At 40.9% G+C, this 72,089-nt stretch overlaps 1 protein-coding gene across 1 annotated transcript; it reads right to left on the minus strand.

Moving 5' to 3' along the window:
- Positions 1-24,077: 24,077 nt before the first annotated feature.
- On the minus strand, positions 24,078-32,545 carry FJX1 (four-jointed box kinase 1). Its single transcript, XM_053720524.1, has one exon. It carries the CDS (start codon positions 32,216-32,218, stop codon positions 30,617-30,619), a length of 1,602 nt encoding a protein of 533 aa, XP_053576499.1. The 5' UTR covers positions 32,219-32,545; the 3' UTR covers positions 24,078-30,616.
- Positions 32,546-72,089: the final 39,544 nt, after the last annotated feature.

Genomic DNA, 72,089 nt, shown 5'->3' on the forward strand with positions numbered 1-72,089 from the left:
GCCCCAGATATATAAATATACAGTCACATCTAGCGTTCCAGACATATAAATATACAGAGTCACATCTAGCGCCCTAGACATATAAAGATACAGAGTCACATCTAGCGCCCCAGATATATAAAGATACATTCACATCTAGCGCCCCAGACATATAAGGATACAGAGTCACATCTAGCGCCCCAGATATATAAATATACAGTCACATCTAGCGCCCCAGATATATAAATATACAGTCACATCTAACGCCCCAGACATATAAAGATACAGTCACATCTAGCGCCCCAGACATATAAATATACAGTCACATCTAGCGCCCTAGATATATAAATATACAGAGCCACATCTAGCGCCCCAGACATATAAAGATACAGTCACATCTAGCGCCCCAGACATATAAATATACAGAGTCACATCTAGCGCCCCAGACATATAAAGATACAGAGTCACATCTAGCGCCCCAGACATATAAAGATACAGAGTCACATCTAGCGCCCCAGACATATAAATATACAGTCACATCTAGCGCCCCAGACATATAAAGATACAGAGTCACATCTAGCGCCCCAGACATATAAATATACAGAGTCACATCTAGCACCCCAAACATATAAAGATACAGAGTCACATCTAGCGCCCCAGATATATAAATATACAGAGTCACATCTAGCGCCCCAGACATATAAATATACAGAGTCACATCTAGCGCCCCAGACATATAAATATACAGAGTCACATCTAGCGCCCCAGACATATAAATATACAGAGTCACATCTAGCGCCCCAGATATATAAATATACAGAGTAACATCTAGCGCCCCAGACATATAAATATACAGAGTCACATCTAGCTCCCCAGACATATAAAGATACAGAGTCACATCTAGCGCCCCAGATATATAAATATACAGAGTCACATCTAGCGCCCCGATATATAAATATACAGTAACATCTAGCGCCCCAGACATATAAAGATACAGAGTCACATCTAGCGCCCCAGACATATAAAGATTCAGAGTCACATCTAGCGCCCCAGATATATAAATATACAGTCACATCTAGCGCCCCAGACATATAAATATACAGAGTCACATCTAGCGCCCCAGACATATAAATATACAGTCACATCTAGCGCTCCAAACATATAAAGATACAGAGTCACATCTAGCGCCCCAGACATATAAAGATTCAGAGTCACATCTAGCGCCCCAGATATATAAATATACAGAGTCACATCTAGCGCCCCAGACATATAAATATACAGAGTCACATCTAGCGCCCCAGACATATAAATATACAGTCACATCTAGCGCTCCAAACATATAAAGATACAGAGTCACATCTAGCGCCCCAGACATATAAATATACAGTCACATCTAGCCCCCCAGACATATAAAGATACAGAGTCACATCTAGCGCCCCAGACATATAAATATACAGTCACATCTAGCGCCCCAGACATATAAGGATACAGAGACACATCTAGCGCCCCAGATATATAAATATATAGTCACATCTAGCGCCCCAGACATATAAACATACAGAGTCACATCTAGCGCCCCAGACATATAAACATACAGAGTCACATCTAGCTCCCCAGACATATAAAGATACAGAGTCACATCTAGCGCCACAGACATATAAAGATACAGAGTCACATCTAGCGCCCCAGACATATAAAGATACAGAGTCACATCTAGCACCCCAGACATATAAAGATACAGAGTCACATCTAGCGCCCCAGACATATAAGATACAGAGTCACATCTAGCGCCCCAGACATATAAAGATACAGGCCTCTAGTTATCAAGCCGTCAACCTCAAATACGCTGGAATTCCGCAGCGTATTTGTGGCGAGGCTGATTCGCCTTAGTTATCAAGCCCTTTACACTGGCAAAAGTAGAATTTTGTGACGTAGGCTTCAATCCGCCGGACTCAGTCCGACACAGATCGATTCTTATGTCACTCCAGATGTTCCGCACACAAGTTCGGCACAATCTGACTACTTTTGCTAGTTATCAAAAAACTAGCAGGTACGCTCGGCACTTTTCCAGCCCAGCGTACCTGGTTTTCAAACCGTCGCCCTGGAGGCGGCGGATCCCATAGGAATCAATGGGAGACTGACCATAGCAAAAGTTCATGTTTCCAATTTACATCTAATATCTAATTTTCTTCATTCTTTTGATGTCCTTTGTTGAAAATCATATCTAAATATGCTCAGTAGCTGCTGATTGGTGGCTGCACATAGATACCTCATGTGATTGGCTCACCCATGTGCATTGCTATTTCTTCAACAAAGGATATCTAAAGAATGAAGGCGTATCCTGCCACTGCCTCACCAGCCTCTGACGTCACTGCACGTCACTGATACAGAGTCACATCTAGCGCCCCAGACATATAAATATACAGTCACATCTAGCGCCCCAGACATATAAGGATACAGAGACACATCTAGCGCCCCAGATATATAAATATATAGTCACATCTAGCGCCCCAGACATATAAACATACAGAGTCACATCTAGCTCCCCAGACATATAAATATACAGAGTCACATCTAGCGCCTCAGACATATAAAGATACAGAGTCACATCTAGCGCCACAGACATATAAAGATACAGAGTCACATCTAGCGCCCCAGACATATAAAGATACAGAGTCACATCTAGCACACCAGACATATAAAGATACAGAGTCACATCTAGCGCCCCAGACATATAAGATACAGAGTCACATCTAGCGCCCCAGACATATAAAGATACAGGCCTCTAGCTATCAAGCCGTCAACCTCAAATACGCTGGAATTCCGCAGCGTATTTGTGGCGAGGCTGATTCGCCTTAGTTATCAAGCCCTTTACACCGGCAAAAGTAGAATTTTGTGACGTAGGCTTCGATCCGCCGGACTCAGTCCGACACAGATCGATTCTTATGTCACTCCAGATGTTCCGCACACAAGTTCGGCACAATCTGACTACTTTTGCTAGTTATCAAAAAACTAGCAGGTACGCTCGGCACTTTTCCAGCCCAGCGTACCTGGTTTTCAAACCGTCGCCCTGGAGGCGGCGGATCCCATAGGAATCAATGGGAGACTGACCATAGCAAAAGTTCATGTTCGCTGCTGCCTGACATCCCATTGATTCCTATGGGAGCTGTCTACACCTAACACCCTAACATGTACCCCAAGTCTAAACACCCCTAATTTGTCCCCCCCTACACCGCCGCAACTAAATAAAGTTATTACCCCCTAAACCGCCACGCCCGGAGCCCACCGCAAGCTACATTATACATATTAACCCCTAATCTGTCCACCCTACTCCGCCGCAACTAAATAAAGTTATTATCCCCTAAACCGCCGCTCCCGGACACCGCCGCAACTATAATAAATGTATTAACCCCTAAACCGCCGCTCCCGGACCCCGCCGCCACTTATATTAAACTTATTAACCCCTAATCTGCCCCCCCTACACCGTCGCCACCTATAATACATTTATTAACCCCTCTCCTGCCCCCCCTACACCGTCGCAACCTATAATAAATTTATTAACCCCTATCCTGCCCCCCTTACACCGCCGCAACTATAATAAAATTATTAACCCCTAAACCTAAGTCTAACCCTAACACCCCCCTAACTTAAATATTAATTAAATACATCTAAATAAATTTAACTCTTATTAAATTCATTATTCCTATTTAAAACTAAATACTTACCTTTAAAATAAACCCTAATATACCTACAATATAAATAATAATTTTATTGTAGCTATCTTAGGATTTATTTTTATTTTACAGGCAAATTTCTATTTATTTTAACTAGGTACAATAGCTATTAAATAGTTATTAACTATTTAATAGCTACCTAGTTAAAATAAAGAGAAATTAACCTGTAAAATAAATACTAACCTAAGTAACAATTACACATAACACTACACTATATTTAAATAAATTATTCCTATTTAAAACTAAATACTTACCTGTAAAATAAACCCTAACATAGCTACAATGTAATTAATAATTACATTGTAGCTATTTTAGGATTTATATTTATTTTACAGGTAACTTTGTATTTATTTTAGCTAGTTAGAATAGTTATTAAATAGTTATTAACTATTTAATAACTACCTAGCTAAAAGAAATACAAAATTACCTGTAAAATAAATCCTAACCTAAGTTACAATTAAACCTAACACTACACTATCATTAAATAAATTACCTACAAATAACTACAATTAAATACAATTAAATAAACTAACTAAAGTACAAAAAATAAAAAAAGCTAAGTTACAAAAATAAATAAAAAATTTACAAACATTTCAAAAATATTACAACAATTTTAAGCTACTTACACCTAATCTAAGCCCCCTAATAAAATAACAAAGCCCCCCAAAATAAAAAAAATGCCCTACCCTATTCTACATTAAAAAGTTACCAGCTCAATTACCTTACCAGCCCTTAAAAGGGCCTTTTGCGGGGCATGCCCCAAAGAAAACAGCTCTTTTGCCTGTAAAATAAAAATACAACCCCCCCAACATTAAAACCCACCACCCACATACCCCTACTCTAACCCAAACCCTCCTTAAATAAACCTAACACTACCCCTCTGAAGATCATCCTACCTTTAGCCGTCTTCAGCCAGCCGACCACCAATGGAACCGAAGAGGAGATCCGGAGCGGCAGAAGTCATCATCCAAGGGGCGCTGAAGAAGTCTTCCATCCGATTGAAGTCATCATCCAGGCGGCGCTGAAGAAGTCTTCCATCCGATTGAAGTCATCATCCAGGCGGCGTCTTCAATCTTCATCCATCCGGAGCAGAGCGGAGCCATCTTCAGACGAGCCTACGCGGAGCCATCTTCTTCCACCGACGACTGAACGACGAATGATGGTTCCTTTAAGTGACATCATCCAAGATGGCGTCCCTCGAATTCCGATTGGCTGATAGGATTCTTTCAGCCAATCGGAATTAAGGTAGGAAAAATCTGATTGGCTGATCCAATCAGCCAATCAGATTGAGCTCGCATTCTATTGGCTGATCGGGATAGCCAATAGAATGCGAGCTCAATCTGATTGGCTGATTGGATCAGCGAATCGGATTGAACTTCAATCTGATTGGATCAGCCAATCAGATTTTTCCTACCTTAATTCCGATTGGCTGATAGAATCCTATCAGCCAATCGGAATTCGAGGGACGCCATCTTGGATGACGTCACTTAAAGGAACCATCATTCGTCGTTCAGTCGTCGGTGGAAGAAGATGGCTCCGCGTAGGCTCGTCTGAAGATGGCTCCGCTCCGGATGGATGAAGATTGAAGACGCCGCCTGGATGATGACTTCAATCGGATGGAAGACTTCTTCAGCGCCCCTTGGATGATGACTTCTGCCGCTCCAAATCTCCTCTTCGGTTTCATCGGTGGTCGGCTGGCTGAAGACGGCGAAAGGTAGGATGATCTTCAGGGGGGTAGTGTTAGGTTTATTTAAGGGGGGTTTGGGTTAGAGTAGGGGTATGTGGGTGGTGGGTTTTAATGTTGGGGGGGTTGTATTTATATTTTACAGGCAAAAGAGCTGTTTTCTTTGGGGCATGCCCCGCAAAAGGCCCTTTTAAGGGCTGGTAAGGTAATTGAGCTGGTAACTTTTTAATGTAGAATAGGGTAGGGCATTTTTTTATTTTGGGGGCCTTTGTTATTTTATTAGGGGGCTTAGATTAGGTGTAAGTAGCTTAAAATTGTAAATATTTTTGAAATGTTTGTAACTTATTTTTTGTAACTTAGCTTTTTTTATTTTTTGTACTTTAGTTAGTTTATTTAACTGTATTTAATTGTAGTTTTTTGTAGGTAATTTATTTAATTTATTTAATGATAGTGTAGTGTTAGGTTTAATTGTAACTTAGGTTAGGATTTATTTTACAGGTAATTTTGTATTTCTTTTAGCTAGGTAGTTATTAAATAGTTAATAACTATTTAATAACTATTCTAACTAGCTAAAATAAATACAAAGTTACCTGTAAAATAAATATAAATCCTAAAATAGCTACAATGTAATTATTAATTACATTGTAGCTATCTTAGGGTTTATTTTACAGGTAAGTATTTAGTTTTAAATAGGAATAATTTATTTAAGTATAGTGTAGTGTTAGGTGTAATTGTAACTTAGGTTAGTTTTTATTTTACAGGTAAATTTGTCTTTATTTTATCTAGGTAGCTATTAAATAGTTAATAACTATTTAATAGCTATTGTACGTAGTTAAAATAAATTGAAATTTGCCTGGTAAATAAAAATAAATCCTAAGATAGCTACAATAAAATTATTATTTATATTGTAGCTATATTAGGGTTTATTTTAAAGGTAAGTATTTAGTTTTAAATAGGAATAATTAATTTAATGAGAGTTAAATTTATTTAGATGTATTTAATTAATATTTAAGTTAGGGGGGTGTTAGGGTAAGGGTTAGACTTAGGTTTAGGGGTTAATAATTTTATTATAGTTGCGGCAGTGTAGGGGGGGCAGGATAGGGGTTAATAAATTTATTATAGGTGGCGATGGTGTAGGGGGGGCAGATTAGGGGTTAATGCGTTTAATATAGGTGGCGGCAGGGTCTGGGAGCGGCGGTTTAGGGGTTAAACAATGTATTTAGTTGCGACGGGGTCCGGGATCGGCAGGATAGGGGTTAATAAATTTATTATAGGTGGCGGCGGTATAGGGGGGGCAGGATAGGGGTTACTAGGTATAATGTAGGTGGCGGTGGGCTCCGGGAGTGGCGGTTTAGGGGTTAATACATTTATAAGAGTTGCGGCGGGGTCTAGGAGCGGCGGTTTAGGGGTTAATAACTTTATTTAGTTGCGGGGGGCTCCGGTATAGGGGGTAGAACAGTATAGTTAGTGTGGGTGCTTAGTGACAGCTTGTCAATAAAGCTGTCAAAAAGCCGAAGAGCAGCGAGATCGGATGAGTGATAACTCATCGCCCCGTACTTGGTGCGCGGCTTTTTGACAGATTTCTTGATAACTTTGGCGAGATTTTTCAGGTCTGCGGCGGCGATGGTAGGCGAGCTTAGGCGGGCATATTGGGCCGGCGATGGCAGGTAAGTAGACACGTTGATAACTAGAGGCCACAGAGTCACATCCAGCGCCCCAGACATATAAAGATACAGAGTCACATCTAGCGCCCCAGATACATAAAGATACATTCACATCTAGCGCCCCAGACATATAAATATACAGTCACATCTAGCGCCCCAGACAGATAAAGATAAAGAGTCTCATCTAGCGCCCCAGACATATAAAGATACAGAGTCACATCTAGTGCCCCAGACATATAAATATACAGAGTCACATCTAGCGCCCCAGACATATAAAGATACAGAGTCACATCTAGCGCTCCAGATATATAAATATACAGTCACATCTAGCGCCCCAGACATATAAATATACAGAGTCACATCTAGCGCCCCAGACATATAAATATACAGAGTCACATCTAGCGCCCCAGACATATAAATATACAGTCACATCTAGCGCCCCAGATATATAAATATACAGATTCACATCTAGCGCCCCAGACATATAAAGATACAGAGTCACATCTAGCGCCCCAGACATATAAATATACAGAGTCACATCCAGCACCCTAGACATATAAAGATACAGAGTCACATCTAGCGCCCCAGATATATAAATATACAGATTCACATCTAGCGCCTCAGACATATAAATATACAGAGTCACATCTAGCGCCCCAGACATATAAATATACAGAGTCACATCTAGCGCCCCAGATATATAAATATACAGAGTCACATCTAGCGCCCCAGACATATAAATATACAGAGTCACATCTAGCTCCCCAGATATATAAATATACAGAGTCACATCTAGCGCCCCAGACATATAAATATACAGAGTCACATCTAGCGCCCCAGATATATAAATATACAGAGTCACATCTAGCGCCCCAGACATATAAATATACAGTCACATCTAGCGCCCCAGACATATAAATATACGGAGTCACATCTAGCGCCCCAGATATATAAATATACAGAGTCACATCTAGCGCCCCAGACATATAAATATACAGTCACATCTAGCGCCCCAGACATATAAATATACAGTCACATCTAGCGCCCCAGATATATAAATATACAGAGTCACATCTAGCGCCCCAGACATATAAATATACGGAGTCACATCTAGCGCCCCAGACATATAAATATACAGTCACATCTAGCGCCCCAGATATATAAATATACAGAGTCACATCTAGCGCCCCAGACATATAAAGATACAGAGTAACATCTAGCGCCCCAGACATATAAATATACAGAGTCACATCTAGCGCCCCAGACATATAAATATACGGAGTCACATCTAGCGCCCCAGATATATAAATATACAGAGTCACATCTAGCGCCCCAGACATATAAATATACAGTCACATCTAGCGCCCCAGACATATAAATATACAGTCACATCTAGCGCCCCAGACATATAAATATACAGTCACATCTAGTGCCCCAGACATATAAATATACAGAGTCACATCTAGCGCCCCAGACATATAAATATACAGATTCACATCTAGCGCCCCAGACATATAAAGATACAGAGTCACATCTAGCGCCTCAGACATATAAAGATACAGAGTCACATCTAGCGCCCCAGACATATAAATATACAGTCACATCTAGCGCCCTAGATATATAAATATACAGAGTCACATTTAGCGCCCCAGACATATAAAGATACAGAGTCACATCTAGCGCCTCAGACATATAAAGATACAGAGTCACATCTAGCGCCCCAGACATATAAATATACAGTCACATCTAGCGCCCTAGATATATAAATATACAGAGTCACATTTAGCGCCCCAGACATATAAAGATACAGTCACATCAGTGATGTGCAGTCACTAGAGGCAGGTAAGGCAGGGATTCACCTCTCCGCGCCGACTGGTTCCTTGAAGAAGAAAGAAGAGGTCGCCGCTTGGAAGAAGACTTCACTGCCTGGAACAGGACCTTCTCCGCTGAACTTCAGGACAGGTGAGGACCACTTAGGGGTTAGACTTAGGGTTTTTTAAGGGGTTTTTGGGGGAGATTTATTTTATTTAGATAGGGTGGGCAACAAAAGAGCTGAATGCCCTTTTAAGGGCAAGGCCCAACAAATGCCCTTTTCAGGGCAATGCGTAGTTTAGCGTTTTTAGTGTTAATATTTTTTTTGGGGGGGTTTACTGGTAGGGGGCTGTGTGTTTTTTTTTTGGCAAAAGAGCTGATTATCTTGGGGCAATGCCCTGCAAAAAGTCCTTTTAAGGGCTACTGGTAGTTTATTAGATTAGGGGGTGTTTTTATTTTGGGGGGGGCTTTTTATTTTCATAGGGATTAGGTGTAATTTATTTAAAATTTTGTAATTTTATTTATTATTTTCTGTAATCTTAGATTTTTTTTATTTTCTGTAATTCTTGCTTAAAGGGACAGTCTACTCCTGAATTTTGATTAGACTGCCCCTTTAATTTATACTTAATTTATTTGTATTTTAAAAGTAGTGTAATTTTTTTTATATTTAATAGTAACTTTAATATTTTGTAAATTAGGTCATTTTAGTTTGTTTAGGGGGGGTTAGGTTTATTGCGTTGTGGGCTATGGCGGTTTAGGGGTTAATACTTGATTAGGTTTATTGCATTGTGGGCTATGGCGGTTTAGGGGTTAATAGACTTTATTAGTTATTGCGGTGGGGGATTGCGGTTGACAGGTAGATAGACATTGCACATGCGTTAGGTGTTAGTTTATTTTTGCAGGCATTTTCGGGAGTTACGGTGCTCCCATACTCAGCGCAAGGCTTGCTGCGGCTGCCTTTTATGGCGAGGTAAAAATGGAGTAAAATTTCTCCATTTTCACCACGTAAGTCCTTGCGCTGGATATTGGATACCGATTTGCGATGCGGTTCTATGTTAGCCTATGGGAGTAATTATTGTGAGCGACGGGTGAAATATACGCGCGTAACTTGTATGTTACGCCGTATATGTAATACCAAAATCGCGTAAAATCTGGCGGCGGAGGATTTTGAGGGCGACGCTGCATATGTAATGGAGGCCCAGATGTTTACTAAGTTGAACAGTTTTCAAAGACACCATTTAAAGGGACATGAAACCCATATGTTTTCTTTCATGATTTAGAAAGAGCATGCAATTTTAAATAACTTTCCAATTTACATCTAATATATAATTTTCTTCATTCTTGTGGTATCCTTTGTTGAAAATAATATCTAAATATGCTCAGTAGCTGCTGATTGGTGGCTGCACATAGATACCTCATGTGATTGGCTCACCCATGTGCATTGCTATTTCTTCAAAAAAGGATATCTAAAGAATGAAGGCGTATCCTAGCCACTGCCTCACCAGCCTCTGACGTCACTGCACGTCACTGAGTCACATCTAGCGCCCCAGACATATAAATATACAGAGTCACATCTAGCGCCCCAGACATATAAATATACAGTCACATCTAGCGCCCCAGACATATAAAGATACAGAGTCACATCTAGCGCCCCAGACATATAAATATACAGAGTCACATCTAGCGCCCCAGACATATAAATATACAGTCACATCTAGCGCCCCAGACATATAAAGATACAGAGTCACATCTAGCGCCCCAGATATATAAAGATACAGAGTCACATCCAGCGCCCCAGATGTATAAATATACAGAGTCACATCTAGCGCCCCAGACATATAAAGATACAGAGTCACATCTAGCGCCCCAGATATATAAAGATACAGTGTCACATCTAGCGCCCCAGTCATATAAATATACAGAGTCACATCTAGCGCCCCAGACATATAAAGATTCAGAGTCACATCTAGCGCTCCAGATATATAAATATACAGTCACATCTAGCGCCCCAGACATATAAATATACAGAGTCACATCTAGCGCCCCAGACATATAAATATACAGTCACATCTAGCGCCCCAGATATATAAATATACAGATTCACATCTAGCGCCCCAGATATATAAAGCGCCCCAGATATATAAATATACAGAGTCACATCTAGCGCCCCAGATATATAAATATACAGTCACATCTAGCGCCCTAGATATATAAATATACAGAGTCACATCTAGCGCCCCAGACATATAAAGATACAGTCACATCTAGCGCCCCAGACATATAAATATACAGAGTCACATCTAGCGCCCCAGACATATAAAGATACAGTCACATCTAGCTCCCCAGATATATAAATATACAGAGTCACATCTAGCGCCCCAGACATATAAAGATACAGAGTCACATCCAGCGCCCCAGACATATAAATATACAGAGTCACATCTAGCGCCCCAGACATATAAGATATAGAGTCACATCTAGCGCCCCAGACATATAAATATACAGTCACATCTAGTGCCCCAGATATATAAATATACAGAGTCACATCTAGCGCCCCGACATATAAAGATACAGTCACATCTAGCGCCCCAGACATATAAATATACAGAGTCACATCTAGCTCCCCAGACATATAAATATACAGAGTCACATCTAGCGCCCCAGACATATAAATATACAATCACATCTAGCGCCCCAGACATATAAATATACAGAGTCACATCTAGCGCCCCAGACATATAAAGATTCAGAGTCACATCTAGCGCTCCAGATATATAAATATACAGTCACATCTAGCGCCCCAGACATATAAATATACAGAGTCACATCTAGCGTCCCAGACATATAAATATACAGTCACATCTAGCACCCCAGATATATAAATATACAGATTCACATCTAGCGCCCCAGACATATAAGGATACAGAGACACATCTAGCGCCCCAGATATATAAATATACAGTCACATCTAGCGCCCCAGATATATAAATATACAGTCACATCTAGCGCCCTAGATATATAAATATACAGAGTCACATCTAGCGCCCCAGACATATAAAGATACAGTCACATCTAGCGACCCAGACATATAAATATACAGAGTCACATCTAGCGCCCCAGACATATAAAGATACAGAGTCACATCCAGCGCCCCAGACATATAAATATACAGAGTCACATCTAGCGCCCCAGACATATAAAGATACAGAGTTACATCCAGCGCCCCAGACATATAAATATACAGAGTCACATCTAGCGCCCCAGACATATAAGATATAGAGTCACATCTAGCGCCCCAGACATATAAATATACAGTCACATCTAGTGCCCCAGATATATAAAGATACAGAGTCACATCTAGCGCCCCGACATATAAATATACAGAGTCAGATGTAGCGCCCCCAGACATATAAATATACAGAGTCACATCTAGCGCCCCAGACATATAAGGATACAGAGTCACATCTAGCGCCCCAGACGTATAAATATACAGAGTCACATCTAGCACCCCAGACATATAAATATACAGGGAGTGCAGAATTATTAAGCAAGTTGTATTTTTGAGGATTAATTTTATTATTGAACAACAACCATGTTCTCAATGAACCCAAAAAACTCATTAATATCAAAGCTGAATAGTTTTGGAAGTAGTTTTTAGTTTGTTTTTAGTTATAGCTATTTTAGGGGGATATCTGTGTGTGCAGGTGACTTTTACTGTGCATAATTATTAGGCAACTTAACAAAAAACAAATATATACCCATTTCAATTATTTATTTTTTACCAGTGAAACCAATATAACATCTCAACATTCACAAATATACATTTCTGACATACAAAAACAAATCAGTGACCAATATAGCCACCTTTCTTTGCAAGGACACTCAAAAGCCTGCCATCCATGGATTCTGTCAGTGTTTTGATCTGTTCACCATCAACATTGCGTGCAGCAGCAACCACAGCCTCCCAGACACTGTTCAGAGAGGTGTACTGTTTTCCCTCCTTGTAAATCTCACATTTGATGATGGACCACAGGTTCTCAATGGGGTTCAGATCAGGTGAACAAGGTGGCCATGTCATTAGATTTTCTTCTTTTATACCCTTTCTTGCCAGCCACGCTGTGGAGTACTTGGACGCGTGTGATGGAGCATTGTCCTGCATGAAAATCATGTTTTTCTTGAAGGATGCAGACTTCTTCCTGTACCACTGCTTGAAGAAGGTGTCTTCCAGAAACTGGCAGTAGGACTGGGAGTTGAGCTTGACTCCATCCTCAACCCGAAAAGGCCCCACAAGCTCATCTTTGATGATACCAGCCCAAACCAGTACTCCACCTCCACCTTGCTGGCGTCTGAGTCGGACTGGAGCTCTCTGCCCTTTACCAATCCAGCCACGGGCCCATCCATCTGGCCCATCAAGACTCACTCTCATTTCATCAGTCCATAAAACCTTAGAAAAATTAGATATTTCTTGGCCCAGTCTTGACGTTTCAGCTTGTGTGTCTTGTTCAGTGGTGGTCGTCTTTCAGCCTTTCTTACCTTGGCCATGTCTCTGAGTATTGCACACCTTGTGCTTTTGGGCACTCCAGTGATGTTGCAGCTCTGAAATATGGCCAAACTGGTGGCAAGTGGCATCTTGGCAGCTGCACGCTTGACTTTTCTCAGTTCATGGGCAGTTATTTTGCACCTTGGTTTTTCCACACGCTTCTTGCGACCCTGTTGACTATTTTGAATGAAACGCTTGATTGTTCGATGATCGCGCTTCAGAAGCTTTGCAATTTTAAGAGTGCTGCATCCCTCTGCAAGATATCTCACTATTTTTGACTTTTCTGAGCCTGTCAAGTCCTTCTTTTGACCCATTTTGCCAAAGGAAAGGAAGTTGCCTAATAATTATGCACACCTGATATAGGGTGTTGATGTCATTAGACCACACCCCTTCTCATTACAGAGATGCACATCACCTAATATGCTTAATTGGTAGTAGGCTTTCGAGCCTATACAGCTTGGAGTAAGACAACATGCATAAAGAGGATGATGTGGTCAAAATACTCATTTGCCTAATAATTCTGCACTCCCTGTACAGTCACATCTAGTGCCCCAGATATATAAAGATACAGAGTCACATCTAGCACCTCAGACATATAAAGATACAGAGTCAGATGTAGAGCCCCCAGACATATAAATATACAGAGTCACATCTAGCGCCCCAGATATATAAATATACAGAGTCACATCTAGCGCCCCAGACATATAAAGATACAGAGTCACATCTAGCGCCCCAGACATATAAATATACAGAGTCACATCTAGCACCCCAAACATATATACATATTTGTAATTTTATTTATTATTTTCTGTAATCTTAGATTTTTTTTATTTTCTGTAATTCTTGCTTAAAGGGACAGTCTACTCCTGAATTTTGATTAGACTGCCCCTTTAATTTATACTTTATTTGTATTTTAAAAGTAGTGTATTTTTTTTTATATTTAATAGTAACTTTAATATTTTGTAAATTAGGTAATTTTAGTTTATTTAGGGGGGGTTAGGTTTATTGCGTTGTGGGCTATGGCGGTTTAGGGGTTAATACTTGATTAGGTTTATTGCATTGTGGGCTATGGCGGTTTAGGGGTTAATAGACTTTATTAGTTATTGCGGTGGGGGATTGCGGTTGACAGGTAGATAGACATTGCACATGCGTTAGGTGTTAGTTTATTTTTGCAGGCATTTTCGGGAGTTACGGTGCTCCCATACTCAGCGCAAGGCTTGCTGCGGCTGCCTTTTATGGCGAGGTAAAAATGGAGTAAGATTTCTCCATTTTCACCACGTAAGTCCTTGCGCTGGATATTGGATACCGATTTGCGATGCGGTTCTATGTTAGCCTATGGGAGTAATTATTGTGAGCGACGGGTGAAATATACGCGCGTAACTTGTATGTTACGCCGTATATGTAATACCAAAATCGCGTAAAATCTGGCGGCGGAGGATTTTGAGGGCGACGCTGCATATGTAATGGAGGCCCAGATGTTTACTAAGTTGAACAGTTTTCAAAGACACCATTTAAAGGGACATGAAACTCATATGTTTTCTTTCATGATTTAGAAAGAGCATGCAATTTTAAATAACTTTCCAATTTACATCTAATATATAATTTTCTTCATTCTTGTGATATCCTTTGTTGAAAATAATATCTAAATATGCTCAGTAGCTGCTGATTGGTGGCTGCACATAGATACCTCATGTGATTGGCTCACCCATGTGCATTGCTATTTCTTCAACAAAGGATATCTAAAGAATGAAGGCGTATCCTAGCCTCTGACGTCACTGCACGTCACGGAGTCACATCTAGTGCCCCAGACATATAAATATACAGAGTCACATCTAGCGCCCCAGACATATAAATATACAGTCACATCTAGCGCCCCAGACATATAAAGATACAGAGTCACATCTAGCGCCCCAGACATATAAATATACAGAGTCACATCTAGCGCCCCAGACATATAAATATACAGTCACATCTAGCGCCCCAGACATATAAAGATACAGAGTCACATCCAGCGCCCCAGACATATAAATATACAGTCACATCTAGCGCCCCAGACATATAAAGATACAGAGTCACATCTAGCGCCCCAGACATATAAATATACAGAGTCACATCTAGCGCCCCAGACATATAAATATACAGTCACATCTAGCGCCCCAGACATATAAAGATACAGAGTCACATCTAGCGCCCCAGACATATAAATATACAGTCACATCTAGTGCCCCAGACATATAAAGATACAGAGTCACATCCAGCGCCCCAGATATATAAATATACAGAGTCACATCTAGCGCCCCAGACATATAAAGATACAGAGTCACATCTAGCACCCCAGACATATAAATATACAGTCACATCTAGCGCTCCAAACATATAAAGATACAGAGTCACATCTAGCGCCCCAGACATATAAATATACAGTCACATCTAGCGCCCCAGACAGATAAATATACAGAGTCACATCTAGCGCCCCAGACATATAAATATACAATCACATCTAGCGCCCCAGACATATAAATATACAGAGTCACATCTAGCGCCCCAGACATATAAATATACAATCACATCTAGCGCCCCAGTCATATAAATATACAGAGTCACATCTAGCGCCCCAGTCATATAAATATACAGAGTCACATCTAGCTCCCCAGACATATAAATATACAGAGTCACATCTAGCGCCCCAGACATATAAATATACAATCACATCTAGCGCCCCAGACATATAAATATACAGAGCAGATATAAATATACAGTCACATCTAGCGCCCCAGACATATAAATATACAGTCACATCTAGCGCCCCAGACATATAAATATACAGTCACATCTAGCGCCCCAGACATATAAAGATTCAGAGTCACATCTAGCGCTCCAGATATATAAATATACAGTCACATCTAGCGCCCCAGACATATAAATATACAGAGTCACATCTAGCGCCCCAGACATATAAATATACAGTCACATCTAGCGCCCCAGATATATAAATATACAGATTCACATCTAGCGCCCCAGACATATAAGGATACAGAGACACATCTAGCGCCCCAGATATATAAATATACAGAGTCACATCTAGCGCCCCAGATATATAAATATACAGTCACATCTAGCGCCCTAGATATATAAATATACAGAGTCACATCTAGCGCCCCAGACATATAAAGATACAGTCACATCTAGCGCCCCAGACATATAAATATACAGAGTCACATCTAGCGCCCCAGACATATAAAGATACAGAGTCACATCCAGCGCCCCAGACATATAAATATACAGAGTCACATCTAGCGCCCCAGACATATAAAGATACAGAGTCACATCCAGCGCCCCAGACATATAAATATACAGAGTCACATCTAGCGCCCCAGACATATAAGATATAGAGTCACATCTAGCGCCCCAGACATATAAATATACAGTCACATCTAGTGCCCCAGATATATAAAGATACAGAGTCACATCTAGCGCCCCGACATATAAAGATACAGAGTCAGATGTAGCGCCCCCAGACATATAAATATACAGAGTCACATCTAGCGCCCCAGACATATAAGGATACAGAGACACATCTAGCGCCCCAGATATATAAAGATACAGAGTCACATCTAGCGCCCCAGACATATAAATATACAGAGTCACATCTAGCACCCCAGACATATAAATATACAGTCACATCTAGTGCCCCAGATATATAAATATACAGTCACATATAGTGCCCCAGATATATAAATATACAGTCACATCTAGTGCCCCAGACATATAAATATACAGTCACATCTAGTGCCCCAGATATATAAAGATACAGAGTCACATCTAGCGCCTCAGACATATAAAGATACAGAGTCAGATGTAGCGCCCCCAGACATATAAATATACAGAGTCACATCTAGCGCCCCAGATATATAAATATACAGAGTCACATCTAGCGCCCCAGACATATAAAGTTACAGAAACATAGAAACATAGATATTGACGGCAGATAAGAGCCATAGGCCCAGCAAGTCTGCCCGACCTTACCTAACAGTATAAACTTATCTAGTTCGTAGGATAGCCCTATGCTTGTCCCATGCATTTTTAAAGTCCCCCACAGTGTTTGTTGCTACTACCTCTTGAGGAAGTTTATTCCATAAATCAATCACTCTTTCTGTAAAGAAGTGCTTCCTCAAATTACTCCCGAATCTACTACCCTTTAGCTTGAGCTCATGACCCCTTGTTCTTGAATTTTCCATTTTATGTAAAATACCCACAGCCTCAGTTTTACTAAACCCTTTAATGTACTTGAAAGTTGCTATCATATCACCTCTTTCCCTTCTCTCCTCTAAGCTATACATATTTAGGTCATTGAGCCTATCCTGGTAAGTTTTATTTTTTAGACCATGTACCATTTTGGTAGCCTCCTTTGCACAGATTCAAGTTTGTTAATATCCTTCTGAAGATATGGCCTCCAGAACTGCACACAATACTCAAGATGAGGCCTAACTAATGATCTATAAAGTGGCATAAGAACCTTACTATTTCTGCTGCAAATACCTCTACCAATACATCCAAGCATTCTGCTAGCCTTACTCGCTGCATTACTACATTGTTTACTAAGTTTTAAATCATCTGAAATAATAATTCCCAAGTCCTGTTCCTCGTCTGTAACAGTCAGTAAAGTGTCATTGAGTCTGTAATTAACATTTGGATTTTTCTTCCCTAAATGCATTATTTTACACTTTGCTGTGTTAAACTTTAGATCCCAGTCGTTTGTCCAATCCTCCAATTGTTGTATATCACTTCTCATTTTGTCTACCCCCCCTGGAACATCCACTCTGTTGCAAATTTTTGTATCATCTGCAAAGAGACATACTTTCCCCTGTAGCCCTTTGCTGATATCGCAGATAAATATGTTAAACAAAACAGGCCCCAGAACTGACCCCTGAGGAACACCACTAGTAACAGCCCCCTCTGCTTAATTAAACTCCATTTACTAAGACACTTTGTTTTCTGTCCTTAAGCCAGCATTCCACCCAGTTCACAATTTTTGAATCTAGACCAAGGAGATATAGTTTGTGAATAAGTTTATTGTGTGGGACGGTGTCAAATGCTTTGCTGAAATCTAGATATGCTACATCAACTGCTCCTCCCTTGTCTAATACTTTTGTTACATAATCAAAGAAGTCAATTAGATTAGTCTGACATGATCTCCCTGAAGTAAAACCATGCTGATTTTGGTCCTCTAAATTGTTTGTCTTTATGTAAGTCATAATTCTTTCTTTTAAGAGGCTTTCCATTAATTTCCCTACTACTGAAGTTAAACTAACTGGCCTGTAGTTGCCAGATTCTTCTCTACTGCCCTTTTTATGAAGAGGTATTACATTTGCTATTCTCCAATCACCTGGGACAGCTCCTGTTAATAGTGACTGATTAAATAGATCAGTTAATGGGTCAGTTAGCACTGATCGAAGTTCTTTTAAAACCCTTGGATGAATATTATCAGGACCCACTGCCTTTGTAACATTTATTTTTGATAATGCTAACAAAACCTCATCCTCTGTAAAAAGATTACTGTTAAGCTTGTTTCTATTTTGCGTAGCATCCCTTAATGTAGACATTGTATCTTCACAATCTTTAGTGAAAACAGAACAGAAGTAATCATTGAGACAGTCTGCAGTCACATCTAGCGCCCCACATCTAGCGCCCCAGACATATAAATATACAGAGTCACATCTAGCACCCCAAACATATAAAGATACAGAGTCACATCTAGCGCCCCAGACATATAAATATACAGAGTCACATCAAGCACCCCAAACATATAAAGATACAGGCCTCTATTTATCAAGCCGTCAACCGCAAATACGCTGGAATTCCGCAGAGTATATTGTGGCAAGGCTCATTCGCCATAGTTATCAAGCCCTACAGACCAGAAAAAGTAGAATCTAGTGACGTAACATACGATCCACCGGAATCAGTCCGACACAGATCAATGGTTACGTCACTCCAGATGTTCCGAACGCAAGTTCGGCACAATCTGACTACTTTTGGAAATTAACAAAAAACAACCAGGTACGCTCGCCACTATTCCGGCCCAGCGTACCTGGTTTTCAATCCGCCACCCTGGAGGCGGCGGATCCTATAGGAATCAATGGGAGTCTTACAGCAGTGAAAGCTCATGTTTGCTGCTGCCCGATATCCCGTTGATTCCTATTGGAAATGTCTGCACCTAACACCCTAACATGTACCCCGAGTCTAAACACCCCTAATCTGCCCCCCCCCTACACTGCCACTACCTACATTATACTTATTAACCCCTAAACCGCCGCTCCCGGACCCCACCACAACTAAATAAATTGTTTAACCCCTAAACCGCCGCTCACGGACCCCGCCACAAGCCAAAATTATACATATTAACCCCTTTCCTGCCCCCCTACACCGCTGCCACCTACATTAAACTTATTAACCCCTATCCTGCCCCCCCTACACCTACGCCACTATATTAAAGTTATTAAACCCTAAACCTAAGTCTAACCCTAATCCCCCCAACTTAAATATAATTTAAATAAATCTAAAAAAAATTACTATCATTAACTAAATTATTCCTATTTAAAACCAAATACTTACCTATAAAATAAACCCTAAGATAACTACAATATAACTAATAGTTACATTGTAGCTAGCTTAGGGTTTATTTTTATTTTACAGGCAACTTTGTATTTATTTTAACTAGGTACAATAGTTATTAAATAGTTATTAATTATTTAATAACTTCAATCCGATTGGCTGATTGCATCAGCCAATCGGATTTTTCCTACCTTAATTCCGATTGGCTGACGTCATTTAAAGGAACCATCATTCGTCATTTAGTCGTCGGGATCGATGGATGCTCCGCGTCGGATGTCTTCAAGATGGTGCTGCTCCTCGTCGGATGGAAGCAGATAGAAGATGCCGCTTGGATGAAGACTTAGGGTGATCTTCAAGGGGGTAGTGTTAGGTTTTTCTAAGGGGGGTTTGGGTGGGTTTTAGAGTAGGGTTGGGTGTATGGGTGTTGGGTTTTAATGTTGGGGGGGTTGTATTTCTTTTTTTTTTCAGGTAAAAGAGCTGATTACTTTGGGGCAATGCCCCGCAAAAGGCCCTTATAAGGGCTATTTGTAAATTAGTTTAGGGTAGGGAATTTTATTATTTTGGGGGGCTTTTTTATTTTATTTGGGGGCTTAGATTAGGTGTAATTAGTTTAAAATTCTTGTATTTTTTTTTATTTTCTGTAATTTAGTGTGTTTTTTTTGTACTTTAGTTAATTTTATTTAAATGTAGGTAATTGTATTTAATTAATTTAATTTATTTAATTATAGTATAGTGTTAGGTGTAATTGTAACTTAGGTTAGGATTTATTTTACAGGTAATTTTGTATTTATTTTAGCTACGTAGCTATTAAATAGTTAATAACTATTTAATAGCTATTGTACCTAGTTAAAATAAATACAAAGTTGCCTGTAAAATAAAAATAAACCCTAAGATAGATACAAATGTAACTATTAGTTTTAAATAGGAATAATTTAGGTAATAATATTAAATTTATTTAGATGTATTTAAATTATATTTAAGTTAGGGGGGTGTTAGGGTTAGACTTAGGTTTAGGGGTTAATTCATTTAATATAATGGCGGCGGTGTAGGGGGGGCAGATTAGGGGTTAATAAATGTAATGTAGGTGGCGGCGGTGTAGGGGGGCAGGATAGGGGTTAATAAATGTAATGTAGGTGGCGGTGGGCTCCGGGTGTGGCGGTTTAGGGGTTAAACAATTTATTTAGTTGCGGCGGGGTCCGGGATCGGCAGGATAGGGGTTAATAACTTTATGTAGGTGGCGGCGGTATAAGGGGCGGCAGATTAGGGGCTAATATAGGTATAATGTAGGTGGCGTCGGGGTCCGGGAGCGGCGGTTTAGGGTTAATATATTTATTAGAGTTGCGATGAGCCGATGAGCAGCGAGATCGATGACTGTTAGTTAACAACAGTCCGCTGCTCATCGCACCGTACTTGGTGCGCAGCTTTTTGACAGCTTTCTTGATAAATTTGGCGAACGTATTCAGGTCCGCAGCAGCAATGTTAGGCGAGCATATTGGTGCCGGCGAATGCTAGAAAGTAGACAGCTTGATAAATAGAGGCCATAGAGTCACATCTAGCGCCCCAGACATATAAATATACAGAGTCACATCTAGCGCCCCAGACATATAAAGATTTAGAGTCACATCTAGCGCTCCAGACAGATAAAGATACAGAGTCACATCTAGCGCCCCAGACATATAAATATACAGAATCACACCTAGCACCGCAGACATATAAATATATAGAGTCACATCTAGCGCCTCTGACATATAAGGATACAGAGTCACATCTAGGACCCAGACATATAAAGATACAGAGTCACATCTAGCGCCCCAGACATATAAAGATACAATGGCATCTACTTATCAAGCCGTCAGCTTACTTGCATTCAATGGCACCAATACGCTCGCCTAAGATCGCCTAACATCGCTGCCGCGGACCTGAATACGTTCTCCAAAGTTACCAAAAAAGCTGTCAAAAAGCCGTGCACCATGTACGGTGCGATGAGCAGCGGACTGTTGTTAACTAACAGTCATCGATTTTGCTGCTCTTCGGCTTTTTCCCAGCTTTATTGGTACCCTGTCACTAAACACCCACACTATATTATACTGTTTTACCCCCTATACCGCCGCTCCCGGAGCCCACCGCAACTCTAATAACTTTATTAACCCCTAAACCGCTGCTCAGGGACCCCGCCGCAACTAAAGTGTTTAACCCCTAAACCGCCACTTCTGAAGCCCCCCGCTGCCTACATTATATTTATTAACCCCTAATCTTCCGCCCCCTACACCGCTGCCACCTACATTATATTTATTAACCCCTAATCTGCCCCCCTACACCGCCGCCACCTACATTAAACTTATTAACCCCTAATCTGCCCCCCCTACACCGCCGCCACCTACATTATTCTTATTAACCCTTAATTTGCCGCCCCGACACCGCCGCCACCTACATAAAGTTATTAACCCCTAATTTGCCCCTCTACACTGCCGCCACCTACATTATTCTTATTAACCCCTAATCTGCTGCCCCGACACCACCGCCACCTACATAAAGTTATTAACCCCTAATCTGCCCCCCCTACACCTACATTATATTTATTAACCCCTAATCTGCCCCCCTACACCGCCACCACTATATTGAATTTATTAACCCCTAAACCTAAGTCTAACCCTAACCCTAATACCCCCTAACTTAATGATAGGAATTGTATTTAGATTTATTTAAATTATATTTAACTAAATTATTCCTATTTAAAACTAAATACTTACCTATAAAATAAACCCTAAGATAGCTACAATATAACTAATAGTTACATTGTAGCTATCTTAGGGTTTATTTTTATTTTACAGACAAGTTTGTATTTATTTTAACTAGATACAATAGTTATTAACTATTTAATAACTTCCTAGTTAAAATAAATACAAATATACCTGTAAAATAAAATCTAACCTAAGTTACTATTACACCTAACACTACACTATAATTAAATACATTCCCTAAACTAAATACAATTAAATACAATTAAATAAAATTATCTAAAGTACAAAAAACAAACAAACACTAAATTACAGAAAATAATAAACAAATTACAAGATTTTTAAACTAATTACTCCTAATCTAATCCCCCTAACAAAATAAAAAAGCCCCCCCAAAATAAAAAAGCCCTACCCTACACTAAATTACAAATAGCCTTTAAAAGGGCCTTTTGCGGGGCATTGCCCCAAAGTAATCAGCTCTTTTACCTGTAAAAAAATTACAAACCCCCCCCAACATTAAAACCCAGCACCCACACAACCAACCCTACTCTAAAACCCACCCAATCCCCCCTTAAAAAAACCCTAACACTAACCCCTTGAAGATCCCCCTACCGAGAGAAGTCTTCACCCAACCGGGCCGAAATCCTCAACAAAGCCAGCAGAAGTGGTCCTCCAGACTGGCAGAAGTGGTCCTCCAGACGCGCAGAAGTCTTCATCCAGACGGCATCTTCTATCTTCATCCATCCGGCGCGGAGCGGCTCCATCTTCTAGACATCCGACGCAGAGCATCCTCTTCATCCGACGTCTTCTTGAACAATGACGGTTCCTTTAAGTGATGTTATCCAAGATGGCGTCCCTTCAATTTCGATTGGCTTATAGAATTTTATCAGCCAATCGGAATTAAGGTAGGAAAAATCCTATTGGCTGATGCAATCAGCCAATAGGATTGAAGTTCAATCCTATTGGCTGATCCAGGATTGAACTTGCATTCTATTGGCTGTTCCAATCAGCCAGTAGAATGCGAGCTCAATCCTATTGGCTGATTGGATTTTATTTATCCTATACGATCTAGCGGGCGATTGGCCGCGAATTTGCAGGGGGCGGCATTGCACAAGCAGTTTACAAGAACTGCTTGTGCAATAATAAATGCCGACAGCATATATGCTGTCTGTAGGCATTTATCGATGTGCGGCGGACATGATACGCTACATTGTATCATGTCCGCTTGCACTTTCATAAATCGGCTCCTAAATCTGTGACAGGACTCTTACTGGACCTAATGGGCTAAGAGAGAGAAAAAGTAAATCACACAAATACTGCAAAATCTCATGTGTTTAATATTATCTCAGTTACAGTTTTACATTCAGAGATCAGCAGATCTGAACACAGAGACAGACGATAAATCATCTCATACAAAACATCTGTAGAAACTAAAAAATAAAGTGCATGGAAACCATGTGATTTGTATGAAAGTTTCAGTGTTAAGTGACAAATCTTTTCAATGATATGAAGATTGTAAATATGGCTGAGAGTCAGTGGAAGCCTAGGGCAATGTAAGAGTTAAGTAGTTCATGTGCTACACGCTAAAGTAACACACAGATTACAGGTTCTGCAGCACAAGGGGGACCAAACTGAGAATCCTACACAGGGGGTCACAGCAGTTTGTCTGTACACAAGGGGTCACAGCAAGGTGTCTGTACACAGGGGGTAACAGTGGGGGTCTGTACACAGGGGGTCAGAGCAGGGTGTCTGTACACAAGGGGTCACAGCAGTTTGTCTGTACACAGGGGGTCAGAGCAGGGGGTCTGTACACAGGGGGTCACAGTGGGGGTCTGTACACAGGGGGTCAGAGCAGGGTGTATGTACACAGGGGGTCGGAGCAGGGTGTCTGTACACATGGGGTCAGAGCAGGGTGTCTGTACACAGGGGGTCACAGCAGTTTGTCTGTACACAAGAGGTCACAGCAGTTTGTCTGTACACAGGGGGTCACAGTGGGGGTCTGTACACAGGGGATCACAGCAGGGTGTCTGTACACAAGGGGTAAAAGTGGGGGTCTGTACACAGGGGGTCATAGCAGGGTGTCTGTACACAGGGGGTCACAGCAGGGTGTCTGTACACCAGGGGTAACAGCAGTTTGTCTGTACACAAGGGGTCACAGCAGTTTGTCTGTACACCAGGGGTCACAGCAGTTTGTCTGTACACAAGGGGTCACAGCAGGGTGTCTGTACACAAGGGGTCACAGCAGTTTGTCTGTACACAAGGGGTCACAGCAGTTTGTCTGTACACAAGGGGTCACAGCAGGGTGTCTGTACACAAGGGGTCACAGCAGGGTGTCTGTACACAGGGGGTCATAGCAGGGTGTCTGTACACAGGGGGTCACAGCAGGGTGTCTGTACACAGGGGGTCACAGCAGGGTGTCTGTACACAAGGGGTCACAGCAGGGTGTCTGTACACAAGGGGTCACAGCAGTTTGTCTGTACACAAGGGGTCACAGCAGTTTGTCTGTACACAAGGGGTCACAGCAGGGTGTCTGTACACAGGGGGTAACAGTGGGGGTCTGTACACAGGGGGTCAGAGCAGGGTGTCTGTACACAGGGGGTACCAGTGGGGGTCTGTACACAGGGGGTTAGAGCAGGGTGTCTGTACACAAGGGGTCACAGTGGGTGTCTGCACTTAGGGGGTCATAGTGGAGGATCCTCTGTAAACAGGGGGTGAAAGCGGAGCATTGTCTGTACACAGGGGGTCACAGAGGGGAAGTTGTCTGTAAACAGGGGGTCACAGTGGGGTGTCGTCTGTACACAGGGGGTCACAGCGGGGTGTCTGTACACAGGGAGTCACAGCAGGGGATCTGTACACAGGGGGTCACAGCGGAGGGTCCTCTGTAAAATGGGTTCACAGCGGGGGTCCTCTGTAAAATGGGTTCACAGCGGGGGGTCCTCTGTAAACAGGGGGTTACAGTGGGATGTTGTCTGTACAGAGGGCGTAACAGCGGGGGGCCCTCAGTAAACCAGGAAGGTGTCTGTACACAGGGTAGGGTTGCCACCTCAGCCATGTTTTCCTGGACACTTATGAGTTACACATGCTGCAGGGTGTGCAGGGAGGAACATGTATTGTGTTTCTGGACAGCACTATTCATATTCCTCCCTGCACACCCTGCAACATGTGTAACTTATAAGTGTTCTGTATTTTAAGGGACAGGTGGCAACCCTAACACAGGGGGTCACAGCAGGAGGTCTGTACACAGGGGGTCACAGCAGAGGGTCCTATGTAAAAGGGGTTCACAGCAGGGGTCATCTGTACACAGGTCACAGTGGGGTGTCTGTACACAGGGCACTCCAGGTGGTAAGGTTTTCCATTTTGTTTGCAAGAAGGAAAAGCACTGGGGGAGTTAGATGTTTGTGGACAGAATGTGCATGAGGCCAAGGGGAGATAGTTATGCAAGATAAAGAGTGGTACTGGGTGTGTGAGAGGCAGAGGCACAGCACATTACATGCTAGGGTGGCACAGGGTGTGAGACAAGTGTGTAAGAGGCAGGGGCACAGAGCATTACATGCTAGGGTGGCACAGGGTGTGAGACAAGTGTATGAGAGGCAGGGCACAGTGCATTACATGCTAGGGTGGCACAGGATGTGAGACAAGTGTGTAAGAGGCAGGGGCACAGTGCATTACATGCTAGGGTGGTACAGGGTGTGAGACAAGTTTATGAGAGGCAGGGGCACAGTGCATTACATGCTAGGGTGGCACAGGGTGTGAGACAAATGTATGAGAGGCAGGGGCACAGTGCATTACATGCTAGGGTGGCACAGGGTGTGAGACAAATGTATGAGAGGCAGGGGCACAGTGCATTACATGCTAGGGTGGTACAGGGTGTGAGACAAGTGTATGAGAGGCAGGGGCACAGTGCATTACATGCTAGGGTGGCACAGGGTGTGAGACAAGTGTATGAGAGGCAGGGGCACAGTGCATTACATGCTAGGGTGGCACAGAGTGTGAGACAAGTGTATGAGAGGCAGGGGCATAGATCATTACATGCTAAGGTGGCACAGGGTGTGAGACAAGTGTATGAGAGGCAGGGGCACAGTGCATTACATGCTAGGGTGGCACAGAGTGTGAGACAAGTGTATGAGAGGCAGGGGCACAGTGCATTACATGCTAGGGTGGCACAGGGTGTGAGACAAGTGTGTAAGAGGCAGGGGCACAGTGCATTACATGCTAGGTTGGCACAGGGTGTGAGACATATGTATGAGATGCAGGGGCACAGTGCATTACATGCTAGGGTGGCACAGGGTGTGAGACAAGTATATGAGAGGCAGGGGCACAGTGCATTACATGCTAGGGTGGCACAGGGTGTGAGACAAGTGTATGAGAGGCAGGGGCACAGTGCATTACATGCTAGGGTGGCACAGGGTGTGAGACAAGTGTATGAGAGGCAGGGGCACAGTGCATTACATGCTAGGGTGGCACAGAGTGTGAGACAAGTGTATGAGAGGCAGGGGCATAGTGCATTACATGCTAAGGTGGCACAGGGTGTGAGACAAGTGTATGAGAGGCAGGGGCACAGTGCATTACATGCTAGGGTGGCACAGGGTGTGAGACAAGTGTGTAAGAGGCAGGGGCACAGTGCATTACATGCTAGGGTGGCACAGGGTGTGAGACAAGTGTATGAGAGGCAGGGGCACAGTGCATTACATGCTAGGGTGGCACAGGGTGTGAGACAAATGTATGAGAGGCAGGGGCACAGTGCATTACATGCTAGGGTGGCACAGGGTGTGAGACAAGTGTATGAGAGGCAGGGGCACAGTGCATTACATGCTAGGGTAGCACAGGGTGTGAGACAAGTGTATGAGAGGCAGGGGCACAGTGCATTACATGCTAGGGTGGCGCAGGGTGTGAGACAGGCAGGGGCACAGTGCATTACATGTTAGGGTGGCACAGGGTGTGAGACAAGTGTATGAGAGGCAGGGGCACAGTGCATTACATGCTAGGGTAGCACAGGGTGTGAGACAAGTGTATGAGAGGCAGGGGCACAGTGCATTACATGCTAGGGTGGCACAGGGTGTGAGACAGGCAGGGGCACAGTGCATTACATGTTAGGGTGGCGCAGGATGTTGAAGAACTTATCAGCCATGAGTTGTGGTTCCCAAGATTTGTCAAGATCTGTTAACCCTTTCAATGCTGCTGCACACCAACAGATATTTCCTTTCAGATATAATATAATAATGAATTTTACAAAAATATGTGATCCTGTGAACAACATGAGTAAATTCAGTGTAGGCGACTCTTGACAGCAAATGTAGCTTCTGTAACTAGACAAAACACTGCAAGCCAATTTGTCTTACACAACATCCTACAAACCCACTGGTGTACAGATCCCACTGGTGTACAGAGACTCTGGTATACAGACCAAACTCACATATAGACCACACGGGTATAAATATCCAACTTGTGTGCAGACCCCACTGGTGTACAGATCCCACTGGTGTACAGATCCCACTGGTGTACAGATCCCACTGGTGTACATACTATACCTCACAGTATATTAGTGGGACATAATCATGATCTACAGTTAACCCTCTGTTTATCAGTCACAGTGCTTGTCTCATAATACTGAGAGCTGAAATACTGACATTTCGTCACATTTACCATAAATAATAAACTCTATTAAATATCATTAAAAGTAATTAAAGATACATTAAAGTCATTCTAATATGTTTTTTTATGTTTCTGTGCTGAAAAATAAATATTGTTTGCTTTCATGTCCTGCCGTCCAATACATGTGTGCAACTTCCTTTACCAACAGTTATGTTTATTATTAGTGCTCTTTCATATGTATTATATCAACCTCACTTTAACAACACTTTTGTTATTGGCTTTTGACTCAGTTTCCTTTATTGGATAAAAGCCCACATTCTCATGTTATTGCCTTTTCTTGCTGTATTGGTCTCGAGAAGGGGGGGTTGACTATTTGGAAGTATTTGCCTGAATTATTTTTTTACCATTTTCAAGCAAAAAAATAAATAAAAAATGTTTACAATTGTTATTCAGCTGGAGCCAGATTACAGTTAGAACTGTGCAGAGCCGCTGGGACAGGCTACGTTATCTCATTGAGGTCCTACAGTTATCAGCCTCTAACAGCTTATTTTGTTTCTGATGATTAAACTGAACATTGTTGCAGACTGGGGGGAGGATTCACAGAAAATTCAGCACAACCTACAGCAATAAAATGACTTTGCATCTTCTTTATCTCATTATGTCAATGGGTTTAGCTAAGATTTTATTAAATTGTTCCTGGGAAAATATTTGAAATTACAAAGAAAGTAAATTCCAGTAATAAACTATTTCATGGGAATTTGGGGAGATCTATTCTCCAGTGAACTAGCAGATATTTCCCAGCTAACTCACTATCCGGAGGCGTCTGGTTGTCAGATGTGGCTGTTGGTCCAAAGCTTTAGGGTCAAAGGGTAAATTCAACAAAGGTTCAAATTTATCTAAAACAGCTCTGTGCAATTTTCTCCATAAATGTCTCTAAACACCTCAGTTTGATAAATTACCTCTATAAAATGTGTTTATCCAGTGTAAGACAAATAGTAACCTTTTCATGAAAATATCCTAATATCATGTGTTCCCTAAAAAGTACACTATGGGTTGTGTAATGTTCATATACATCAAGAAAAAGTGCTGAAAGTCTGAACACAACTGAAATGAAACCACTGACTACAGATGTGGCAGGGAGTGACTTATTTTAAAAGATACTGGTGTGGCAGGGAGTGATGCCTTTTAGTGATAATATAGTGTTTTACATATATTTCCAAATGCTGCAGATTCAACAAGAAACCTTTTGGGGGTAATAGATGCCCATGTATATTCTAAGCCCTCAATTGCATCCTTCCTTGTAGAGCGGTTGATACTCACAGGTCTGGGTAATACATTTATGTCCTGTTTTTCTAATGAGGGGCAAATAAAACTTACAGGTCTGATGCAGTCTGTGTAGGAATAGCAGCGGGGGCTCTGAGCAGGGCGTGGGCATTAGGATGGAATAACATTGGCTTTGAATTGGGAAATGGAATATAGGAACTAACAGAAGAAGCTTCAGTAAAATGCTTGTCTGAGAGGGGATGAGACCTCCTAGTGATATGATTTGATCCTAATGCCGGTCCCGCTCCTGTCAGGGTGCACTAAACTGAGCCCGCTACAAGAGAAGGAAATTGCCCAAGGAGCGACACCTGTGTGCTAGTGTACCCCTCACTGCCAGATGTGGGATTTATTGCTTGCTCATAGCTGTACCTCTGGGCTATCCAGCTAAGTAGAGTTGAATCATTGCTATACCCCTCTTAGAGGTCCCTGTCAATTCCTACATGTCCTGCTGACTGGCTACACACCATAGCTGCCCAGTGATTACAAAGAACACCCAGTGCTACCTATATTAATAGCCACACATTTATCTCTCACCCAACATGCCCACTTAAACCTTTCTTCATGTTCCAAATTCCTTCTCTTCATCTGCCACCCCTCTCTAACCTTCTGATCCTGGGCATGCTGCCACTCACGGCTCCTCTCTGCCCCCTCTGCCCACCTGTTACTATTGGCTGCTGAAACTACCTCTGGAAAAGCTTATAGTGCACCTGACTCCCCAAATGGTTCTGGCAATACTTTCTGTGATACCTGTTCTAGTGGTAACACTCACTAACTATTTGTCTCTCTGTCCCCTCAGGTGACTGACTAGTTGTTTCTCTGTCCCATCAGGTGACTGACTAGTTGTCTCTCTGTCCCCTCAGGTCACTGACTAGTTTTTCCTGTGTCCCCTCAGGTGCACCTGTCTTAGCGGTGGCTCAAACTGCACATCCCAGAGGTCCTCAGCTGTACTTGTCCTGGCAATTTAGCACATGCTTGTACACATTCCCCACTCTGTCCTGCAGGATCTGTCCCTGAGCCTCTGTAAGAAAGCCCAGCTCTGCGGCCAGGGGCTCAGCACGCTGATACAGTATGTGCAGCTCCTGCACAGCGCTCTGTGCAATGTGTAACTCCCTCAACTTCCACATCACACCCCTGCGGAACAGACACACTGTGGCCAGCAGCTGTTCATTGTATTTATCCCAGGTGTCCCTCAGTCGGTACCCATGTACCAAGCCAGCCTCATTATCCAGCATCACCAAAGTCCCATCAGGGGCACGGTGTAGGTTGTTAGTTCCACGCAGCATAATCCGTGGGTCCCACTGAAGACTGAACAAGTTGCTCACAAGACGGTCAAAGTTGGCAGTCAGATAGTCAAATACAATGAGGTCTGCCCACTGAGCCAAATCTATCACTCCCACCCTTGCAGGGCGTTCAATATGTTTGTCCCTGGCAGGGCTGTCTGAAGTTCTTTCTGCAATATCCAGATCTTTAACCCATTCATAGCCCTCTTCAAGTTCCTCATGCAGGGGCCTCAGGTGCCCACTGTCAGCATGCAGGGCCTGTGGTGGCACTACCATGGTTAGGTTGTGAATCCAGGGGGTAAGTGTCACCAATGCTCCCTGTGTCCATCCTGTAGACCCTAGCTCTGTAAGTACTGGTGCCCACTGAGAGCTACCCACACGGGAGAGCACACAGGGTGGCACCCCATGCAGTCCCAGCAAGCGTGATAAATAGAAGGAAAGAGCCTCTCCCTGGATTTGCTCTTGGTTAATCCCATAGCGCACACACACACGGCTACCATCTGACAAGGTGGCTACGCGGTTAGTGCTGCGCCCACAGCCCCACTCTAGAGAGATAATCTGGGCAGAACGAGCAGACTCCTGCCAGTGCAGAACATCCACCTGTGGAAATCCATGGGGCAGTGCCTGTTCCAAAGCCTCCGTCCAGTAGATGCCCTGATTCAGGGGGCCAGCTTTCCCAGTGTTGCCATCCCCTTTGAAGTTTGAAGAGGTATTAGCACCAGTCCCAGTGTACAGACCATGACCAGTTTGGTTGTATTGAGTGCTGGAGCTCACACTAGGGGAGTGTTTTGAAGTCCTAACATTTCCATCAATACTTTGTGCCCTAAAGACACCACGTGCAGTATTGTTAGTCTGTGTACTGAGCAGGTCAAGAACAGAATGATTATATTGTATCCCAGAGGCTCTGGCAAATAGTCCCAGGTTGGCTTTATTATATTGTGTCCTAGAGGTTGTCTCAGAGAGTCCACGAGCAGTCTCATTAACTGCTGCCCTAGAGGTTCCAGCAGAGAGGCCAGATATAGTTTTATATAGTCTCCTGGAGGTTCTAGCAGAGAGGTCAGGAGCGGTTAGACTGTATGAAGTCCGAGTAGCTGATGTAGGTAGGTGCCCCACAGAACCAGATAGGTGCATAACCCAGGGTGCCTTTTGAGGTAGGTGTCCCTCCTGTTTCACAATGGATTGGTCTCCTCTCCTACCCCATAGTGCAGTGCCCAGCACAAACAGCAGCCCAGAGGGCAGAAGAAATCCAACAGCCTTCATCCCGTGCCCCTGGGCACATCCCCTGCAGGCAGCCCTGTGGGTCAGGCAGTTCCTAGAAAGCAGTGGCAGGACAGGATCTCCCAGCTGGGCTTATGGTCTGCTCCTGAGGCAGTCAGTTCAGTGAGTTCATCTTGCTCTCCTCCAGTCCTGCCTGTCTCTTCGCTTTGTCTTTTTGTTTCTTTCTGTGCAGTTTCTGGGTTTTGTTTATTTCCTCTCTCAGTATCTTCTCTCCTCATGTGACACAGTTGTTTTTTGTCTGTGTTCTATCTTTCTCATGCCTGTCCTTATACACAGGTTTATATGTTTCCTCACATACACTCCCTGCCTGTCTCCAGTGTGAGAAGCTGAGTGTGCTCCTGATGTAGGAAAGAATATTCCCACACACCCCCAGCCCCCTCTGCTCCGCCTCTTAAAGGCACAGCCCTCTGCACGTGGAGCAGAGAGATGTTAACCCGTCGCTGAGTACCAGAGCACACTGCCTAGAGTCAGATTAAGAGACAGATGAAGCTGGCAGAAGCTCAGTGAAAGTACAAATAGTTGTTTATGCAGCTCAGTGTCTGACTACTTGTGATTTTGTTCACTCTTAGCTATTAAAGCTTTCACCTCTGTAGGGCTTTGTTTGTTTTTGTCACAAAAGCATTAGATCTCTCACCCAGCCACTGGTTAGTGTGCTACCCCAGAATCCTCATCCTGAATTGGTCTGTGGCCCTCACCTCATTAGTGACAGACCCCTTACAGTCTGAGTATCTTATATCTATAGTGACACTAAATATCTAATGTATGTAATGACACAGCATCGTATGTGTATAGTGACACTGAGCATCACCTCTATACAGTGACACTGAGTTTTTCATGTGTATAGTGACACTGAATATCACATGTGTATAGTGACACTGAGCATCACATCTATATGGTGACCCAAAGTATCTCCTGTTTATAGTAACACTAACTATCACATCTATACAGTGACACTGAGTTTCTCATGTGTATAGTAACACTGACTATCACAATTATATAGTGACACCAAGTTTCTCATGTGTATAGTAACACTGACTATCACATGTGTATAGTTAGTTACACTGAATATCACGTGTATGGTGACACTGAGTATCACATCTATATAGTGACACTCAGTATCTCCTGTTTATAGTAACACTGACTATCACTTCTATATAGTGACACTGAGTTTGTCATGTGTATGGTGACACTGATGACACTGAATATCACAAGTGTATAGTGACACTGAGTTTCTCATGTGTAGAATGACACAGAGTATCAGATCCATATAATTACACTGAGTATCTCCTGTTTAAAGTAACACTGACTATAACATATATATAGTGACACAGAGTTTCTCATGTGTATAGTGACACTGAAAATCACATCTATATAGTGACGCTAAATATCTCCTGTTTATAGTAACACTGACTATCACATGTGTATAGTGACACTGAATACCATGTGTATAGTGACACTGAGTATCACATCTATATAGTGACACTAAGTATCTCCTGTTTATAGTAACACTAAGTATCACATCTATACAGTGACACCGAGTTTCTCATGTGTATAGTGACACTGAATATCACATGTGTATAGTGACACAGAGTTTCTCATGTGTATAGTGACTCTGAAAATCACATGTGTATAGAAACATCAAGTATCTCCTTTTCACTTCTATATAGTGACACTGAGTTGCTCATGTGTATAATGACACTGAATATCACATGTGTATAGTGACACTGAGTATCACATCTATATAGTGACACTAAGTATCTCCTGTTTATAGTAACACTAAGTATCCCATCTATATAGTGACACCGAGTTTCTCATGTGTATAGTGACACTGAATATCACATGTGTATAGTGACACTGAATATCACATGTGTATAGTGACACAGAGTTTCTCATGTGTACAGTGACACTGAATATCACGTGTATAGTGACTCTGAAAATCACATGTGTATAGTAACACCAAGTATCTCCTTTTCACTTCTATATAGTGACACTGAGTTGCTCATGTGTATAATGACACTGAATATCACATGTGTATAGTGAGACTGAGTATCACATGTGTATAGTGACACCGAGTTTCTCATGTGTATAGTGACACTGAATATCACATTTGTATAGTGACACTGAATATCACATGTGTATAGTGACACAAAGTATCTCCTGTTTATAGTAACACTGACTATCACATGTGTATAGTGACACTGAATATCACATTTGTATAGTGACACTGAATATCACATGTGTATAGTGACACAAAGTATCTCCTGTTTATAGTAACACTGACTATCACATGTGTATAGTGACACTGAGTTTCTCTGGTGTATAGTGACCCTGAATATCACATGTATATAGTAACACTGAATTTCACATGTGTATAGTAACACTGAATATCACATGTGTATAGTGACGCTAAGTATCTCCTGTATATAGTAACACTTAATATTACATGTACTGAGTATTTTGTGTATATAGTGACACTGAGTATTACATCTATATAGTGACACTGAATATTACATCTATACAGTGATGCTGAGAATCTCATGTATATAGTGATACTGAGTATTATATCTGTACAGTGACACTGAATATCACGTGTGTAGTGACACTGAATATCTTGTGTATATAGTGACACTGAGTATTACATCTATATAGTGACACTGAATATTACATCTATACAGTGACTCTGAGTATCTCATGTATATAGTGATACTGAGTATTACATCTGTACAGTGACGCTGAATATTACATCTATACAGTGACACTGAATATTACATATGTATAGTGACACTGAGTATCTTGTGTAAAGTATTATGTTTATTAGTGACACTATTACATCTATACAGTGACATTGAGTATTACATTGATGCAGTGACACTATCACATGTGTATTGTGACACTGAGTATCTTCTCTATACAGTGACCCTGAATATTACATCTATACAGTGATACTGAGTATAACATCTATACAGTGACACTGAGTATTACATCTATGCAATGACACTGAGTATCACATGGGTATTGTGACACTGAGTATCTTCTGCATATAGTGACACTGGGTATTACATCTATATAGTGACACTGGGTATTACATCTATACAGTGACACTGAGTATTACATCTATGCAGTGACACTGAGTATCACATGGGTATTGTGACATTGAGTATCTTTTGCATATAGTGAGACTGGGTATTACATCTATATAGTGACACTGGGTATTACATCTATATAGTGACACTGAGTATTACATCTATATAGTGACACTGGGTATTACATCTATATAGTGACACTGAGTATTACATCTATGCAGTGACACTGAGTATCACATGGGTATTGTGACATTGAGTATCTTCTGCATATAGTGACACTGGGTATTACATCTATATAGTGACACTGAGTATTATATCTATACAGTGACACTGAGTATTACATCTATGCAGTGACACTGAGTATCACATGGGTATTGTGACATTGAGTATCTTCTGCATATAGTGACACTGGGTATTACATCTATATAGTGACACTGAGTATTACATCTATATAGTGACACTGGGTATTACATCTATATAGTGACACTGAGTATTACATCTATATAGTGACACTGGGTATTACATCTATATAGTGATACTGAGTATTACATCTATACAGTGACACTGAGTATTACATCTATGCAGTGACACTGAGTATCACATGGGTATTGTGACATTGAGTATCTTCTGCATATAGTGACCTGAGTATCACATGGGTATTGTGACATTGAGTATATTCTGCATATAGTGACACTGGGTATTACATCTATATAGTGACACTGAGTATTATATCTATACAGTGACAGAGTATTATGTCTATATAGTGACTCTGAGTATTACATACATACATTACACAAGTGCACAATTAATTTGTAATTTTAAAGTCATAGAAAACGAATAATTGAACAATTTACACAAATATATGCAGGAAAAAATTGTATCGTTAAGGTGCATCAAAAATCGTAACAAAATTGTTCACCAAAAATCATATTTGATCAAAAAGCTAAAATTTGTATGTAAATTAAACAGTAATACATTTTAAATATGCACAGTGTAAATTGTAATTTAAGTAGACTGGATGCGCAAAAAACATAGAAATTAGTACTTATAAATACAAAATGCTAAGCGCAATTGTTGTTTTTTCGTAAAATGGGCTGAACATGGGCGTTCCATGGGTGTATACGAAATTGTCTCTCTAATTCCAGCGTAATTCTGTAAAGATTTTCACACTGCAGATCTGTTTTTTCTCACAAATTAAAAGTTAGCGAGATTTTCTTTAAACACTCAAAATACTTATAACCCTAAAAGAAAATCACAAGCATACGAAATATAGGTGATTGTAAGATGCTAAGCGCAGAATGCAGCGCAATGTGTTTTATATTGGCTACAGGATTTAATATTTAAATTGCCCCCCCCCCCCCCCCTGCTAATTTCTTTCTGTGGAGCAAAGTGTCCCTTTCCAGCGAGTTCCATTACTTTATACAGGAGACATATCGCCACTCGCAGGGACGGACACCTTTTTTACAATAATTCCACCATGGCAGCCCCTGCAAGGATCAGCATTGAAAAAAAAACCGTGTCTGATCTGGTAAAGCTTAGATAATCACACCTCAGTAGTTACAGTCCTGGCATGTTTGGAATACTACGACCCCCAGCAGGCATGCACTAATGACCAGCTGCATATTGCTAATTACTATGCCCCCCAGCATTAATTAGGGTCTAAGAGACTCTAGGAACAAGTCACTCACTGTCAGCATGCAACAAGGAAAAATTATGTTTCACTGGTACTCACCGACTCCTATTTTAATAACAGTTAATCTGAGCAAATGTAAACAGCGCCCTCTCCTGCTTATGATATGGTACTGCAGCTGGACGGGGAATGCCCAGTTTACACAAACATAACCTGCACAAAACATCAGACAACGATAATAAATCATTTGATAATTATCAGCACATTAACGGCTGTAGATGAACTGTTTTTAATGTTTCCAATGTACTAGACGTGATCACAATCAGACATGACCCTATACATAGCACGTGCCAGTCCTGTTTCACTGATCAGAATCCAAATTCTCAATACGTAACATGTGCCAGTCCTGTTTTATTGATCACAATCCACAATTCTTAACACGTGCCTGTCCTGTTTCTTCTGATTACTGTGCGAATTTGTTTGTTCTGATTACAGTCTGAATGCTATATAAACACCTGCCTGTCCTGTTTGTTCTGATTACAGTCTGAATGCTTTATACTTAACACGTGCCTGTCCTGTTTCTTCTGATTACTGTGTGAATTTGTTCTGATTACAGTCTGAATGCTATATAAACACCTGCCTTTCCTGTTTGTTCTGATTACAGTCTGAAAGCTTTATACTTAACACGTGCCTGTCCTGTTTGTTCTGATTACTGTGTGAATTTGTTTGTTCTGATTACAGTCTGAATGCCTTATCCTTAACATGTGCCTGTCCTGTTTGTTCTGATTACAGTCTGAATGCTTTATACTTAACACATGCCTGTCCTGTTTGTTCTGATTACAGTCTGAATGCTTTATACTTAACACGTGCCTGTCCTGTTTGTTCTGATTACAGTCTAAATGCTATATACTTAACATGTGCCTGTCCTGTTTGTTCTGATTACAGTCGGAATGTTTTATAGTTAACACAACGTGCCTGTCCTGTTTGTTCTGATTACAGGCTGAATGCTATATACTTAACATGCGCCTGTCCTGTTTGTTCTTATTACAGTCTGAATTCTATATACTTAACACATGCCTGTCTTGTTCTAAATATAATATGAATTCTATATATTTAACATATAGACAATGGTTTCAACCCCAGGCTGATCACTCACATGCTATCTGATGTTACACATATAGACAATGGTTTCACCCCAGGCTGATCACTCACATGTTATCTGATCTTACACATATAGACAATGGTATCAACACCAAGCTGGTCACACAAATGCTATCTGATCTTAAACATATAGACAATGGTATCAACCCCAGGCTGGTCACACACATGCTATCTGATCCTAAAAATATAGACAATGGTATCAACCCCAGGCTGGTTACACAAATGATATCTGATCTTACATATATAGACAATGGTATTAACCCCAGGCTGGTCTCACAAATGTTATCTGATCTTAAACATATAGACAATGGTATCAACCTCAGGCTGGTCACTCACATGCTATCTGATCTTACACATATAGACAATGGTATCAACCCCAGACTGGTCACACAAATGCTATCTGATCTTAAACATATAGACAATGGTATCAACCCCAGGCTGGTCACTCACATGCTATCTGATCTCACACATATAGACAATGGTATCAACCCCAGGTTGGTCACACACATGCTATCTGATCTTACACATATAGACAGTGGTTTTGACCCCAGGCTGGTCACACACATGCTATCTGATCTTAATCATATAGACAATGGTATCAACCCCAGGTTTTTCACACACATGCTATCTGATCTTACACATATAGACAATGGTATCAACCCCAGGCTGTTCACACACATTCTATATGATCTTACACATATGGACAATGGTATTAACTCCAGGCTGGTCACACACCTGCTATCTGATCTTACACATATAGACAATGGTATCAACCCCAGGTTGGTCACACACATGCTATCTGATCTTACACATATAGACAATGGTATCAACCACAGGCTGGTCACTCACATTCTATCTGATCTTACACATATAGACAATGGTTTTGACTCGAGGCTGGTCACACACATGCTATCTGATCTTAATCATATAGACAATGGTATCAACCCCAGGCTGTTCACACACATGCTATCTGATCTTACACATATAGACAATGGTATCAACCCTAGGCTGTTCACACACATGCTATCTGATCTTACACATATAGACAATGGTATCAACCCTAGGCTGTTCACACACATGCTATCTGATCTTACACATATAGACAATGGTTTTGACCCCAGGCTGGTCACACACATGCTATCTGATCTTACATATATAGACAATGGTATCAACCCAGGCTGGTCACACAAATGCTATATGATCTTACACATATAGACAAAGGTATCAACCTCAGGCTGGTCACACACATGCTATCTTATCTTACATATATAGACAATGGTATCAACCCAGGCTGGTCACACAAATGCTATATGATCTTACACATATAGACAATGGTATCAACCTCAGGCTGGTCACACACATGCTATCTGATCTTACACATATAGACAATGGTATCAACCTCAGGCTGGTCACACACATGCTATCTGATCTTACACATATAGACAATGGTATCAACCCAGGCTGGTCACACAAATGCTATATGATCTTACACATATAGACAATGGTATCAACCTCAGGCTGGTCACACACATGCTATCTGATCTTACACATATAGACAATGGTATCAACCTCAGGCTGGTCACACACATGCTATCTGATCTTACACATATAGACAATGGCATCAACCTCAGGCTGGTCACACACATGCTATCTTATCTTACATATATAGACAATGGTATCAACCCAGGCTGGTCACACAAATGCTATATGATCTTGCACATATAGACAATGGTATCAACCTCAGGCTGGTCACACACATGCTATCTGATCTTACACATATAGACAATGGTATCAACCTCAGGCTGGTCACACACATGCTATCTGATCTTACACATATAGACAATGGTATCAACCTCAGGCTGGTCACACACATGCTATTTGATCTTACACAAAACCCTTTTCCTGTTCTCCTCTTTATTGTTACCATATGTCCAGGCCTCCTTCATCTTCATATAACATATTGATGACAAGATGATTCAGGGTGGAGATGTTCTTTATCTGGCTGTAATTTAGCAGCGCTTTTCACCCAAAGGATGTAAAAATAGCTGGGTGTGATCTCTCTGCATGAATTGTTTTGCGCACATTGTCCCCTCTGTTCTTTCTTTGTCACATTTTCTCACTGAATAACTTATACTAACTGAGTTAACCCCTTCATTCCAGAGCAGAGTTGCAGCCATTTTGAGCCTCAGTTGTGCACAGCAGCTAACATGTAACAGGAGAACAGTAAACTGAAATAATGAGAATCTCCTGTAGTCACAGAACAAGCAAAAGATACAAAATGGTCTAAAACATGCAGTACATAGGAAACAGTTTGTCATTTAAAGACACAGTCAAGTGAAACAATAAACCTCCATTTCATTAGAGCAGTTTAGTGTCACTCTTTGTTGAGGGGGTCAATACAAGTCAGGAGCACTCAGTGCCGCTTTACATGAGGATACTGTGGGACAAAGCAAGAGCTGATTTGACATCTTCAGACGGTGTCACAGGATGTACAGTGTGAGACTTGTCATGAAACAAAAATGTTCCCCTAGAATAACCATATATTATAATATAATGTAATATGATATAACATAATATAATTATACATACACACACACTTATACATATATACACACACACCTACATATATACACACACACAGATACATATATATATACATACACACACACAGATGCATATACACACATACACAGATACATATATATACATACACACAGATACATATATATATATATACATACACACACAGATACATATATATACATACACACACAGATACATATATATACATACACACACACCTACATATATACACACACACAGATACATATATATATACATACACACACAGATGCATATACACACACACCTACATATATACACACACACAGATACATATATATATATACATACACACACACAGATGCATATACACAGACACCTACATATATACACACACACAGATACATATATATATATATACATACACACACACAGATGCATATACACACATACACAGATACATATATATACATACACACAGATACATATATATATATATATATACATACACACAGATACATATATATACATACACACACAGATACATATATATACATACACACACAGATACATATATATATACATACACACACAGATACATATATATACATACACACACACCTACATATATACACACACAGAGATACATATTTTTGTGCTAGTCAGGTTACCGCTAGAGCAAAAACAGTTTCCTTTCCTTTGTAATACCAGCTGAGTTTTCGCCATAGCAAAAACGCAAAATACTGCTCCACTTGTAATCTGGCCCATACAATTTGTAAGAAATACAATCATTACAATACATCACACACAATATATATACATACACACACAGAGATGCATATACACACACACCTACATATATACACACACACCTACATATATATACACACACACAGATGCATATACACACACACATACACTAATACATATATATATATACATACACACATATACATATATACACACACAGATACATATACACACACATACACAGATACACACACAGATACACACACACGCACACATACAAACACACACATGCACACACACAGATACATACACACACAAATACTTATACACACACATAAACTAATACATATATATATATATACACACACACACACATAAATACATACATATATACACACAGATACACACACACACACACAGATACATTAACACACACACAGATACATATACCCACACATACACACACAGATACATATACACACATACACACACACAGATACACTAATACATATATATATACACACACAGATGCATATACACACACATATACACACACAGATACATATACACACACAGACATACACACAGAGATACATATACACACACATACACACAGATACATATACACACACACATACACTAATATATATATACACACACATACTAATACATACACACACACACACACTAATACATACACACACACACACAGATACATATACACACACACAGAAACATATATACACACACATATTCATATATACATACACAAACATACAATACATATACACACACCCACACACACATACACACATATTCATATATATATACACACAGAGATACATATAAACACACACACAAACAGATACATTTATACACACACACAGATACATATATATACACACATACACACACCGATACATATACACACACACACAGATACATATACAGGTGGCCCTCATTTTACAACGGTTCAATTTACACCGTTTCAGAATAACAACCTTTTTTTCCAGTCATGTGACTGCTATTGAAAAGCATTGAGAAGCAGTGCATTTATTAAAATAGCCAGTAGGTGGAGCTGTCCGCTTGTGTTGCAGCAAAGCCAAGTAAGCTAAAATTAATCAGTTTAACCAGACCTGAGCTATCGAGCAGATTTCAAAGGAACAAGATCTTCCTGTCTATAAATCAGTCCAGATTGGAATTCATAGAAAGAACTGTTTGCAGAAAAATGCAAGTGAAGTCTGTGTTGTGTGATTATTTTATTAGGTTTATAATGCAGTTTAGCAAATGTTTTTGTTAATTTAACTTAGTTTAATTATATATTCTGTGTTGTGGGATTATTTTATTAGGTTTATAATGCTGTTTAGCATTTAAAGTCTTCATTTCAAACCTTTAAAAATAATGTATTAGGTGTTACTTATGACAATTCTGTGAGGGGCCTGGAACCTATCTCCCTCACTTCCCATTGACTTACATTATAAACTGGGTTTCAATTTACAACGGTTTCGATTTACAACCATTCCTTCTGGAACCTAACCCCGGCGTAAACTGAGGGCTACCTGTATATACTTTTTTTTATTTTGATAGGGCTATTAGATGTAATTAGTTTAAAGATCTTGTAATTTGTTTTTTATTTTCTGTAATTTTGTGTTTTGTTTTTTTGTAATTTAGCTAATTGTATTGAATTTAGTTATTTGTATTTAATTTAGGGAATTTATTTAATTGTAGGGTTAGGTTAGGTGTTAGTGTAAGACAGGTTAGGTTTTATTTTACAGGTCAATTTGTATTTATTTTAGCTAGGTAGTTATTAAATAGTTAATAACTATTTAGTAACTATTCTACCTAGTTAAAATAAATACAAACTTGCCTGTAAAATAAAAATAAATCCTAATCTAGATACAATGTAACTATTAGTTATATTGTAGCTAGCTTAGGGTTTATTTTACAGGTAAGTATTTAGTTTTAAATAGGAATTATTTAGTTATTAATAGTAAGTTTTATTTAGATTTATTTTAATTATATTTAAGTTAGGGGGTGTTAGGGTTAGGGTTAGACTTAGGGTTAGGGGTTAATAACTTTAGTATAGTGGCAGCGACATTGGGGGTGGCAGATTAGGGGTTAATACATGTAGGTAGGTGGCGGCGATGTTAGTGGCGGCAGATTAGGGGTTAATAATATTTAACTAGTGTTTGTGATGTGGGAGTGCGGCAGTTTAGGGGTTAATATGTTTAATATAGTGGCGGCGATGTCCGGAGCGGCAGATTAGGGGTTAATAAGTGTAAGATTAGGGGTGTTTAGACTCGGGGTTCATGTTAGGGTGTTAGGTGTAAACATACATTTTCGGCTAGATTTAGAGCTTGGCGTTAGCCATCAAAAGCAGCGTTAAGGGGTCCTAACGCTGCTTTTTACCGCCCGCTGGTAATTAGAGTAAGGCAGGAAAGGGTCTACCACTCACTTCCTTACCGCGACTCCAGGCTACCGCAGATCCCCTTACGTCAATTGCGTATCCTATCTTTTCTATGGGATTTGCCTAACGCTGGTATTTGGAGTCTTGGAAGAACTGAGCGGTAGACCCTCTACCGACAAGACTCCTACCGCCAAAAAAAGTCAGTAGTTAAGAGCTTTATGGGCTAACGCCGGAATATAAAGCTCTTAACTACTGTGCTATAAAGTACACTTACACCCATAAACTACCTATGCACCCCTAAACCAAGGCCCCCCCACATCGCAAACACTATAATAATTTTTTTTAACCCCTAATCTGCCGACCGGACACCGCCGCCACCTACATTATCCCTATCAACACCTAATCTGCTGCCCCTAACACCACCGACACCTATATTATATTTATTAACCCCTTATCTGCCCCCCCCAACGTTGCCGATACCTAACTACATTTATTAACCCCTACTCTGCCGACCGGACCTCGCCGCCACTATAATAAATGTATTAACCCTTAAACCGCCGCACTCCCGCCTCGCAAACACTACAATACATTTTATTAACCCCTAATCTGCCCTCCCTAACATCGCCACCACCTACCTACAATTATTAACCCCTAATCTCCTGCCCGCAACGTCGCCGCTACTATAATAAATGTATTAACCCCTAAACCTAAGTCTAACCCTAACCCTAACACCCCCTAACATAAATATAATTTAAATTAAACAAAATAATATTCCTATAATTAAATAAATTAATCCTATTTAAAACTAAATACTTACCTAGAAAATAAACCCTAATATAGCTACAATATAAATAATAATTACATTGTATCTATTTTAGGATTTATATTTATTTTACAGGCAATTTTGTATTTATTTTAACTAGGTACAATAGCTATTAAATAGTTAATAACTATGTAATAGCTACCTAGTTAAAATAATTACAAAATTACATGTAAAATAAATCCTAACCTAAGTTACAATTAAACCTAACACTACACTATCATTAAATTAATTAAATAAATTACCTACAATTAGCTAAACTAAAATACAATTAAATAAACTAATCTATAATACAAAAAACAAACAAACACTAAATTACAAAAAATAATAAAATATTACAAGAATTTTAATCTAATTACACCTAATCTAAGCCCCCTAATAAAATAAAAAAGCCCCCCAAAATAATAAAATTCCCTACCCTATTCTAAATTACAAAAGTAATCAGCTCTTTTACCAGCCCTTAAAAGGGCTTTTTGCGGGGCATTGCCCCAAAGTAATCAGCTCTTTTACCTGTAAAATATAATACAATACCCCCCCCGAACATTACAACCCACCACCCACATACCCCTACTCTAACCCACCCAAACCCCCCTTAAAAAAACTATCACTAACCCCCTGAAGATCTCCCTACCTTGAGTCGTCTTCACTCAGCCGAGCCGAAGTCTTCATCCAATCCGGGCGATGTGGTCCTCCATCCGGGTGAAGTCTTGATCCAAGCGGCAAAGAAGAGGTCCTCCATCTGGGCGATGTCTTCTTCCAAGCGGCATCTTCTATCTTCTGTCTTCCGGATCCATCTTCATCCCGCCGACGCGGAACATCCTCCACCCCCAACGGACTAACGACGATTGAAGGTTCCTTTAAGGGACGTCATCCAAGATGGCGTCCCTCGAATTCCGATTGGCTGATAGGATTCTATCAGCCAATCGGAATTAAGGTAGGAAAAATCTGATTGGCTGATTCAATCAGCCAATCAGATTGAGCTTGCATTCTATTGGCTGATCGGAACAGCCAATAGAATGCAAACTCAATCTGATTGGCTGATTGAATCAGCCAATCAGATTTTTCCTACCTTAATTCCGATTGGCTGATAGAATCCTATCAGCCAATCGGAATTCGAGGGACGCCATCTTGGATGACGTCCCTTAAAGGAACTTTCATTCGTTGTTAGTCCGTCGGGGAAGGAGGATGTTCCAAGTCGGCGGGATGAAGATGGATCCGGAAGACAGAAGATAGAAGATGCCGCTTGGAAAAAGACATCGCCCGGATGGAGGACCTCTTCTTTGCCGATTGGATCAAGACTTCGCCTGGATGGAGGACCACATTGCCCGGATTGGATGAAGACTTCGGCTCGGCTGAGTGAAGACGACTCAAGGTAGGGAGATCTTCAGGGGGTTAGTGATAGTTTTTTTAAGGGGGGTTTGGGTGGGTTAGAATAGGGGTATGTGGGTGGTGGGTTGTAATGTTGGGGGGGTTGTATTTGTTTTTTACAGGTAAAAGAGCTGATTACTTTGGGGCAATGCCCTGCAAAAAGCCCTTTTAAGGGCTGGTAAAAGAGCTGATTACTTTTGTAATTTAGAATAGGGTAGGGAATTTTATTATTTTGGGGGGCTTTTTATTTTATTAGGGGGCTTAGATTAGGTGTAATTAGATTAAAATTCTTGTAATATTTTTTTATTTTTTGTAATTTAGTGGGGGGTTTTTGTATTATAGATTCGTTTATTTAATTGTATTTTAGTTTAGCTAATTGTAGGTAATTTATTTAATTTATTTATTGATAGTGTAGTGTTAGGTGTATTTGTAACTTAGGTTAGGATTTATTTTACATGTAATTTTGTACTTATTTTAACTAGGTAGCTATTAAATAGTTATTAACTATTTAATAGCTATTGTACCTACTTAAAATAAATACAAAGTTGGCTGTAAAATAAATCCTAAAATAGATACAATGTAATTATTATTTATATTGTAGCTATATTAGGGTTTATTTTCTAGGTAAGTATTTAGTTTTAAATAGGATTAATTTATTTAATTATAGGAATATTATTTCGTTTAATTTAAATTATATTTATGTTAGGGGGTTGTTAGGGTTAGGGTTAGATTTAGGTTTAGGGGTTAATAACTTTATTATAGTAGCGGTGACGTTGCGGACAGCAGATTAGGGGTTAATAATTGTAGGTAGGTGGCAGCGATGTTAGGGAGGGCAGATTAGGGGTTAATACAATTTATTCTAGTGTTTGCGGGAGTGCGGCGGTTTAGGGGTTAATACATTTATTATAGTGGCGGCGAGGTCCGGTCGGCAGATTAAGAGTTAATAAGTGTAGGTAAGGTAGCGGCGACGTGGGGGGGGGGGGGCAGATTAGGGGTTAATAAATATAATATAGGTGTCAATGGTGTTAGGGGCAGCAGATTAGGGGTTCATAGCTATAATGTAGGTTGCGGCGGTGTCCGGAGCGGCAGATTAGGGGTTAATAGTATAATGCAGGTGTCAGCGATAGCGGGGGCAGCAGATTAGGGGTTAATAAGTGTAAGGTTAGGGGTGTTTAGACTCAGGGTTCATGTTATGGTGTTAGGTGCAGACTTAGAGAATGTTTCCCCATAGGTAACAATGGGGCTGCGTTAGGAGCTGAACGCTGCTTTTTTTGCAGGTGTTAGTTTTTTTTTCAGCCCAAACTGCCCCATTGTTTCCTATGGGGATATCATGCATGAGCACGTTTTGCCAGCTTACCACTACCGTAAGCAACGCTGGTATTGAGGGTTGAAGTGGCGCTAAATTATGCTCAACGCTCCCTTTTCTGAGCCTAACGCAGCCACTCAGACAACTCTAAATACCAGCGTTGTTTAAAGGGTGCGCTGGGAAAAAAAGCAGCGTTAGCTACGCGGGTCTTTACCGACAAAACTCTAAATCTAGGCATTTGTTTCCCCATAGGAATCAATCAGGTTGTGTTACGGAGCATTACGCTGCTTTTTTGCAGGTGTTAGGTTGTTTTTTTCAGCCGGCTTTCCCCATTGATGTCTATGGGAAATCGTGCACGAGCACGTACAACCAGCTCACTGCTGACTTAAGTAGGGCTGGTATTGGAGTGCAGTATGGAGCACAATTTTGCTCTACGCTTACTTCTTGCCTTTTAACGTTGTGTTTGTAAAAACCTGTAATACCATCGCTGTAGGTAAGTGAGCGGTGACAATAACGTGCAAGTTAGCACCGCACCTCTCATAACGCAAAACTCGTAATCTAGCCGATAGCTAAAATCATTATTAAATGTGAATATTGCATAAATATGTTTTTTAATGTTTGTATCTGCTATAATGCACTTATATATATGTTTATATGTGTGTACATACTGTATATATTAATGTTTGTATATGTGTATATATGACTGTAAATACATGTATACACATATAAATACATTAATATATATGTGCATATATCAATACATACAAATACATCACAAAGGGAGATTTCGCTAACGCAAACGCGATTTCGCTCCACTTGTAATATCAGTAAAATGAAAATGGCTTGCAAAAACATGATTACGCTAGCGCGAAACCGTTTGTGCCTCACTTGTAATCTAGCCCTAAATGATGTTTATATATACATATATATCAGTAATTAAGTGCTGCATTACAAAATGTCAGCACACACAATAAATGTTTATATACGCACAGCATATATCAGCAATTAAAGGGACAGTCAAGTCCAAAAAAAAAACTTTCATGATTTAAACAGGGCATGCAATTTTAAACAACTTCCCAATTTACTTTTATCACCAATTTTGCTTTGTTCTCTTGGTATTCTTAGTTGAAAGCTAAACCTAGGAGGTTCATATGCTAATTTCTTAGACCTTGAAGACTGCCTCTAATATGAATACATTTTGACCACTAGAGGTCATTAGTTCACATGTTTCATATAGATAACATTGAGCTCATGCACGTAAAGTGACCTAGGAGTGAGCACTGATTGGCTAAACTGCATGTCTGTCAAAAGAACTGAAATAAGGTGGCAGTCAGCAGAGGCTTAGATACAAGATAATTACAAAGGTAAAACGTGTATTATTATAACTGTGTTGGATATGCAAAACTGGGGAATGTGTAATAAAGGGATTATCCATGCGGAGACGGTGGCTGATGCCCTGCTCCAGATCTTTGCCAGGGTGGGTTTCCCCCGGGAAATTATCTCGGACCAAGGGACTCAGTTTACTGCTGAGCTCACCAAGCAGCTATGAAAGCTCTGCGGGATAAAGCCCCTACAGAGCTTGCCATACCACCCCCAGACTTATGAACTGTGAAAGAGGTTTAATGGGACACTGAAGCAGCTGCTAAGCAGAAGCAGTAGTACGACCGTAATTATTGCCCTAAATCCTACCAAGTCAAATAAGCTGCAGGCCGCTTGGCAGGGACCTTATTGAAAAGTAGAACAACTATTCATTACTACCTACCTGGTAGCCAAATGTTCAGATGAACAAGTCCGCCGGACCTTTCATGTGAACATGCTGAAGGCATACCAGGAGAGGCCAGAATAGATAGCCGCCATATGTGTTCCAGTCATGGAGGACTCAGAGAGTCTTCCCATGCCGGAGATACCTGGGCGGAATAGGGCGCAGGCAGGCGTAGGCCATATAAAGGTAGTTGAGAGGATAGGGACCCTGAAGCTGGAGCAAGTGAGGCAAATGTTGAAGAGAAGACAGGACATGTTCTCCACAGACCCTGGGTACACCACTGTAGTGGTGCACCGGGTGGAGACCCCAGGACAGGTGCCCTTACGGCAGCCAGCGTATGGTATCCCAGAGTCAGTTAAGGAAGAAATGTGCAGCGAGATTAGGGAGATGCTCGATAAGGGAGTTATAGAGCTGTCCAACAGTCCCTGGGCTTCCCCTGTAGTGCTTTTGCCTAAGCGGGATGTCACGACCCGCTTCTATGTAGACTACTGTAGGCTTAACGACCGGACCATGACCGAAGCCTATCCTATGCCCGGGGTAACTTCGTGACCATGTTAGATCTCTGTAAGGGTTACTAGCAGATTCCTCTGCAATTCATCACCCCATTTGGCCTATACCAGTTTAAGGTCATGCCATTTGGGATGAAGAATGCTCCGGCGATATTCGAGAGGATGGTGGATCGACTCCTCGATGGCGTCCAAGAGTATGCCTGTCCACACCTGGAAAACATTGCGATCTACAGCGATACCTGGGAAAAACATTTGGTTCACCTAGGTACCATATTTGACCGCATCAGGGCTGCTGGTCTGACTCTGAAGCCAGATAAGTGGAAGGTAGGGATGTAGTCTGATGTCCAGCACCTTGGACACCGAGTGGGATGCGGGAAGCAGAGGCTGGAGCCAGCCAAGATTGAGGAAGTCGCTAACTGGCCTACCCGCAAGACCAAGACCCAAGTCCTGGCATTTCTTAGCACTGCAGGGTACTACCGCAAGTTCGTCCCCAACTACAGTACCCTGGCCAAACCCCTGACCGACCAAACTAGGATACACCTACATCCACAAGTCCGAGTGCAAGGCTGCCTTTCAACACCTGAAAACTGCATTAGTCTCTGCCCCTATTCTTGCTGCTCCTGACCATTCCAAATGCTTTGTTGTTCATACAGATGCCTGAGCACCCCGTCGCCTACATCAGCCGAAAACTACTGCCTAGGGAAGTGGGATACGCGGCAGTAGCGTGTTTGGCGCTGGTGTGGGTTCTCAAGAAACTACATCCTTACTTGTCTGGGAGATTGTATACAGTGCTCATGGACCATAACCCCCTGGTATGGCTTAATAGGGTTTCAGGGGACAATAGACGTTTGTTGCGGTGGAGCTTAGCCTTGCAGCCCTTCAACTTCACCATTCAGTATCGGCCGGGAAAGAGTAATGGCAATGAAGATGACCTCTCCCGGCAAACTGAATTTGAATAACATCACCGGACAGCCCCAATGAGGGGGTGTGGAAGGATTCTGCGGCATACACCATTTTAGAGGGGTAATCCAGTGGTCTAACTACTGGGCAGGCTATACCACAGGTTCTGCCTTCCCCCTTCTGCCCTGCCACCAGGGGTTGTGACTGTCATGGCTACCAGTCTGCAAGAGCGATCCTTTACCCATTGCGATTATTCTGTATTTACTCCAGTCATCTTTGTTGTTGAAATGAATGAACTTTTCCCTGAAAGAGCCAATCGCTACCCCGCTTTACCGCCTTTCCTCGTTACTAGGTCTCAGCCAGATTCTTATGGATCTACAGGGAGTGCAGAATTATTAGGCAAATGAGTATTTTGACCACATCATCCTCTTTATGCATGTTGTCTTACTCCAAGCTGTATAGGCTTGAAAGCCTACTACCAATTAAGCATATTAGGTGATGTGCATCTCTGTAATGAGAAGGGGTGTGGTCTAATGACATCAACACCCTATATCAGGTGTGCATAATTATTAGGCAACTTCCTTTCCTTTGGCAAAATGGGTCAAAAGAAGGACTTGACAGGCTCAGAAAAGTCAAAAATAGTGAGATATCTTGCAGAGGGATGCAGCACTCTTAAAATTGCAAAGCTTCTGAAGCGTGATCATCGAACAATCAAGCGTTTCATTCAAAATAGTCAACAGGGTCGCAAGAAGCGTGTGGAAAAACCAAGGCGCAAAATAACTGCCCATGAACTGAGAAAAGTCAAGCGTGCAGCTGCCAAGATGCCACTTGCCACCAGTTTGGCCATATTTCAGAGCTGCAACATCACTGGAGTGCCCAAAAGCACAAGGTGTGCAATACTCAGAGACATGACCAAGGTAAGAAAGGCTGAAAGACGACCACCACTGAACAAGACACACAAGCTGAAACATCAAGACTGGGCCAAGAAATATCTCAAGACTGATTTTTCTAAGGTTTTATGGACTGATGAAATGAGAGTGAGTCTTGATGGGCCCGATGGATGGGCCCGTGGTTGGATTGGTAAAGGGCAGAGAGCTCCAGTCCGACTCAGACGCCAGCAAGGTGGAGGCGGAGTACTGGTTTGGGCTGGTATCATCAAAGATGAGCTTGTGGGGCCTTTTCGGGTTGAGGCTGGAGTCAAGCTCAACTCCCAGTCCTACTGCCAGTTTCTGGAAGACACCGTCTTCAAGCAGTGGTACAGGAAGAAGTCTGCATCCTTCAAGAAAAACATGATTTTCATGCAGGACAATGCTCCATCACATGCGTCCAAGTACTCCACAGCGTGGCTGGCAAGAAAGGGTATAAAAGAAGAAAATCTAATGACATGGCCTCCTTGTTCACCTGATCTGAACCCCATTGAGAACCTGTGGTCCATCATCAAATGTGAGATTTACAAGGAGGGAAAACAGTACACCTCTCTGAACAGTATCTGGGAGGCTGTGGTTGCTGCTGCACGCAATGTTGATGGTGAACAGATCAAAACACTGACAGAATCCATGGATGGCAGGCTTTTGAGTGTCCTTGCAAAGAAAGGTGGCTATATTGGTCACTGATTTGTTTTTGTTTTGTTTTTGAATGTCAGAAATGTATATTTGTGAATGTTGAGATGTTATATTGGTTTCACTGGTAAAAATAAATAATTGAAATGGGTAAATATTTGTTTTTTGTTAGGTTGCCTAATAATTATGCACAGTAATAGTCACCTGCACACACAGATATCCCCCTAAAATAGCTATAACTAAAAACAAACTAAAAACTACTTCCAAAACTATTCAGCTTTGATATTAATGAGTTTTTTGGGTTCATTGAGAACATGGTTGTTGTTCAATAATAAAATTAATCCTCAAAAATACAACTTGCCTAATAATTGTGCACTCCCTGTATTTGCCGGCTAGGACCGCCATAGATACCCGCTGGAATTTATCCCAGGTTGCTTCGGAAGCCTATTGCTCCAGGACTCCGCTCTTTTGGGGACTTGTCATGCATTTGATGGGGCATGGGTTTGGGTGACTACTGACAGGGAGCTCACTCAGGAACCTGGTGTTTTTGACACCCCCCACCTTGGACTGTTCCTGAGCACCTTTACCAGGCTGCCGCTCCGGTCCCCAGCAACGGATCATGTCTCTTTTTGGGCTGTGACATCTGGAGGTCTGGGGCCCTCCAATGATACCCTGGAATGACCACCGCTAGTGTCACTTTCTAACACTATCGCTACATGTTCTAGGGTTCAAGAAGGTCCTTTCTGGCAGAGATACCTAGTCGGGTATCAAGAGTCCATCACATGGTGTATTACAAAAGATCTGCATGCACAATAAATATTTATATAAGCAAAGCATTTATCAGCAATTAAGTGCTGCATTACAAAAGGTTGGAACACACAATAAGGGCCATATTACGAGTGGAGCGCAATGCGAACATGACCTTGCATTTCGCCTTGCATGGAAGCTTTGTGCTCAATAGAGCGCGCTTCCATAGGCTCTTTCTCATGCTTTGAGACACGGCATGAGATCCTAGCACAGCGAAAGGGGGTAAGTTGCCCAGCGATGAGCAGCAGATTTAAATATATATGTATATACATATATTAACACATAAATATATATGTATCTAAGCATATAAACACATAAATATATCTGTATATACACATATTAACACATAAATATATATGTATATAAGCATATAAAATTCTCAAGTAAAATGCTGTTAAGCTGAAGGATGTTCAATGGCATCAATTAACTTGTAAAACACACAAATGCTGATGTACAAACAAACAGCACTTAACCAGTCCTTTGAATTCAAAGTACAATATCCCAGCGGTAGGTAAAGAAAACCCCCTTGCTTAGTGTGACACAGCTCACCTGACGTACCGCTGCCATGGACACCTCTTCGACTTCCCAACGTGAGACTCGATAATGCTCGATTACGTAGAAAAAGGGGGGCTGAGGGCTAGTGGGTTAAGACTAGATAAAAAATTGTAGGGAGAAATTATATGATAAAGACTTATAAGTATATTAGCCCTATAATTTTAAGAGAGAGACAGGAAAGATACATATGGATGTACCATTAATTGCAAAGACAAGAAGAAATCTTGCAAGAAAGGGGATAGGCCTGTCAGGCTCTAAGCATATATTTTAAACAACCCACTGGTTTAGATTATCAGCACAAGATAGTAATTCATGGAAAAGAGCAATGCTCTATGTCAGGGAGTAACTAGAACCCCATATATCCGATTTTGAACTTAGAATGAAGTTAAAATTGTCTCAGAAAACCATTCATACTGACAAAATCTTTATTAAGAGACAAAGGATAAAGTCCAGCAGGACTCAGACAAACATTCACACATACACTGGTTAAAAATAGCTCAAGCTCGTTTCTTAATTAAAGAGAATGCAGTGTATGGCGTGTGAAATAGAAATAGTATTTAAATAGTAATCTCTGTAAGTAGAATTCTTAAGGATATCTAATATGAGCAAATGTTGAAAGATTCCTAAAAATTATAATGTGCAGAATAACTGTTCTACAGTAAATGGTGGACCTTTGGATGGTGTGTACAAGGAATATAGCTAGGATATATATATGTAGCTTATTCAATTTTTAGCATTCAGGGTGTCATAAGGTTCAGTAGTTTGTGCACTTATGGGGAGCACAGGGTAGCGCTTAATATCACTAAGATGAATTGATTGTATTGCAATATAACTGAAGGCTCGAATTCAGCAATGTTGTTCAGAGATAATATAGATGCTATGTGCAAAAAATGGTGGACACCAAATAGTATTCGATTATCTCAGAGATCGATTAAATAAATTGCAATATGACTGGGAGCTTTCAGCAATGTTGCTCAGAGAGAGAATATATTTTAGGTCTGACCTAAGCGATATTTTGTGACCCAATATTCTCAATGGTTTAACTGGTATGTGCGTGCTCACTAATGGTTACATTTGTATATTTAGATACATATTAGCACAGCTGAAAATATAAATCAATATCTAATGTCTCCCAGTTACAAAACATATATATGCTAGGCTACACTGTTGTTGTAACTTTGGTTAATACCAGGTTACCATAACATGTATATATAGGTATTTGGGTAATGTACCACAGGTTTTATAACCTATATATTAGTATCATAGATTTTGGTTAACCTATTCCTTTAGTTTTGATATTAACGTGAGCCTAGCACAAATATCAAGTTGCCACCTTAGTTGCCAAACATATATGGGTTAATGTATTGTTGAATATCAGTTATACAAATTTAGCAAAGTAAGGAAACTCTCATAACCCCTGGCTGAAGTAAGCCTCTTCTATAGCGGAGGCTGAAATTAATATTACTTCTAGCTAATAACACTCAAACGTTCATATCTTGATCTACAAAAGTCTCTACTATATCGGAGACTGTATTACTGTTAGTCTGCTCCAATTTCACACACGCATATATTCAATAAGTATTAGAAAGTATATTAGCGAGCGAGCGGCTAAAAGCAGTGAGGTACTATGACCTCGTGAACAATGCCCCTGACGCGCGTTTCACATAACGCTTCTTCAGAGGGGGCGATAATGCTCGAGCCTGCTCCCTGACTCACTGCTCCAATGCTGCGTTATCCGTTAGGAAAGTCCTATCTGCTGTACCGTGTATCAGCCTACGGCTTCCGGCATCCTCCGGAAATGTCACAACTGACTCGGCGGAGCTGTCACATGAGGGGTATCAACCAATAGGAATCGACTGGCAGTCCCGTTATCCAAAGTGATCTTCTAGCAATAAACAGAGTATAACTGGAAGAAGAGGCGATCAATCCGGATGGTAGTAAAAATAAAACGTAACTTTTATTCAGAACACAGGTATATAAAAAAAACCTCACAGCCACAGTTCATATTCAAGGTGTTGTGTATCAGATTGGCTTACGCGTTTCGGCATGAGCCGTAGTCATAGCCTATACAACCTGATACACTGCACCCTTTTAGATCTTAAAAAGCACAGTGATTGGATAATAACAAAATTGGCAAAATTTGCATAAACACACCTTAGAATAGCAGTAGCACATAACAGTACAAGCAATTCTGCAATTAATTAACAGAAACACAAAGTATCAGTCAGACTTTCACTGTTACTATATGTATAATAAAATACATACTCAGGTAGAATGTAAGAAAGGACCCACATACCGGCAAATAATCAAATTCAATAAGGATGGAAAAACAGATATTAAGGACCCCTGGGCTAATAAATAGTGGCACCAATGCCTCATAGAGTTGGAAGAATAATATTGACATGTATAAAATATACACATTTAAAAACATAAATATACATAATTGAAAATGTAGGTAGAGACGACCAGGCAAGAATAGATGAACTGTATTGTATGCAATTAATACTGACCTAATTAATACTGACCGGTACCACTATATTAGGAATAAAGGATAAAGTCTAAATCTATCACTCAAATCTAAAAGCACACAGTAGGTTAGACTTGAACATAATGGATACCTATGGATAAAGATATTCAATAATCTCTTCAGGTTGGGTCAAAGAAAAAATGAATGAATAAGTATAATTCTTCAATTTATTGCCAAAAATTAATTAAATCAAATTTGGAATTAAGTCCTAGGGGCAATCTAGTCTTTAACCTAAAAATCCAAAACATTTCTTGGCGTTCAAGGCTTTTAGTGCGGTCCCCACCTCTACCTATCAATGGAATTCTTTCAATAATATTCCAAGCAAAGGTATCAGTACTCTTGTTATGGTAATGAAAAAAATGCTGAACCAATGGTGTCTTAGCTTTTCCAAGGTGGATGGTGGAAAAATGTTCCCTAATATGGGCGTTCACGTTTCTAGTCGTGAGCCCCACGTATTGAAGGGAATAAGATGTACACGTGATTCTTTGAAAGGGTTGAAAGAGATCCTACACAACTTAAGAGTGAGGATTTACCTGTTTTTTCCAATTTGACTTATAAAGAGAAAAAGGCCTTGAAAGCACTCAAAGGTTTGAATGAAATTGTAATTCGTAATGCTGACAAGGGGGGATCAGTGGTTGTACTTAACAAAGTGATTATATTTCTGAGGCTCTTAGGCAATTGAACAACAGAGATAACTATGAATTGTTACAAGGTGATCCCACTTTGCGCTATCAGAGAGAGCTGTTGCATCTCCTGGACAAAGGTGGCGACTTGGGGATCTTGGACAGTAATACCATGGAGTTTCTCTATGTTGAGCATCCTAGAATGCCTATATTCCATCATCTGCCCAAGGTCCACAAGTCACTTACCGATGTCCGGGGGAGACCGATAGTCAGTGGGATTGGTTCCCTTTCTGAAAAACTCTCTATGTGGCTTGATGAGGTCTTACAACCTTTGGTCAAGAACTTACCCAGCTACCTCTGTGATACAAAACACGTTTTGAGGATTTTTTGAGATGTTAAATGGGAAAGCCACTATAGCTGGCTTACCATTGACGTCAGTTCATTGTATTCCTCTATTAGACATAGTCTAGGGTTGGAAGCATTGAAATATTTTCTTTACAACTACACTGATTACACCTCTAGCTTTCAAGAATATGTCTTGGAAGTTGGGAAGGTGTATCTGCAAAGGTGTGGGACGGCCATGGGGGCTAAGTTTGCCCCATCCTACGCTAACATCTTCATGGGATGGTGGGAGCTGTCCCACATCTTTGCAGATTCTAATCCCTACAGAGAGCAGATTAGTCTGTATAAGCGCTACATCCACGATCTGCTCCTGGTTTGGCAGGGAGATCAGTCATCGGCTCTCCTATTTGTGGAATGGTTGAATGACTAAGAGGTAGGCCTCCAATTCACACATGAATACCATTGTGATACTATCAACTTCCTAGACCTAAGATTGAGGGGATTATCCGATGGAACAATTGATACTAGTGTGTATCGGAAGCCAATCTCAGGCAACTCTTTATTGAGTGCCAAAAGTTGTCATCCCTCACATGTGCCCCATGCTGTGGCCAAGGGGCAATTCATTTGCACAAAAAGAAACTGTACCAATAGTGATCAATATGAAATAGAGGCTGATGCTCTATGCAATAGACTAAGAGATAGGGGTTACAAACAACATGTGGTACTGAGAGTCAGACAAGAGGTACAGCATTTGGACAGGAATCTTTTGTTGAGAGACAAGGATTTGACTATCAATAAAAGATTTGATGGAGTTACATTTATCACCAACTATAGTGCACACTATAATAAGGTGTGTAGTATAGTGCACAAACATTTTAGGATGTTGGTGGCTGATGACCTTTTGGTCTCAGTAGTTGATAAAGGTATGAGATGTGCTTACAGAAAAGCTAGAACACTAGGGAATTATGTGGAATCATCTGAAGTAATAAAAAAAAAACAAAGTCTCTACATGGTTACAACATCAGGGCATGTTTAAATGTGGTAAATCCAGGTGCAAACCCTGTGAGCATGTGCTCCTGGGAGCACAATTTAAATCTGAGGTAACAAGAGAAATTTTTGATATCCGGAATTGCCTAAACTGTACCTTTAATTTTGTGGTTTATTTAATCACGTGTACATCTTGTTCCCTTCAATACGTGGGGCTCACGACTAGAGACGTGAACTCCCGTATTAGGGAACATTTTTCCACCATCCACCTTGGTAAAGCTAAGACACCATTGGTTCAGCATTTTTTTCATTACCATAACAAGAGTACTGATACCTTTGCTTGGAATATTATTGAAAGAATTCCATTGATAGGTAGAGGTGGGGACCGCACTAAAAGCCTTGAACGCCAAGAAATGTTTTGGATTTTTAGGTAAAAGACTAGATTGCCCCTAGGACTTAATTCCGAATTTGATTTAATTAATTTTTGGCAATAAATTGAAGAATTATACTTATTCATTCATTTTTTCTTTGACCCAACCTGAGGAGATTATTGAATATCTTTATCCATTGGTATCCATTATGTTCAAGTCTAACTTACTGTGTGCTTTTAGATTTGAGTGATAGATTTAGTCTTTATCCTTTATTCCTAATATAATGGCACCGGTCAGTATTAATTACATACAATCCAGTTCATCTATTCTTGCCTGGTCATCTCTACCTACATTTTCAATTATGTATATATATGTTTTTAAATTTGTATATTTTTATACATGTCAATATTATTCTTCCAACTCTATGAGGCATTGGTGCCACTATTTATTAGCCCCAGGGGTCCTAAATATCTGTTTTTCCATCCTTATTGAATTTGATTATTTGCCGGTATGTGGGTCCTTTCTTACATTCTACCTGAGTATGTATTTTATTATACATATAGTAACAGTGAAAGTCTTACTGATACTTTGTGTTTCTGTTAATTAATTGCAGAATTGCTTGTACTGTTATGCGCTACTGCTATTCTAAGGTGTGTTTATGCAAATTTTGCCAATTTTGTTATTATCCAATCACTGTGCTTTTTAAGGTCTAAAAGGGTGCAGTGTATCAGGTTGTATAGGCTATGACTACGGCTCACACCGAAACGCGTAAGCCAATCTTATACACAACACCTTGAATATGAACTGTGGCTCTGAGTTTTTTTTATATACCTGAGTTCTGAATAAAAGTTACATTTTATTTTTACTACCATCCGGATTGATCGCCTCTTCTTCCAGTTATAAGCATATAAACACATAAATATATATGTACATAGTACAGAGTGGGAAGAGATGGACCTTGAGGACATCGAGTGGATTGCACCTTCCCCCTCTGGGACAATTACGGTGGGTCTGGGATAATTACGGTGGCTCAGGGCCAGGTTTCTGGGCTTTCTATTCCCCTTCATTTAGGAGAGGGGAGTCAAAGCTTGTTTCCCTTTCCTGAGCGGGGGGGGTTGGAGGATAAAGCCGGGCCTGCTCAGGCTTATCAGCTGGTGGAGCAGTTTCTGGACTTTGGGATCACTGGGGGCGCTAGGCCGGGGTCTCAGAGTCTGGGATCAGGAAGTAGGCCGGGGTCCCAGGTTTTGGGAATAGACATTAGACCGGGTTCCCAAGTTAGTGTAGGGCGGGTCCGGTAGGTCCGCTAATAGGTGGCACGTGTAGTAGGAGCAGTGGGGCCTTACCTGCGTCGGTAGTCCTTTCTGGCTTCATCCTCAAGTGCGGTGCTGGCCCAGTCCCAGGATAATCTTTCCGACATTGCGCAGGCCTCGACGGTGAGTGCCCTATCCAATATGGGCTTCTCATCTACTTCCGGTTGTGTGACGCTTCCCGTCGTTGTTTCAGGTGACATCATTTCCGGTGATGTCATTTCCGGCCGCCGCAGTCAGAACTTGGGCAGCGATCGGAGCGGACGGCCCCACAGGTAAGAAACGAGCACCACGGGGGGGGGGGGACCCGATCAAGGGGGAAAGCACCAAGGTCAGCAGGGAGCAAGTGAGTTGCACTTGAGGCATCCGGTGGTTGAGGCTGAGGCCTTAGTGGGGATAAGTGACTCAGATCTTGGGGCCTAACAGAAAAACAGGGATTACTATAGGCAGGTTGCAAGTCTGTACAAGGGCTTCCACTATGGCTAGCAATAATGGAGGGTAAGCCATTAGGGCCCCCTCAGTCAGCCACCAATTGTGCAAGTTCTCCCACTTAAGAAGATGAGAGAGGCCTGTAATTTTCATCATAGGTATACCTCAACTATGAGAGACAAAATGTGGAAACAAATCCAGACAATCACATTGTCTGATTTGGAAAGAATTTATTTGCATATTATGGTGGAAAATAAGTATTTGGTCACCTACAAACAAGCAAGATTTCTGGCTCTCACAGACCTGTATCTTCTTCTTTAAGAGGCTCCTCTGTCCTCCACTCATTACCTGTATTAATGGCACCTGTTTGAACTTGTTATCAGTATAAAAGACACCTGTCCACAACCTCAAACAGTCACACTGCAAACTCCACTATGGTGAAGACCAAAGAGCTGTCGAAGGACACCAGAAACAAAATTTTAGACCTGCACCAGGCTGGGAAGACTGAATCTGCAATAGGCAAGCAGCTTGGTGTGAAGAAATCAACTGTGGGAGCAATAATTAGAAAATGGAAGACATACAAAACCACTGATAATCTCCCTCGATCTGGGGCTCCATGCATGGGGGACGAATGATCACAAGAATGGTGAGCAAACATCCCAGAACCACACGGGGGACCTAGTGAATGACCTGCAGAGAGCTGGGACCAACGTAACAAAGGTTACCATCAGTAACACACTACCCTGCCAGGGACTCAGATCCTGCAGTGCCAGACATGTCCCCCTGCTTAAGCCAGTACATGTCCGGGCCCGTCTGAAGTATGCTAGAGAGCATTTGGATGCTCCAGAAGTGGATTGGGGGAATGTCATATGGTCAGATGAAACCAAAGTAGAACTGTTTGGTAGAAACACAACTCGTCATGTTTGGAGGAGAGAGAATGCTGAGTTGCAACCAAAGAACACCATAGCTACTGTGAAGCATGGGGGTGGCAACATCATGCTTTGGGGCTGTTTCTCTGCAAAGGGAACAGGATGACTGATCCGTGTACATGAAAAAATTAATGGGGCCATGTATTGTGAGATTTTGAGTGCAAACCTCCTTCCATCAGCAAGGGCATTGAAGATGAAACGTAGCTGGGTCTTTCAGCATGACAATGATCTCAAACACACCACCCGGGCAATGAAGGAGTGGCTTCGTAAGAAGCATTTCAAGGTCCTGGAGTGGCCTAGCCAGTCTCCAGATCTCAACCCCATAGAAAACCTTTGGAGGGAGTTGAAAGTCCATGTTGCCCAGCGACAGCCCCAAAACATCACTGCTCTAGAGGAGATCTGCATGCAGGAATGGGCCAACATACCAGCAAAAGTGTGTGGCAACCTTATGAAGACTTACAGAAAATGTTTGACCTCTGTCATTGCCAACAAAGGATATATAACAAAGTATTGAGATGAACTTTTGATATTGACCAAATACTTATTTTCCACCATAATTTGCAAATAAATTATTTCCAAATCAGGCAATGTGATTGTCTGGATTTGTTTCCACATTTTGTCTCTCATAGTTGAGGTATACCTATGATGAAAATTACAGGCCTCTCTCATCTTCTTAAGTGGGAGAACTTGCACAATTGGTGGCTGACTAAATTCTTTTTTGCCCCACTGTAGCTCTTTTACTGCCCAGACCCTAAACTAAAAAAAAACACTCCAAAAACCCTTAAAAGAGGCTAACACTAACCCCCTGACGATCCACTTACAGTTTTTGAAGTCCCGTTTGAACGATCTTCATCCCAGAGTTGAAGTCCTCATCCAGGCGGCGAGAAGTCTTCATCCAGGTGGCCTCTTCAATCTTCATCCCGGCGTTGAAGTCCTCATCCAAGCAGTGAGAAGTCTTCATCCAGGCGGCATCTTCTATCTTGATTCCGGAGGCGCGGAGCGGGTCCATCCTGAAAACATCCGGCACGGAGCATCCTCTTCATATGGTCGCCGCCGTGTACTGAATCTTCAATGCAAGGGACGCAATTCAAGATGGCGTCCCTTGCATTCCTATTGGCTGAAAAATTTGAATCAGCCAATAGGAATTAGGGCTAATTCGAATTAGCCAATAGAATGACAGCTGCTTAAATCCTATTGGCTGATTTGAATAGCCAATAGGATTTTAGCACCCCTAATTCCTATTGGCTGGAGCATCTGGATATGGTGCATATTTTGATGGAGCATGGAGCATGGATCGGTGGCTGTCTGATTGGGTGGAGACCGGACTCATGCACAACCTATGCTTCCTGGAATTGTTTCTGAATATAGTGGCTATTGAACTATGGGGTCACCTTTTTCAAGACCAGGCTGTGATTTTCTGGACGGACAATTTCAGTGTGGTTTTTGCCATTGATAGACTTTCTGCCTCATCATCTGTGGTGGTGCATTACCTGAGGCAGTTGGTATTGAGGTGCCTCTGGAATTGAATATCAACTTCAGAGCTCGCCATGTACCTGGGGTGCAGAATATAGTTGCAGATGCATTGTCTCGCTTTTAGTTGGAGGCTTTCAGGGCCAGGGCTCCGGCTGCAACTGCTAATGGACTTCCTTGCCCCTCCTTTTTGTGGCAGATGGTGAAGGATTGCAGCGGCTGATTCCCCTAATCCGTGCATCCCTGACACCGGCTACTTGGATGGCTTACGTGAGGAGCTGGAGTGAATGGGTGAGTTTTTGCAACCAGCATGGATTTCCTTCATGGGAAGGTGAACAACGCTTCCTACTACTCACAAAATGTCTTGAGGGATAATGATGTATAATATGTATGAACAAAGTGCAAAGTGTAAAAAAGACATTTTGTGAGTATAGTTTAGGTATATAGTATCTATCTTAATGTTCTCGGAAACACAGTTGCCACCATATGTAATTTCTATTATGGATATTATAGTCTAGGTGATTATATCGTTTATCACCTTTTCATTGGCCACCCTGTCACAGATGTTGGTGACATAGCTGCACTATCTAATCCTTTTTACATCATTGGCCCATATAAGTACATCAAGCGTCACGTAGTATGTCAAAAGGTGTGTCTCGATATAGTGTTGTTATTGGTTAGTATCTTCACCAATCAGATTCTCTCATTATCGGCATTGTTTGCCAATCACGCATTGACACTAGTCCATAGTTTATTGGTCCAAAAAGGGTTACCCCCATGGTACAGACGTTAGCAACGTAATGAGGTCATCTGACTCCCAGTGTAAGATGGGTTTGTTAAAGCTTCACAAATACGTAAAAAGGTGTGCACCGACACGGCCCCTGCCATTGCCTAAATACAGGATGGTAGTTCAACCAATCAGAAGCCTCCAATATCGGCTGTTTTTATCAAACATATTTCGATTCCTGTTTTTCGTTTAATAACATTTTTACCACCATCACTAGATGTATATTTGGACATCAGGTATCATCACATTTATTCAGGATCATTGAATACTAGCCAGTTTAATCAATGATAATGTACCAACAAATCGTAACACATTTAAAGGAGAATCATTTAGTTAGAGAGAGCTAATGATTGCGTTTAGTCACTTTACATTCTCCTTGTTTCACATCTAACAGTCAGTTTATTTATTCCTATTTTATTAAACTGTTTTAATATGTATATCTGGGTTATACATTTGTATCTATGTTTGCACTACATGGGTATATAGAGTCTTTCATTTGTACTTTGGGGAACATATGTTCTTATAATCAGCTAGTTTGTATGTATATTCACATATGAGTTATCCAGGTGCTACAATTTAATTACCAATTAGACAAAGGGCATACTAATTGGTTTGTTTGTTTATTGGAGTGGGTGTGAATAGGTAGCGTAGCCTTATTTAAGGGTTGCATTTTTAACAAAATACATGCCTGATGAAACGGTGTAGACCGTGAAACGCATTGCATGATATGTTTGTGCACAATACAGCATGAGCTGTTGTTTTTGAAATTGTTTTTATTGTGTATTAAATCTATTTTTAATTGTACACCCTCATTGCTGAGTGCATTATTCTACGCTCACAAAGGTTTGAAGAGAAAATGGATATGGTCAGAGCACACTGTAACTACTAATTAATGAAGATTCAATATGTTAGTTGAATGGCTGAGTTCGAGCCAATGGAAAATAAAACATAACTTTTAATAATGAATAGTAAAATAAAGGTAGTGAAAAACATTCACACTCACACAGTGCATTCTAAAACAAATTAAAATTAGAAAGTGATGAATGCTGTCATACCCAGGTATATACCATGTAATGTGTGTTAAATGGGTATGTCTGGCAAGGAAGCACCCAAAAAGGCTCATGGATTGCACTGAAAGTCTAATCTAAAAAGAGGATTGACCTCACACAAAATTATCTCTAACTAGTGCAATGCTGGAGCGATGCCAAAACCTGTCAGAGTCCCAAACAATAAGTCAGTTAACCTGAGAGTATATCAATCATTAAATCATGTTCTGCATAGGGCAAATAACTAACACATGCGTAGGGCTATTGAATAACGTTCCGTGAACAAATTATAGTTAACACCCATGAGGCAAGATATGGAGCATTCACAGAGAGCGCCTGATGCGCATTTCGCCAAGCTAATGGCTTTGTCAAAGGCTAACCCGACTCGCGCCATCCCTACTCCTTAAATACTAAAATGTGCCAATCAGGAGTGAGAATCCACACACACCCCCATGACGATAGCCAATCCCTGATGATCTACCCTATTGAGCAGTAGTCTGTCACGTGACTTTTAGGAATGACGTGTATAGAGAGGTGTGATCCTACACGCTCCTAACTATACTAGTAAGCAACTGATTCTTATTATTAGACAAGACTGTCATTAAAGTTTGCAGGACATTTACTTTTTACCAATTGAAAAAGCAGAACAATTGTATAGAGAGGCGTGGTCCTACACACTCCTAGCTATACAAGTAAATAAATTATTCTTATTCTTAGACAAAACTGTAGATCCAAATTCGCAGGACATTTATTTTAACCAATTGAGATAACGGGACAATTGTATAGAGAGGCACAATCCTACACGCTCTTGGCTATACTAGTAAAACAACTGATTCTTATTCTTAGACAGGAATGTCATTAAGAATTTTTGCAGGACATTTGCTTTTTTTGAAATAGCAGAACGATATATTAACTACTAAAAGTAGTTGGAGTAAATTTGTTTATAGTAAATGGAGATAGAATCTTTGCCGAAGCTAGTGTACATATAAAGTGTATAAAGGAGAATATATACGTGCAACTTTGTTGATAGATGTAATTACAATTCAACGATTTTCTTCTCTCTTCTTCAATTATACAATTGTTGACTGTCAATTCTCTCTTCTTCAATTATACAATTGTTGACTGTCAATTCTCTCTTCTTCAATTATACAATTGTTGACTGTCAATTCTCTCTTCTTCAATTATACATTATTCTACGCTACCTGTGGACCTCGCTCCTCCAGGGATTCCTGATCCTGCCTTGTACAGCTAGCTGGTCTGCTGTGAAAACCAGCCTGCCTCTATGGGCACATTGGAGTGCCGCTACAGAATGTGAGTACCCTGTACTTGTCCTTACTCCCTTCTTGCTGGTTATCGATTCACACATACGGCGCCTCTCTCCTTGTTTTGTTTTTATTTCATTAGTTATCTAGGCCCTGATTGCCGCCACCTGTGTATGCCTGTCGTATATCAGTTCCCATGGCTGAGAAATAATAAATACGACCCACAGGTCTTTCACCCACCTATTGTGTTGAGTCTTTATTAATCACAAATGTATTTATGTTAAGCTGTTAAGCTAAGTTATTGAGTTATTTATTTATTTATTTGTTATGGCCAGTCTACCCAGGAAAAGTAAGGCATTTAATCCCTTAAGGAATACCAAAGTCCCCATAGACCACAATGTAAAGGCAAACACCCCACACCCGCCGCCTTTAACCCCTGCTAACTGCTTATTGCAGTTATTTAAATAAAAACTAAAAATGCTAATATTTTTTATTTTATGAAACCAACACTACACAGTATTTTGGGGCCAATTGGGGGACATTTAAAATAATTAACCAGAGATCTGATCTCTGGTTAATTTTCAAAGTGATAATGTAATTGCTATTTATTTATTGCGTGCGAATTAAGGTAGGAATTAAGGTAGGAATATTCTGATTGGCTGATGGAATCGGCCAATCAGAATCAAGTTCAATCCGATTGGCTGATCCAATCAGCCAATCAGATTGAGCTTGCATTCTATTGGCTGATCGGAACAGCCAATAGAATGCGAGCTCAATCTAATTGGCTGATCGGATCAGCCAATCGGATTGAACTTGATTCTGATTGGCTGATTCCATCAGCCAATCAGAATATTCCTACCTTAATTCCGATTGGCTGATAGAATCCTATCAGCCAATCGGAATTCGAGGGACGCCATCTTGGATGACGTCATTTAAAGGAACCGTCATTCGTCGTTCAGTCGTCGGCCAGGATGGATGTTCCGCGGTGGAGGTCTTCAGGATGCTGCCGCTTCGCTCCGGATGGATGCCGCTTGGATGAAGACTTCAATCGGATGGAAGACCTCTTCTGCCCCGCTTGGATGAAGACTTCAGCCGAATCATGGACCTCTTCAGCCCCCCGCTTGGGCTTGGATCAGGACATCGGAGGAGCTCTTCTGGACGGATCGGTGTGATACCCGGTGAGGTGAAGACAAGGTAGGATGATCTTCAGGGGCTTAGTGTTAGGTTTATTTAAGGGGGTTTGGGTTAGATTAGGGGTATGTGGGTGGTGGGTTGTAATGTTGGGGGGCTTGGGTATTGTATGTTTTTTTTTACAGGCAAAAGAGCTGTATTTCTTGGGGCATGCCCCGCAAAGGGCCCTGTTCAGGGCTGGTAAGGTAAAAGAGCTTTGAACTTTAGTAATTTAGAATAGGGTAGGGCATTTTTTTATTTTGGGGGTCTTTGTTATTTTATTAGGGGGCTTAGAGTAGGTGTAATTAGTTTAAAATTGTTGTAATTAGTGTTACAGTTGTTTATGATCAGGGACCAACATGGCAGGCAACAGTCAGTGCTGCTATTTATGTCTGCAACACACAGAGACACAAAACTGTATTTCTCATAAATATGTTGTTGTTGCAACAGGGTCAGGGACCATCCTCCATACATGCCAACAACAGTCAGTGCTGCTACTTAGGTCTGAGACTGTCACACTGACACAGAGACACAAAACGGTATTCCTCATTTATATGTTGTTGTTAACAGTTCCATCAGAGACCATACTCCATATATGCCAGCCCCAGGCAACAGTCAGTAACACAGTGCTGCCATCATTAGCTATATTAATGAATGTATTTATTTTGTTCAGTCACAGTGACCGTCACCCACCGGAGTGCTTTTGTGCCACTCAGCTAGTCTGCAGGGACAATATGACCTCCATACTGCTAGCCTCACTCACTGTAGACAGTGACCATCACCCACCTGAGTACGCGTCCGCTTTTCCACTCAGTCTGCCACTGCTTGTACGCTAGCTGCCGGCTTCGAGTCCTCTTCAGCCCTGCCGAACCTGATTGCCGTCTGGCCTTGGAGATCACGTGTGCACATGCGTGACTCACTCAAGCCATATGCAGACTGCAGGAAGGTGGCTATTGGTGGGAGGACGTTATGTGACGTTGGCTGCAAGCCGGACCGACCGAGTCAATTATAATTTAAAAAAAAAAGAAGAGTATATACATACACTAGACTAGTGCAAAAGTGTCGCCCACCAAAATTTGTTGGCCTAGGCCTTAAAACACCACTGGAGGGGGCACACCATTCCATTTGGGCGGATTTTCTCTGTCAATGCCCCCCTTTGGAGCCGACCCTGCCTCGCACATTAATAAATTGACCCCTTAGAGCGGCGGAGAGGGATTACTGGGGTTGGACATGGCAGATTGCAGGTTAGGGACTGAAATACCATATCATTTATTTGAGCAAAAATTGGTTTACAGGGATGGTCTGTTTCTCATAATGAATGTGATAAGCATTTTTTTATTACAAGGAAAACTGTTTAAAGTAAAATATGTAACTAACAAGAGGTGTGTGTTTGAGCATAACCCCTCCCTAGCAATAAATATCTCATTGGCTGCCAAGGACACTTCTCACAGCCCTATTGGTAAATGACACGCCCACATACAAAAAAAAATAAGCTTTAGAATCACAGGAAAATCTTAATATATTTTGAAATACTGGTCTGATGGCTTTTGGCAGATTTTGAAACAAAAGATTCAGAGCCACTAAGAAAGAACTTTACAGAGTGAAAATTATGTGCAGATACCACGATCCTAAAACCTCCCTGAGGGTGACAAGTGACCCGTATCTGATCTCATCAGTTATCTGCCCAGGGTCACATCCCTTCCTCTGGGAAGCACGGAGCTTGGCCAAGTGGCGAGTATTCTCCTGCGCTAACTGGATATAAATACAGAAAGCACTGTAAGGTTTAAAGACTACTAGTATTAGCTGCACAATTACTGTATTTATATCTAAGGACAAAAATGTATCATTGTAACTCACTCTTGTTTCTTTCCTACCACAAATATATTAGTTTAAAAAATCCCTCCAACAAAAGGGGCTGTATAAACCATAACATATAAGTACTTAATTACCTCATTTTCAAAAGTGCTGCACACACAATAAATATTTATATACGCACATTATATATCAGTAATTAAGTGCCTCATTACAAAAGGTCTGCACACACAATACATGTTTATATATGCACAGTATATATCAGTAATTAAGTACCTAATTACAAAAGGTCTGCACACACAATAAATGTTTATATATGTATATATCAGTATTTAAGTGCAGCATTACAAAAGGTCTGTATACACAATAAATATTTATATATGTACAGTATATATGAGTACTCTGTACACACAATAAATGTTTATATATGCACAGTATATATCAGTAATTAAGTACCTCATTACAAAAGGTCTGCACACACAATAAATATTTATATATGTACAGTATATATGAGTACTCTGTACACACAATAAATGTTTATGGGGGGTAGTTATCAAGCCGTCAACTTTTCTGCCTTCGCCGGCCCAATATGCCCGCCTAAGCTCGCCTCACATCGCCGATGCGGACCTGAAAAAATACGCCTAAGTTATCAAAAAAAGCTGTCAAAAAGCCGCGGGGCGATGAGCAGCGGACTGTGAGAGTTATCACTCATCCGATCTCGCTGCTCTTCGGCTGTTTGACAGCTTTCTTGCTAGCCTGTCACTAAGCACCTACACTAAACTGCACTGTTCTACCCCCTATACCGGCGCCCCCGGAGCCCCCCGCAACTAAATAAAGTTACTAACCCCTAAACTGCCACTCCTAGACCCCGCCGCAACTATTAAAAATGTATTAACCCCTAAACCGCCGCTCCTAGACCCTGCCGCAACTATTAAAAATGTATTAACCCCTAAACCGCCGCTCCCTGAACCCGCCGCAACCTATATTAAATTTATTAACCCCTATCCTGCCCCCCCTACACCGTCGGCACCTATAATAAATTTATTAACCCCTATCCTGCCCCCCACTACACCGCCGCCACTGTAATAAAATTATTAACCCCTAAACCTAAGTCTAACACTAACCCTAACACCCCCCTAACTTAAATATTAATTAAATACATCTAAATCATATTTATATTATTAACTAAGTTAATCCTATTTAAAACTAAATACTTACCTATAAAATAAACCCTAATATAGCTACAATATAAATAATAAATATATTGTAGCTATCTTAGGATTTATTTTTATTTTACAGGTAACTTTCAATTTATTTTAACTAGGTACAATAGCTATTAAATAGTTATTAACTATTTAATAGCTTACCTAGCTAAAATAAAGAGAAATTAACCTGTAAAATAAAAACTAACCTAAGTTACAATTACACCTAACACTACACTATACTTTAATAAATTATTCCTATTTAAAACTAAATACTTACCTGTAAAATAAACCCTAATATAGCTACAATATAATTAATAATTACATTGTAGCTATCTTAGGATTTATATTTAGCTAGTTAGAATAGTTATTAAATAGTTATTAACTATTTAATAACTACCTAGCTAAAAGAAATACAAAATTACCTGTAAAATAAATCCTAACCTAAGTTACAATTAAACCTAACACTACACTATCATTAAATTAATTAATTAAACTACCTACAAATATCTACAATTAAATACAATTACATAAACTAACTAAAGTACAAAAAATAAAAAAAGCTAAGTTACAAAAAATAAAAAATAAAAGTTACAAACATTTAAAAACATATTACAACAATTTTAAGCTACTTACACCTAATCTAAGCCCTCTAATAAAATAACAAACCCCCCCCAAAATAAAAAAATGCCCTACCCTATTCTACATTAAAAAGTAAACAGCTCTTTTGCCTTACCAGCCCTTAAAAGGGCCTTTTGTGGGGGCATGCCCCAAAGTTCAGCTCTTTTGCCTGTAAAAGAAAAATACAACCCCCCCCAACATTAAAACCCACCACCCACATACCCCTAATCTAACCCAAACCCCCCTTAAAATAACCTAACACTAATCCCCTGAAGATCATCCTACCTTTAGTTGTCTTCACTCAGCCGAGCCACCGATGGAACTGAAGAGGACATCCGGACCGGCAGAAGTTATCCTCCAAGGGGCGCTGAAGAAATCTTCCATCCGATGAAGTGATCCTCCAAGCGGCGCTGAAGAAATCTTCCATCCGGGCGAGGTCATCTTCCAAGAGGCGCTGAAGAAGTCTTCTATCCGGGCGAGCCGGGTCTTGAATCTTCATCCCGCCGACGCGGAACATCCTCCTTTCCCGACGAACTACCGACGAATGAAGGCTCCTTTAAGGGACGTCATCCAAGATGGCGTCCCTTCAATTCCGATTGGCTGATAGGATTCTATCAGCCAATCGGAATTAAGGTAGGAAAAATCTGATTGGCTGATGGAATCAGCCAATCAGATTCAAGTTCAATCCGATTGGCTGATCCATTCTATTGGCTGTTCCGATCAGCCAATAGAATGCAAGCTCAATCTGATTGGTTGTTTGGATCAGCCAATCGGATTGAACTTGAATCTGATTGGCTGATTCCATCAGCCAATCAGATTTTTCCTACCTTAATTCCGATTGGCTGATAGAATCCTATCAGCCAATCGGAATTGAAGGGACGCCATCTTGGATGACGTCCCTTAAAGGAGCCTTCATTCGTTGGTAGTTCGTCGGGAAAGGAGGATGTTCCGCGTCGGCGGGATGAAGATTCAAGACCCGGCTTCGACGATGACCTCGCCCGGATAGAAGACTTCTTCAGCGCCTCTTGGAAGATGACCTCGCCCGGATGGAAGATTTCTTCTGCGCTGCTTGGAGGATCACTTCATCGGATGGAAGATTTCTTCAGCGCCCCTTGGAGGATAACTTCTGCCGGTCCGGATGTCCTCTTCAGTTCCATCGGTGGCTCGGCTGAGTGAAGACAACTAAAGGTAGGATGATCTTCAGGGGATTAGTGTTAGGTTATTTTAAGGGGGGTTTGGGTTAGATTAGGGGTATTTGGGTGGTGGGTTTTAATGTTGGGGGGGTTGTATTTTTCTTTTACAGGCAAAAGAGCTAAACTTTGGGGCATGCCCCCACAAAAGGCCCTTTTAAGGGCTGGTAAGACAAAAGAGCTGTTTACTTTTTAATGTAGAATAGGGTAGGGCATTTTTTTATTTTGGGGGGGTTTGTTATTTTATTAGGGGGCTTAGATTAGGTGTAAATAGCTTAAAATTGTTGTAATATGTTTTTAAATGTTTGTAACTTTTATTTTTTATTTTTTGTAACTTAGCTTTTTTTATTTTTTGTACTTTAGTTAGTTTATGTAATTGTATTTAATTGTAGTTATTTGTAGGTAGTTTAATTAATTAATTTAATGATAGTGTAGTGTTAGGTTTAATTGTAACTTACGTTAGGATTTATTTTACAGGTAATTTTGTATTTCTTTTAGCTAGGTAGTTATTAAATAGTTAATAACTATTTAATAACTATTCTAACTAGCTAAAATAAATACAAAGTTACCTGTAAAATAAATATAAATCCTAAGATAGC

The sequence above is a fragment of the Bombina bombina genome, chromosome 7, assembly GCF_027579735.1.
Source record: "Bombina bombina isolate aBomBom1 chromosome 7, aBomBom1.pri, whole genome shotgun sequence".
Classification (NCBI taxonomy): Eukaryota; Metazoa; Chordata; class Amphibia; order Anura; family Bombinatoridae; genus Bombina; species Bombina bombina.

Coding starts and splice junctions, on each gene's coding strand:
- FJX1 (XM_053720524.1), bottom strand. CDS start 32,218: ATGAAGGCTGTTGGATTTCTTCTGCCCTCTGGGCTGCTGTTTGTGCTG.